General features: G+C 43.8%; 2 protein-coding genes across 2 annotated transcripts in view; both read left to right on the top strand.

The window, feature by feature from the left end:
- marchf4b (membrane associated ring-CH-type finger 4b) overlaps positions 1-2,714 on the top strand; it is a 23,717-nt gene extending 21,003 nt beyond the window's left edge. The window contains exon 4 of the mRNA XM_029701988.1: positions 2,041-2,714. Within this exon, the coding sequence (XP_029557848.1) occupies positions 2,041-2,462 (422 nt within the window). The 3' untranslated portion in view covers positions 2,463-2,714. The remainder of the gene's footprint in view (positions 1-2,040) is intronic.
- A 29,293-nt stretch (positions 2,715-32,007) lies between these two features.
- On the top strand, positions 32,008-71,583 carry LOC115156257 (collagen alpha-2(VI) chain). Its single transcript, XM_029703716.1, has 33 exons — positions 32,008-32,281; positions 38,596-38,803; positions 43,799-44,086; positions 45,258-45,421; positions 45,539-45,656; positions 46,083-46,168; positions 46,614-46,634; positions 46,778-46,843; positions 46,979-47,032; positions 48,135-48,179; positions 48,279-48,305; positions 48,499-48,525; positions 48,661-48,705; positions 48,898-48,951; positions 49,512-49,574; positions 49,704-49,766; positions 51,424-51,477; positions 54,456-54,491; positions 54,603-54,665; positions 55,133-55,195; positions 55,406-55,468; positions 59,610-59,672; positions 61,397-61,447; positions 61,707-61,805; positions 64,294-64,356; positions 64,503-64,538; positions 64,791-64,836; positions 67,992-68,144; positions 68,344-68,438; positions 68,525-68,632; positions 68,797-69,049; positions 70,409-70,447; positions 70,624-71,583. The coding sequence occupies exons 2-33, from the start codon at positions 38,608-38,610 to the stop codon at positions 71,226-71,228; spliced, it is 3,207 nt and encodes a 1,068-aa protein (XP_029559576.1). The 5' UTR covers positions 32,008-32,281; positions 38,596-38,607; the 3' UTR covers positions 71,229-71,583.
- Positions 71,584-72,089: the final 506 nt, after the last annotated feature.

The raw sequence follows: 72,089 nt of genomic DNA, 5'->3' as shown, positions 1-72,089 counted from the left end.
CTACTCTCTCCCCATGCATCAACAACCAATCACACAGAGCTACTCACTCCCCATGCATCAACAACCAATCACACAGAGCTACTCACTCCCCATGCATCAACAACCAATCAGACAGAGCTACTCTCTCCCCATGCATCAACAACCAATCAGACAGAGCTACTCACTCCCCATGCATCAACAACCAATCAGACAGAGCTACTCTCTCCCCAATGCATCAACAACCAATCAGACAGAGCTACTCTCTCCCCAAAGCATCAACAACCAATCAGACAGAGCTACTCACACCCCAATGCATCAACAACCAATCACACAGAGCTACTCACTCCCCATGCATCAACAACCAATCAGACAGAGCTACTCTCTCCCCAATGCATCAACAACCAATCAGACAGAGCTACTCTCTCCCCAAAGCATCAACAACCAATCAGACAGAGCTACTCACACCCCAATGCATCAACAACCAATCACACAGAGCTACTCACTCCCCATGCATCAACAACCAATCAGACAGAGCTACTCTCTCCCCAATGCATCAACAACCAATCAGACAGAGCTACTCTCTCCCCAAAGCATCAACAACCAATCAGACAGAGCTACTCTCTCCCCAACGCATCAACAACCAATCAGACAGAGCTACTCATGCCCCAATGCATCAACAACCAATCAGACAGAGCTACTCACGCCCCAAAGTATCAACAACCAATCAGACAGAGCTACTCACGCCCCAATGCATCAACAACCAATCAGACAGAGCTACTCACTCCCCAATGTATCAACATTCTGATGATGTATCTGTAAGCCCTTTGAACAACTGAGACCAGGTATTATCGGGAAACCCTCTGTACGAATGTTTCACCTGTGGAAATCCCAGAACACAAATGTTTGCATGTCTCACTCACTGTCACAAACAGCGTAATAGTATCATATTTATAATGTCTTATGGGAAGGTGTATGGATCAAATCAGAACCATTTACTTCATATGTGTCTAGATTTCTCTCTGTAGTAAGACTCTATGTAGTAAGACTCTATGTAGTAAGACTCTGTAGTAAGACTCTGTGTAGTAAGACTCTATGTAGTAAGACTCTGTAGTAAGACTCTGTGTAGTAAGACTCTGTAGTAAGACTCTGTAGTAAGACTCTGTGTAGTAAGACTCTGTAGTAAGACTCTGTAGTAAGACTCTGTGTAGTAAGACTCTGTAGTAAGACTCTGTAGTAAGACTCTGTGTAGTAAGACTCTGTAGTAAGACTCTGTGTAGTAAGACTCTGTAGTAAGACTCTGTGTAGTAAGACTCTGTGTAGTAAGACTCTGTGTAGTAAGACTCTGTGTAGTAAGACTCTCTGTAGTAAGACTATGTAGTAAGACTCTGTAGTAAGACTCTGTAGTAAGACTCTGTGTAGTAAGACTATGTAGTAAGACTCTGTAGTAAGACTCTGTAGTAAGACTATGTAATAAGACTCTATGTAGTAAGACTATGTAGTAAGACTCTATGTAGTAAGACTGTGTAGTAAGACTGTGTAGTAAGACTGTGTAGTAAGACTCTGTAGTAAGACTCTATGTAGTAAGACTATGTAGTAAGACTCTGTGTAGTAAGACTCTGTGTAGTAAGACTCTGTGTAGTAAGACTCTGTGTAGTAAGACTATGTAATAAGACTCTGTTGTAAGACTCTGTTGTAAGACTCTATGTAATACGACTATGTAATAAGACTCTATGTAGTAAGACTCTGTAGTAAGACTCTGTGTAGTAAGACTCTGTGTAGTAAGACTCTGTGTAGTAAGACTCTGTGTAGTAAGACTCTGCAGTAAGACTCTGTAGTAAGACTCTGTAGTAAGACTCTGTAGTAAGACTCTGTGTACTAAGACTCTGTGTAGTAAGACTCTGTAGTAAGACTCTGTAGTAAGACTCTGTAGTAAGACTCTGTGTAGTAAGACTCTATGTAGTAAGACTCTATGTAGTAAGACTCTGTGTAGTAAGACTTTATGTAGATTGTTTATTGCAGGATTATCTGACTAATATCCATATCTCTTATCTTTCGCTGCAGCTCTAATCATCCATGAAGGACCTTCAGTGTTCCGTATCTTTAACCGGTGGCAGGCTGTCAACCAGCAGTGGAAGGTTCTCAACTACGACAAGACCACTGACAGTGAGGACCTGAAGACAGCAGCCACGGTGCGGACTCTCTCTCAGCCTCAGTCTAGCCAGAGAAACCAGCTTGGGACAGGACTAGGTCTATCCTCCGCTGCTGCCGCCACGGCCCCGAACTTAGCTACAGCATCACCGGCCGCAGGGATAGGGCTGATCACACAGGGCTCCACTGAGCAGGCCAGTGGGACAGCTGGACCAGACCAACACTGTGCTGCCTACAATATCCTCCAGCTCCTCAGCCACCTGAGGCAGCCAGAGGCCCACGGCCACCCCAGCCACAGCACCCGGGAGCTGGTCATGAGAGTCACTACAGTCTGAGGCTCTGACTGAGGCCTTGTCAGGGAAGAGATTTCACCTTGAAATGGAAGGCCTTGGTCTAAAAGGACCAACAATGTTTAAAATACATCGTCGATGACCTTAAAGACAGTTTGAAATGTACTGGTCCAACTCAAGGTGTCATACAAAAAAAATGTGGGGGGGTGTCTATGTCTATAGTAAAGCCTTTTTGTGGGGAAAAAACTCATTCTGATTGGCTGGGCCTGGCTCCCAGTGGGTGGGTCTATGCCCTCCAAGACCCACCCATGGCTGCGCCCCTGCCCAGTCATGTGAAATCCATAGATTAGGGCCTAATACATTTATTTCAATTGACTGATTTCCTTATATGAAGTGTAACTCTGTAAAATCTTTGAAATTGTTGCATGTTAGCGTTCCTATTTTTTGTTCAGTATATTAGACTGGAGTGGATGAACATGGGCAGGTAGTCTACAGGAGACTCTACAGGAGACTCTACAGGAGACTCTACAGGAGACTCTACAGGAGACTACAGGAGACTACAGGAGACTCTACAGGAGACTACAGGAGACTACAGGAGACTACAGGAGACTCCACATGAGACTACAGGAGACTCTACAGGAGACTCTACAGGAGATTACAGGAGACTCTAGAGGAGACTACAGGAGACTCCACAGGAGACTCTACAGGAGACTCTACAGGAGACTACAGGAGACTCTACAGGAGACTCTACAGGAGACTACAGGAGACTACAGGAGACTACAGGAGACTCTACAGGAGACTCCACAGGAGACTACAGGAGACTACAGGAGACTCTACAGGAGACTCTACAGGAGACTCTACAGGAGACTCTACAGGAGACTCTTCAGGAGACTACAGGAGATTACAGGAGACTCTACAGGAGACTACAGGAGACTCTACAGGAGACTACAGGAGACTTTTGAAGTAGCTTCATCATATTAAAACATTGTGACAGGTTGTGTTTATGGCACACACAAATGCTAATACATTTCATTTTAAAAGTTAAATGACACATATTTAGGCTATATTGAAGCATTATTCAAACTACATTTTCACTGCAGTTTACGGTCTAGAGTAGAATTGTACTCACTAGAAAACAATAATGCAATATGCATTGTATTGTGGTGCTGCAGTTGGTCGAATCGGTGCAGCCTGCACATGAATTCATTCAAAAACCTATTTTTTAAGAGGCTAAAATCATGATTTGGTCAAACAGTAAAGTACATTATCCTCTGCCTGCCTGACCTTGTACCTGTTTTGCTGCTGTGTCAAGTGAGTCACCTCTCTTTCTCTCCTTTCCTGGCGGAGAAAAATGCTGGAGATGGTGATGTTTACACTCAGTTGGTAAATCAGCCAATGATATTAAAGCACATAAAGATGTAACCAAATTCATCCCTGTTGAAAAAAAACCCCACACAATTCGGAGCCCTATTGTAACAGTAAAATATAACAATAAAAACCATTATGACAATCACTGGATTAGGTTTCACATTTTCTACATTCAAATATTTTTTTTTCTTCATCACAACATGAACAGATGAAACAACTTATTTCTCCAATAACATCTCAGTAGTTGTTTACACATTTTAATAATGCTCTTAATGACTTTATGAAATGATAGGCCTAAAAAAAAAGTTATATTACGTGATGCCGCAAAAAAAAAATAATAACTTGGACCAAATCATAGGCTGGTGCCACTAAATTAAAAACTCATTGGGGAAAATGAAAAACATATTGGGAAAAAACTACAAGGGGAATGTCCTCCATGTTAGTCTGGAACTACAAGGGGAATGTCCTCCATGTTAGTCTGGAACTACAAGGGGAATGTCCTCCATGTTAGTCTGGAACTACAAGGGGAATGTCCTCCATGTTAGTCTGGAACTACAAGGGGAATGTCCTCCATGTTAGTCTGGAACTACAAGGGGAATGTCCTCCATGTTAGTCTGGAACTACATGGGGAATGTCCTTCATGTTAGTCTGGAACTACAAGGGGAATGTCCTCCATGTTAGTCTGGAGATACAAGGGGAATGTCCTCCATGTTAGTCTGGAGATACAAGGGGAATGTCCTCCATGTTAGTCTGGAACTACAAGGGGAATGTCCTCCATGTTAGTCTGGAACTACAAGGGGAATGTCCTCCATGTTAGTCTGGAGATACAAGGGGAATGTCCTCCATGTTAGTCTGGAGATACAAGGGGAATGTCCTCCATGTTAGTCTGGAACTACAAGGGGAATGTCCTCCATGTTAGTCTGGAGATACAAGGGGAATGTCCTCCATGTTAGTCTGGAACTACAAGGGGAATGTCCTCCATGTTAGTCTGGAGATACAAGGGGAATGTCCTCCATGTTAGTCTGGAACTACAAGGGGAATGTCCTCCATGTTAGTCTGGAACTACAAGGGGAATGTCCTCCATGTTAGTCTGGAGATACAAGGGGAATGTCCTCCATCTGGACACGCTTTAATATTGTAGTTGACAAATATGAGAAGAATGTTGGCACTGCCAAGTACAAGGTACTGTGCAACTCACTGTTCAGGTAGGATGCAATTTTTGAATTTTTATTTAATTTTTCATATTTATAATAATTTGTTTTATCATTATTATTATTGTATGTTATTGTTATTACTGTAGGCCTATTTATTAATCTAAACCAGTTCTTAAAATATGCAAAAACCTGTTTGATTTCATTCTGTGGCATCTTCATTGGCTCATTGAAGTTTGATTTGTCTTATTAATTGTGGGCTCTGTATTTAGTTTAAGACTTCAGAAAGTATTCACATAATTGACTTTTTCCACATTTTGATGTGTTACAGCTTACATTTAAAAGGGATTAAATTGAGTTTGTGTGTCACTGCTCTACACACAATACCCCATAATGTCAAAGTGAAATTATGTTTTTTGAAATTTTTACAAAATGAATTAAAAATGAAGAGCTAAAATATCTTGAGTCAATCAGTATTCAACCCCTTTGTTATTGCAGCCTAAATAAGTTCAGGATTAACAATTTTCTTCTCAAGTCACATTATAAAATGCACTCTGTGTGCAATAATAGTGTTCAACATGATTTTTGAATGACTACCTCATCTTTGTACCCCACACGTACCATTATCTATAAGGTCCCTCAGTCGAGCAGTGAATTTAAAACACAGATTCAACCACAAAGACCAGAGAGGTTTTCCAATGCCTCGCAAAGAAGGGCATCTATTGGTAGATGGGTAAAAAAAAAGCAGACAATGAACATCCCTTTGAGCATGGTGAAGTTATTAATTACGCTTTGGATGGTGTATCAATACACCCAATCACTACAAAGATACAGACATCCTTGCTAACTCAGTTGCCGGAGAGGAAAGAAACCGCTCAGGGATTTCATCATGAGGCCAATGGTGAGTTTAAAACAGTTACAGAGTTTAATGGCTGGGATAGAAGAAAACTGAGGATGGATCAGCAACATTGCATCATTGTATCCAACCCAAATGACAGAGTGAAAAGAATGTAAAACTGCAAAAAATGTGGCAACGAAATAGACTTTGTCCTGAATACAAAGCGTTATGTTTGGGTATGCATCATGTTATAGGTATACTTGTCATCAGAAAGGACTTTAGGATAAAAATAAACAGAATAGAGCTAAACACAGGCAAAATCCTAAAAGAAAACCTGGTTCAGTCTGGTTTCCACCAGACACTGGGGAGATGAAGTCACCTTTCAGCGGGACAATAACCTAAAACATAAAGCCAAATCTACTCACTTAGTTACTTAGTTACTAACCAAGACGACATTGAATGTTCCTGAGTGGCCTAGTTACAGTTTTGACTTAAATCGGCTTGGAAATCTATGGCAAGACTCAAAAATGGCTGTCTAGCAATAATCAACAACCAACTTGACAGAGCTTGAAGAATTAAAAAAAAAAAAATGTGTATCTATTTGTACAATCCAGGTGTCCAAAGCTCTTAGAGACTTACCCAGAAAGACTCACAGCTCTTAGAGACTCACCCAGAAAGACTCACAGCTCTTAGAGACTCACCCAGAAAGACTCACAGCTCTTAGAGACTCACCCAGAAAGACTCACAGCTCTTAGAGATTTACCCAGAAAGACTCACAGCTCTTAGAGACTCACCCAGAAAGACTCACAGCTCTTAGAGACTCACCCAGAAAGACTCACAGCTCTTAGAGACTTACCCAGAAAGACTCACAGCTCTTAGAGACTTACCCAGAAAGACTCACAGCTCTTAGAGACTCACCCAGAAAGACTCACAGCTCTTAGAGACTTACCCAGAAAGACTCACAGTTCTTAGAAACCCACCCAGAAAGACTCACAGCTCTTAGAGACCCACCCAGAAAGACTCACAGCTCTTAGAGACCCACACAGAAAGACTCACAGCTCTTAGAGACTTACCCAGAAAGACTCACAGCTCTTAGATACTCACCCAGAAAGACTCACAGCTCTTAGAGACTTACCCAGAAAGACTCACAGCTCTTAGAGACTTACCCAGAAAGACTCACAGCTCTTAGAGACCCACCCAGAAAGACTCACAGCTCTTAGAGACTTACCCAGAAAGACTCACAGCTCTTAGAGACTTACCCAGAAAGACTCACAGCTCTTAGAGACTTACCCAGAAAGACTCACAGCTCTTAGAGACTCACCCAGAAAGACTCACAGCTGTAATCGCTGCCAAAGGTGATTCTAACATGTATTGACTCAGGGGGTTGAATACTTATCTAATCAAGATATATTCGTGTTTTATTTATTTTTTACAAATGTTAAAATTTTTCTTCCATTTTGACATTACAGAATATTTTGAGTAGATCGTTGACGTTTTTTGTTTTGTTTTGTTTTTTTTACAATTAAATCAAATTGTATCCAACTTTGTAACGCAACAAAATGTGGGAAAGGTCAAGGGGTGTGAAAACTTTCTGAAGGCTCTGTCAGTAGGCCTGTTGTAAAATAATATCATCTGCCTATTGCTGTCATTTGTTGGGTACAGTAGGCACCAGGCTTTCTTGGTAATTGCTGCAATATAGTCTGTTCAAAACTGTTGTCAAGGTTTAAATCGGGTTGCAAGTGTTTTGTTTCATTCTGTTGAGCCAATTTCTTTGGCCAAATTCAGTTCCAACTTGTAATGTTGTGTTTGTCTCAATATAATATCCTGCAGTGCACACAGGTGCTCTGAATGACTCCGACAGTTTAATTTGAGGTGAAGAAGAATGTTTTAGGCCTACTAGTTACTCCTATAATGTAACAATATAATGCTTATCTTTATAAAAAAAAATATTATTGTAGAAAATGAACAAATTTGCCTCCTTATGCAATTCGTGTTAGTGTCGTAGCATGACTCAGGCATATCTCTCTCTCTGGGGCTAGGCCTTAGCTTCTCATCCTGTAGATGTATATTTCTCTAGGTCTCTCTGGGGCCTTAGCTTCTCATCCTGTAGATGTATATTTCTCTAGGTCTCTCTGGGGCCTTAGCTTCTCATCCTGTAGATGTATCTTTCTCTAGGTCTCTCTGGGGCCTTAGCTTCTCATCCTGTAGATGTATATTTCTCTAGGTCTCTCTGGGGCCTTAGCTTCTCATCCTGTAGATGTATATTTCTCTAGGTCTCTCTGGGTCCAGGCCTTAGCTTCTCATCCTGTAGATGTATCTTTCTCTAGGTCTCTCTGGGGCCTTAGCTTCTCATCCTGTAGATGTATCTTTCTCTAGGTCTCTCTGGGGCCTTAGCTTCTCATCCTATAGATGTATCTTTCTCTAGGTCTCTCTGGGGCCTTAGCTTCTCATCCTGTAGATGTATCTTTCTCTATGTCTCTCTGGGGCCAGGCCTTAGCTTCTCATCCTTTAGATTTATTTAGTAAATATTCAAATCATACGGTGGACACCTAAGTCTACAGGCCTATACATGCAATGAAAGCCCTTATGCATTTAGTACTCAAATCTCTGACAGCTGAACCGTGAGGTGGACAATTATTGTTTTATGAAAGTAGAAACCAATAAAACAATAGGCTATAATGTTTTGATAAAAGTAAAATAAAATAAAAAAAATAAAAACAATTATTCACCCGTCTTGGAATACCTGATGGTCAAATGCCAACCCTTCAACCCTGAGGCTACGGCTGAGGACAGGACTACTGCAGAAAGGACTATCACAGACAACCCTGAGGCTACGGCTGAGGACAGGACTACTGCAGAAAGGACTATCGCAGACAACCCTGAGGCTACGGCTGAGGACAGGACTACTGCACTAAGGACTATCGCAGACAACCCTGAGGCTACGGCTGAGGACAGGAACAAGTGCAACAAGTCCTGCTACGACCTCCACAGAGTATTTAAACGAGCAACAGGACAATAAAGGAATAAGGTGGACTCATATTACACAGGCTGCGATGCCCACTGCATGTGGCAGGGGCAACAGTCCATTACCAATTAACAAGGTAGACCTAGCTGTGATCTATCCAACGATACCTCTTTACCAGACGAACTCAATGCATTTTATGCACGGTTCGACAGTAACTAAACTGTACTGTGGGTGAGGGTCCCCACCGACCCAGAGAACTGGGTGATCTCGCTCTCCCGAAGTCGACGTGAGTAAGGTCTTTATCCACATGAACACTTGCAAGGCTGAGGGGCAAGACAGTGGTCCACGGCACGTTCTCACGGTAACACAAAACAGCTGGCAGGCACATTCACTGTTATTTTGAATCTCTCCTTGTTCCAGTCTGTAATCCCCACATGTTTTAAACTGACCACCATCATTCCTGTTCCTAAGAACTCTGAGGCTTCATGTCACAATGACTAACCGCCCTGGAACACTCACATCTGTAATCATGAAGTGCTTTGAGAGGCTGGTTATGGCTCACTTCACCATCATCCCAGACACCCTGGACCCACTCCAATTTACACACCGCCCCCAACAGATCCATAGATGATGTAATCTCAATTGCACTTCACACGGCCTTCACCCATCTAGAGTAAAGGAATACCTATGTGAGAATGCTGTTCATTGACTACAGCTCAGCGTTCAACACCATTAACTCCTCCATATACAGGAACTGACCCTGTATATAGCTACTGACCCTGTATATAGCTACTGACCCTGTATATAGCTACTGACCCTGTATATAGCTACTGACCCTGGAACGAACCCTGTATATAGCTACTGACCCTGTATATAGCTACTGACCCTGGAACGAACCCTGTATATAGCTACTGACCCTGGAACTGTCCCTGTATATAGCTACTGACCCTGTATATAGCTACTGACCCTGTATATAGCTACTGACCCTGTATATAGCTACTGACCCTGTATATAGCTACTGACCCTGTATATAGCTACTGACCCTGTATATAACTACTGACCCTGTATATAGCTACTGACCCTGGAACTGACCCTGTATATAGCTACTGACCCTGGAACTGACCCTGTATATAGCTACTGACCCTGGAACTGTCCCTGTATATAGCTACTGTCCCTGTATATAACTACTGACCCTGTATATAGCTACTGACCCTGGAACTGTCCCTGTATATAACTACTGACCCTGTATATAGCTACTGAACCTGGAACTGTCCCTGTATATAACTACTGACCCTGTATATAGCTACTGACCCTGGAACTGTCCCTGTATATAACTACTGACCCTGTATATAGCTACTGACCCTGGAACTGTCCCTGTATATAACTACTGACCCTGTATATAGCTACTGACCCTGTATATAGCTACTGACCCTGTATATAGCTACTGACCCTGGAACTGACCCTGTATATAGCTACTGACCCTGTATATAGATACTGACCCTGTATATAGCTACTGACCCTGGAACTGACCCTGTATATAACTACTGACCCTGTATATAACTACTGACCCTGTATATAGCTACTGACCCTGTATATAACTACTGACCCTGTATATAGCTACTGACCCTGTATATAACTACTGACCCTGTATATAACTACTGACCCTGTATATAGCTACTGACCCTGTATATAGCTACTGACCCTGTATATAACTACTGACCCTGTATATAGCTACTGACCCTGTATATAGCTACTGACCCTGTATATAGCTACTGACCCTGTATATAGCTACTGACCCTGTATATAACTACTGACCCTGTATATAGCTACTGACCCTGTATATAGCTACTGTCCCTGGAACTGCCCCTGTATATAGCTACTGACCCTGTATATAACTACTGACCCTGTATATAGCTACTGACCCTGTATATAGCTACTGACCCTGGAACTGACCCTGTATATAGCTACTGACCCTGTATATAGCTACTGACCCTGTATATAGCTACTGACCCTGTATATAGCTACTGACCCTGTATATAGCTACTGACCCTGGAACTGTCCCTGTATATAGCTACTGACCCTGTATATAGCTACTGACCCTGTATATAACTACTGACCCTGTATATAGCTACTGACCCTGTATATAGCTACTGACCCTGTATATAGTTACTGACCCTGTATATAGCTACTGACCCTGTATATAGCTACTGACCCTGTATATAGCTACTGACCCTGTATATAGCTACTGTCCCTGTATATAGCTACTGACCCTGTATATAGCTACTGACCCTGTATATAGCTACTGACCCTGTATATAGCTACTGACCCTGTATATAGTTACTGACCCTGTATATAGCTACTGACCCTGTATATAGCTACTGACCCTTTATATAGCTACTGACCCTGTATATAGCTACTGTCCCTGTATATAACTACTGACCCTGTATATAGCTACTGACCCTGTATATAGCTACTGACCCTGTATATAGCTACTGCCCCTGTATATAGCTACTGACCCTGTATATAGCTACTGACCCTGTATATAGCTACTGACCCTGTATATAGCTAATAATGTAGACTATACCAACTGAAGGGAATAGATACATCATTAATACAGTGTATCTGTAGACACACCTCCACCACACCTTCATTAATTTGGTGTATTTGGTTCACTGTCGGCCTTTCCTGCAGTCAAATGATCAAATCGCCCTCTAGTGGCCTCATGGATGGAATGCTATTTATATGTTTCATAATGAATCAATATTATTTGTAAAAGCCCAGTGAAAATCCAGTGTTTATATGTTTTTTAAAAAATATTTCATTCTTCTATGATATATACAAAGTGTAATATTTGGATGCAAACTCAAAATGTCATACATTCAATTCTATATCTGACATGGTACAGGTGTAACATTACAATACATTCATAGATTTCACAACACACCGTGTGCCCTCAGGCCCCTACTCCACCACTACCACATATCTACAGTACTGAATACATGTGTGTGTATATTGCGTATGTTATCGTGTGTGTGTATGCATGTGTCTGTGCCTATGTTTATGTTTCTTCACAGTCCCCGTTGTTCCATAAGGTGTATTTTCATCTGGTTTTAAATCTGATTCTACTGCTGCATCAGTTACTTGATGTGGAATAGAGTTCCATGTAGTCATGGCTCTATGTAGTACTGTGCTCCTCCCATAGTCTGTTCTGGACTTGGGGACTGTGAAGAGACCTCTGGTGGCATGTCTTGTGGGTTATGCATGGGTGTCTGAGCTGTGTGCCAGTAGTTTAAACAGACCTCTGGTGGCATGTCTTGTGGGGTATGGATGGGTGTCTGAGCTGTGTGCCAGTAGTTTAAACAGACCTCTGGTGGCATGTCTTGTGGGGTATGTATGGGTGTCTGAGCTGTGTGCCAGTAGTTTAAACAGACAGCTCGGTTAATTCAACACGTCAATACCTCTCATAAATACAAGTAGTGATGAAGTCAGTCTCTCCTCCATTTTGAGCCAGGAGAGATTGACATGCATATTATTAATATTAGCTCTGTGTACATCCAAGGGCCAGCCGTGCTGCCCTGTTCTGAGACAATTGCAATTTTCCTATGTCCTTTTTTTGTGGTACCTGACCACACGACTGAACAGTAATCCAGGTGCAGCTAAACTAGGGCCTGTAGGACCTGCCTTGTTGATAGTGTTGTTAAGAAGGTAGAAACTAGGGCCTGTAGGACCTGCCTTGTTGATAGTGTTGTTAAGAAGGTAGAAACTAGGGCCTGTAGGACCTGCCTTGTTGATAGTGTTGTTAAGAAGGTAGAAACTAGGGCCTGTAGGACCTGCCTTGTTGATAGTGTTGTTAAGAAGGCAGAGCAGTGCTTTATTATGGACAGACTTCTCCCCATCTTAGCTACTGTTGTATCAATATGTTTTGACCATGACAGTTTACAATCCAGGGTTACTCCAAGCAGTTTAGTCTCCTCAACTTGCTCAATTTCCACATTATTTATTATAAGATTCAGTTGAGGTTTAGGGTTTAGTGAATGATTTGTCCCAAATACAATGCTTTTAGTTTTAGAAATATTTAGGACTAACTTATTCCTTGCCACCCACTCTTTGTTGAGTGTTGCAGTCATTACAGTCGCAGTAGTAGCTGACGTGTATAATGTTGAGTCATCTGCATACATAGACACTCTGGCTTTCCTCAAAGCCAGTGGCAATTCATTAGTAAATATTTTAAAAAGTAAGGTGGCTAGGAGCCCCTACAATCATTTTATTATTAATTTCTCTCAGCCAATCATAAGTAATTTGTGTAAGTACTGTTCTTGTTGAATGTCCATCCCTACAAGCATGCTGAACATGCTGAAGCATTTTGCCAAAAAGTCGACTAAGGGTTTACTAAGGGTTGGTAACAGGCTGATTGGTCGGCTATTTGAGCCAGTAAAGGGGGCTTTTACTATTCCTGGGTAGTGGAATGACTTTAGCTTCCCTCCAGGCCTGAGGACACACACTTTTTAGTAGGCTTAAATTGAAGATGTGACAAATAGGAGTGGCAATATCGTCCACTATTGTCCTCAGCAATTTTCCATCCAAGTTGTCAGACCCCGGTGACTTGTCATTGTTGATAGACAACAATCATTTTTTCACCTCTTCCACGCTCACTTTGCATAATTCAAAATTACAATGCTTGTCTTTCATAATTTGGTTAGTTATACTTGGATATGTAGTGTCAGCGTTTGTTGCTGGCATGTCATGCCTAAATTCGCTAATCTTGCCTTCTGATGAAGGCCGCGAGGCCGATACGTAAAGCTCTGACGAAGGCTGTGAGGCCGATACGTAAAGCTCTGACGAAGGCCGTGAGGCCGATACGTAAAGCTCTGACGAAGGCTGTGAGGCCGATACGTAAAGCTCTGACGAAGGCTGTGAGGCCGACACGTAAAGCTTATTAAAGATCAGTGATACTATCAAGAGCAGTGTACAGGTTTCCTTTTTCCTTCATCTTGTTCAACTGTTACCAGGCACCTGCAAAAAAAGATTGCTCAGATGTGCGAGTGCCCCTTGAATATTGTAATGTTTTTAAAATGGTAAAAACTGCCTTAATTTTGCTGGACCCTAATGGGGATCCATAATAAACCCCAGGAAGTGCAGCTGCTGCTTTGGCAGGAACTAATGGGGATCCATAATAAACCCCAGGAAGAGTAGCTGCTGCCTTGACAGGAACTAATGGGGATCCATAATAAATACAAATACAAGTTTCATCGTCATTCTGTGATTGGTTGAGATGTCTTGTATGTCATCCTCATTCTGTGTACATGTTTCCATTCTAGAATGTGTCTGAGAACGATAAGGGTTAAACATCCCGAACATACTTGTAGTCTAACATGTTTGTAGTCTCTAAAATGGATCTCTGAGATACTGAGCTCTGTAGATGTCTCTTATACGTTTCCAAGGTGTCTGTCCTTCAATGTGTGAAAGATTATCACCACAAAACAGTCGCCAAAGCTATTGAACAAAGCAGTGATGCTTTGAGCCCGGGACTCCAAAAGCAGCTATAGACTTTAATCTAGGTCATCCTGCGATCCACAGTATAATCATCAGACCAGATTAATACACTCCCTCAGTTCTTATTATGGCTATGTCCCAAATGGCACCCAATTCCCTACAGTGTGTAGTTCACTGTGCACTATATAGGGAATGGGGTTCTGTTTGGGAGGTTTCCTATGATTCTGATAATGGAAAGTAAAACTTGGACCGTTGCCCAGTTCCTTTGTACTGAGACATCTTCAGTCATTATTGTTACATTATCTTCAATCATTATTGTTACAGTATCTTCAATCATTATTGTTACAGTATCTTCAATCATTATTGTTACAGTATCTTCAATCATTATTGTTACAGTATCTTCAATCATTATTGTTACATTATCTTCAGTCATTATTGTTACATTATCTTCAGTCATTATTGTTACAGTATCTTCAATCATTATTGTTACATTATCTTCAGTCATTATTGTTACAGTATCTTCAATCAAACCAGAAGTGAAAAGCGATTGCTGAGGCACTCTTTGTAGATATTTCTCCCATCTCCCTCTGATGTTCTGCCACTTTGATGGTATTGTAGAGGCAGTGTTAAGGTTATTAGAGGCGGGGTTAGGGTAAGGGTTATTAGAGGCAGGGTTAGGGTTATTAGAGGCAGGGAAAGGGTTATTATAGGCAGGGTTAGGGTTATTAGAGGCAGGGTTAGGGTTATTATAGGCAGGGTTAGGGTTATTATAGGCAGGGTTAGGGTTATTATAGGCAGGGTTAGGGTTAGGGTTATTATAGGCAGGGTTAGGGTTATTATAGGCAGGGTTAGGGTTATTAGAGGAAGGGTTAGGGTTATTAGAGGCAGGGTTAGGGTTATTATAGGCAGGGTTAGGGTTATTATTGGCAGGGTTAGAGTTATTTAGGCAGGGTTAGGGTTATTAGAGGCAGGGTAGGGTTATTAGAGGCAGGGTTAGGGTTATTAGAGGCAGGGTAAGGGTTATTAGAGGCAGGGTCAGGGTTATTAGAGTCAGGGTTAGGGTTATTAGAGGCAGGGTTAGGGTTATTAGAGGCAGGGTTAGGGTTATTAGAGGCAGGGTTAGGGTTATTAGAGGCAGGGTTAGGGTTATTATAGGCAGGGTTAGGGTTATTAGAGGCAGGGTTAGGGTTATTAGAGGCAGGGTTAGGGTTATTATAGGCAGGGTTAGGGTTATTAGAGGCAGGGTTAGGGTTATTATAGGCAGGGTTAGGGTTATTATAGGCAGGGTTAGGGTTAGGGTTATTATAGGCAGGGTTAGGGTTATTATAGGCAGGGTTAGGGTTATTAGAGGCAGGGTTAGGGTTATTAGAGGCAGGGTTAGGGTTATTATAGGCAGGGTTAGGGTTATTATTGGCAGGGTTAGAGTTATTTAGGCAGGGTTAGGGTTATTAGAGGAAGGGTAGGGTTATTAGAGGTGGGGTTAGGGTTATTAGAGGCAGGGTAAGGGTTATTAGAGGCAGGGTCAGGGTTATTAGAGGCAGGGTTAGGGTTATTAGAGGCAGGGTTAGGGTTATTAGAGGCAGGGTTAGGGTTATTAGAGGCAGGGTTAGGGTTAGGGTTATTAGAGGCAGGGTTAGGGCTATTATAGGCAGGGTTAGGGTTATTGTAGGCAGGGTTAGGGTTATTAGAGGCAGGGTTAGGGTTATTAGAGGCAGGGTTAGGGTTATTATAGGCAGGGTTAGGGTTATTATATGCAGGGTTAAAATGACGCAGAAAAATTAATCCATGCTTTTGTTACTTCTAGGCTGGACTACTGCAATGCTCTACTTTCCGGCTACCCGGATAAAGCACTAAACAAACTTCAGTTAGTGCTAAATACGGCTGCTAGAATCCTGACTAGAACCAAAAAATTTGATCATATTACTCCAGTGCTAGCCTCTCTACACTGGCTTCCTGTTAAGGCAAGGGCTGATTTCAAGGTTTTACTGCTAACCTACAAAGCATTACATGGGCTTGCTCCTACCTATCTTTCCGATTTGGTCCTGCCGTACATACCTACACGTACGCTACGGTCACAAGACGCAGGCCTCCTAATTGTCCCTAGAATTTCTAAGCAAACGGCTGGAGGTAGGGCTTTCTCCTATAGAGCTCCATTTTTATGGAATAGTCTGCCTACCCATGTGAGAGACGCAGACTCAGTCTCAACCTTTAAGTCTTTACTGAAGACTTATCTCTTCAGTAGGTCCTATGATTAAGTGTAGTCTGGCCCAGGAGTGTGAAGGTGAACGGAAAGGCTGGAGCAACGAACCGCCCTTGCTGTCTCTGCCTTGCCGGTTCCCCTCTTTCCACTGGGATTCTCTGCCTCTAACCCTATTACAGGGGCTGAGTCACTGACTTACTGGTGTTCTTCCATGCCGTCCATGGGAGGGGTGCGTCACTTGAGTGGGTTGAGTCACTGACGTGGTCTTCCTGTCTGGGTTGGCGCCCCCCCCTTGGGTTGTGCCATGGCGGAGATTTTGTGGGCTATACTCGGCCTTGTCTTCGGACGGTAAGTTGGTGGTTGGAGACATCCCTCTAGTGGTGTGGGGGCTGTGCTTTGGCAAAGTGGGTGGGGTTATATCCTGCCTGTTTGGCCCTGTCCGGGGGTATCATCGGATGGGGCCACAGTGTCTTCTGATCCCTCCTGTCTCAGCCTCCAGTATTTATGCTGCAGTAGTTTATGTGCCGGGGGGCTAGGGTCAGTCTGTTTCATCTGGAGTATTCTCTTGCCTTATCCGGTGTCCTGTGTGAATTTAAATATGCTCTCTCTAATTCTCTCTTTCTCTCTTTCTTTCTTTCTCTCGGAGGACCTGAGCCCTAGGACCATGCCTCGGGACTACCTGACATGATGACTCCTTGCTGGCCATGCTGCTGCTCCAGTTTCAACTGTTCTGCCTGCGGCTACGGAACCCTGACCTGTTCACCGGACGTGCTTGTTGCACCCTCGACAACTACAATGATTATTATTATTTGACCATGCTGGTCATTTATGAACATTTTAACATCTTGACCATGTTCTGTTATAATATCCACCCGGCACAGCCAGAAGAGGACTGGCCACCCCTCATAGCCTGGTTCCTCTCTAGGTTTCTTCCTAGGTTTTTGGCCTTTCTAGGGAGTTTTTCCTAGGGAGTTTTTCCTAGCCACCGTGCCTCTTTCACATGCATTGCTTGCTGTTTGGGGTTTTAGGCTGGGTTTCTGTACAGCACTTTGAGATTTCAGCTGATATACGAAGGGCTATATAAATAAATTTGATTTGATTTGGTTAGGGTTATTAGAGGCAGGGTTAGGGTTATTATTGGCAGGGTTAGGGTTATTATAGGCAAGGTTAGGATCAGGGTTATTAGAGGCAGGGTTAGGGTTATTATAGGCAGGGTTAGGGTTATTATAGGCAAGGTTAGGATCAGGGTTATTAGAGGCAGGGTTAGAGTTATTAGAGGCAGGGTTAGGGTTATTAGAGGCAGGGTAAGGGTTATTATAGGCAAGGTTAGGGTTATTATAGGCAAGGTTAGCATCAGGGTTATGGACTGCTGGTGCTATCATGGGCTGGAGCCCGTTCTGCAACACTCATTGCCTGAAGTCGGTGCTGCTTACCCCGAGACGTCTTCCTGTGGTCTCGGAATAAACCTCTACCGTCTCCGCCGCTCCCGCGGAGTACTAGGACCTCCGGGGGGGTTTTCAGCAAGGCCCGGGCCACTTCGCTTCCTCCGCATCGACCCTATGACTGCGTGATCGACCTTGTCCTGGGCACTACACCACCCCGGGGACGGCTGTATTCATTGTCTGGTCCGGAGACCAAGGCTATGGAAACGTACATCGAGGACTCCCTGGCTGCAGGCCGTCCTTCTGTCTCCCCCTGCCAACGCAGGGTTCTTCTTTGTGGAAAAGAGGGACAAAACCTTGCGTCCGTACATCGACTACCGGGACATCAATGACATCACGGTTAAGAACCGTTACCCGCTACCACTCATCGCCCCCGCTCCAGGGGGCCACCATTTTCTCTAAGTTACGATCAAATCAAAATCAAATCAAATTTATTTATATAGCCCTTCTTACATCAGCTGATATCTCAAAGTGCTGTACAGAAACCCAGCCTAAAACCCCAAACAGCAAGCAATGCAGGTGTAGAAGCACGGTGGCTAGGAAAAACTCCCTAGAAAGGCCAAAACCTAGGAATAAACCTAGAGAGGAACCAGGCTATGAGGGGTGGCCAGTCCTCTTCTGGCTGTGCCGGGTGGAGATTATAACAGCACATGGCCTAGATGTTCAAATGTTCATAAATGACCAGCATTGTCAAATAATAATAATCACAGTAGTTGTCGAGGGTGCAACAAGTCAGTAACACAAGAGTAAGTGTCAGTTGGCTTTTTCATAGCCGATCTTTGAGAGTATCTCTACCGCTCCTGCTGTCTCTAGAGAGTTGAAAACAGCAGGTCTGGGACAGGTAGCATGTCCGGTGAATAGGTCAGGGTTCCAGCAGGTCTGGGACAACAGGTCTGGGACAGGTAGCACGTCCGGTGAACAGGTCAGGGTTCCATAGCTGCAGGCAGAACAGTTGGAACTGGAGCAGCAGCACGGCCAGGTGAACTGGGGACAGCAAGGAGTCATCAAGCCAGGTAGTCCTGAGGCATGGTCCTAGGGCTCAGGTCCTCCGAGAGAGAGAAAGAAAGAAAGAGAAAGCGAGAATTAGAGAGAGCGTATTTCAATTCACACAGGACACCGGAAAAGACAAGAGAAATACTCCAGATGTGACAGACTGACCCTAGCCCCCCGACACATAAACTACTGCAGCATAAATACTGGAGGCTGAGACAGGAGGGGTCAGGAGACACTGTGTTGATGAATTGTAATAACCCTTGAAGTATATAAAAAAAATTGTAAAAACATAATTTTTTGGCTTTACTGCTATTAGGCTATACAAACGCATTGAATAACAGATTCACTACATGGACCAACAAATTGTCCCCGCACAAAAAACTCTAAAGGAAGTTTGTTCTGACAGATATAAGAAAGATCAGTAAATATTGTTATTTAAAAAAAACGTATTTCACCCCTTATTTTTGTCACTAAACAGTCTCCATACATATGACTATTTTTTTACATTTAAATGTGGAGGCCAGGTCATCTGATGCAGCACTACATCGCTCTCCTTCTTGGTCAAAAAGCCCTTACACATCCTGGAGGTGTGTTTTGGGTCATTGTCCTGTTGAAAAACAAATGATAGTCCCACTAAGTGCAAACCAGATGTGATGGCGTATCGCTGCACAATGCTGTGGTAGCCATGCTGGTTAAGTGTGCCTTGAATTCTAAATAAATCACTGACATTGTCACCAGCAAAAGCACACCCCACACCATCACACCTCCTCCTCCATGCTTCACGGTGGGAACCACACATTTGGAGATCATCCGTTCACCTACTCTGCGTCTCACGAAGGCACGGAGATTGGAACCAAAAATCAAGAATTTGGACTCATCAGACCAAAGGACAGATTTCCACCGGTCTAATGTCCATTGCTCGTGTTTGTTGGCCCAAGCAAGTCTCTTCTTCTTATTGGTGTCCTCTAGTAGGGGTTTCTTTGCAGCAATTCGACCATAAAGGCCTGATTCACGTAGTTTCCTCTGAACAGTTGATGTTGAGATGTATCTGTTACTTGAATTCTGTAAAGCAATGTTTGTGGGCTGCAATCTGAGGTGCAGTTAACTCTAATGAATTTATCCTCTGCAGCAGAGGTAACTCTGGGTCTTCCTTTCCTGTGGCGGTCCTCATGAGAGCCAGTTTCATCATAGCGCTTGAGGGTTTTTACGACTGCACTTGAAGAAACTTTCAAAGCTCTTGAAATTTTCCGGATTGACTGACCTTCATGTCTTAAAGTAATGATGGACTGTCATTTCTCTTTGCTTATTTGAGCTGTTCTTGCCATAATATGGATTTCGTCTTTTACCAAATAGAGCTATCTTTTGTATACCACCTTGTCACAACACAACTGATTAGCTCAAACACATTACGAAGGAAAGATATTCACAATTTAACTTTTAACAAGGCACACCTGTTAATTGAAATGCATTCCAGGTGACTACCTCATCTAGCTGGTTGAGAGAATGCCAAGAGTGAGCAAAACTGTCATCAAGGCAAAGGGTGGCTACTTTGAAGAATCTCAAGTCTAAAATATATTTTTTATCAAAACATTTTTTTTTCTAAAAGGGCCTTTACTAGTCCTGTATTAGTGGACAGATATAGCAGTCTGTAACTCTGGGCCTTTACTAGTCCTGTATTAGTGGACAGATATAGCAGTCTGTAACTCTGGGCCTTTACTAGTCCTGTATTAGTGGACAGATATAGCAGTCTGTAACTCTGGGCCTTTACTAGTCCTGTATTAGTGGACAGATATAGCAGTCTGTAACTCTGGGCCTTTACTAGTCCTGTATTAGTGGACAGATATAGCAGTCTGTAACTCTGGGCCTTTACTAGTCCTGTATTAGTGGACAGATATAGCAGTCTGTAACTCTGGGCCTTTACTAGTCCTGTATTAGTGGACAGATATAGCAGTCTGTAACTCTGGGCCTTTACTAGTCCTGTATTAGTGGACAGATATAGCAGTCTGTAACTCTGGGCCTTTACTAGTCCTGTATTAGTGGACAGATATAGCAGTCTGTAACTCTGGGCCTTTACTAGTCCTGTATTAGTGGACAGATATAGCAGTCTGTAACTTAACAGACCTTTACTAGTCCTGTATTAACAGACCTTTACTAGTCCTGTATTAACAGACCTTTACTAGTCCTGTATTAACAGGCCTTTACTAGTCCTATATTTACAGGCCTTTACTAGTCCTGTATTTACAGGCCTTTACTAGTCCTGTATTAACAGACCTTTACTAGTCCTGTATTAACAGACCTTTACTAGTCCTGTATTAACAGACCTTTACTAGTCCTGTATTAACAGACCTTTACTAGTCCTGTATTAACAGACCTTTACTAGTCCTGTATTAACAGACCTTTACTAGTCCTGTATTAACAGACCTTTACTAGTCCTGCATTAACAGACCTTTACTAGTCCTGTATTAACAGACCTTTACTAGTCCTGTATTAACAGACCTTTACTAGTCCTGTATTAACAGACCTTTACTAGTCCTGTATTAACAGACCTTTACTAGTCCTGCATTAACAGACCTTTACTAGTCCTGTATTAACAGACCTTTACTAGTCCTGTATTAGTGGACAGATATACCAGTCTATAGAAGTCAGTTTTTAAGCACCCCCCCCCCCCCCCCCCCCCAGGTTACTTCCTGCGGCTGTGATAGTAGGAACAGTAAGGACAGATACCACATTCCTCAAGAAACTCTGACCTCCTAAACGGCACCCTATGGGCCCAGGTAAAAACGAATGCACTACATAAGGGTGCCATTTGGGACAAGACTCTCTCTCTGCTTCCATGGAAGGTTAAAACCAGACATTTGGGACAAGAGTGGAGTCTCTCTCTGCTTCCATGGAAGGGTAAAACCAGACATTTGGGACAGGAGTGGAGTCTCTCTCTGCTTCCATGGAAGGGTAAAACCAGACATTTGGGACAGGAGTGGAGTCTCTCTCACTGCTTCTATGGAAGTGTAAAACCAGAAAGCTGTGACGCTGAACTTCCACAGAATCCTGCAAAGTTTATTTAAACTAACCAACCAACCAGGTTCAGCAATTTTCTTCTCAGATAGATTTCATTGTCTCAAATCGGAGGGCCTGTTGTCCGGGCCTCTGGCAGTCTCAATTCCCAGGGTTCAATTCTTGGGCCGACTCTTTTCTCTGTATACATTGAGGGAAAAAAGTATTTGATCCCCTGCTGATTTTGTACGTTTGCCCACTGACAAAGAAAGTATGAGTCTATAATTTTAATGGTCGGTTTATTTGAACAGTGAGAGACAGAATAACAACAAAAATATCCAGAAAAATGCATGTCAGAAATGTTATAAATTGATTTGCATTTTAATGAGGGAAATAAGTATTTCACCCCCTCTCAATCAGAAAGATTTCTGGCTCCCAGGTGTCTTTTATACAGGTAACGAGCTGAGATTAGGAGCATACTCTTAAAGGGAGTGCTCCTAACCGCAGCTTGTTACCTGTAAAAAAGACACCTGTCCACAGAAGCAATCAATCAATCAATCAGATTCCAAACTCTCCACCATGGCCAAGACCAAAGAGCTCTCCAAGGATGTCAGGGACAAGATTGTAGACCTACACAAGGCTGGAATGGGCTACAAGACCATCGCCAAGCAGCTTGGTGAGAAGGTGACAACATTTGGTGCGATTATTCGCAAATGGAAGAAACACAAAATAACTGTCAATATCCCTTGGCCTGGGGCTCCATGCAAGATCTCACCTCGTGGAGTTGCAATGATCATGAGAACGGTGAGGAATCAGCCCAGAACTACACGGGAGGATCTTGTCAATGATCTCAAGGCAGCTGGGACCATAGTCACCAAGAAAACAATTGGTAACACACTATGCCGTGAAGGACTGAAATCCTGCAGCGCCCGCAAGGTCCCCCTGCTCAACAATACATATACATGCCTGTCTGAAGTTTGCCAATGAACATCTGAATGACTCAGAGGACAACTGGTGAAAGTGTTGTGGTCAGATGAGACCAAAATGGAGCTCTTGACATCAACTCAACTCGCCATGTTTGGAGGATGAGGAATGCTGCCTATGACCCCAAGAACACCATCTCCACCGTCAAACATGGAGGTGGAAACATTATGCTTTGGGGGTGTGTTTCTGCTAAGGGGACATGACAACTTCACTGCATCAAAGGGACGATGGACGGGGCCATGTATCGTCAAATCTTGGGTGAGAACATCCTTCCCTCAGCCAGGGCATTGAAAATGGGTCGTGGATGGGTATTCCAGCATGACAATGACCCAAAACACACGGCCAAGGCAACAAAGGAGTGGCTCAAGAAGAAGCACATTAAGGTCCTGGAGTGGCCTAGCCAGTCTCCAGACCTTAATCCCATAGAAAATCTGTGGAGGGAGCTGAAGGTTCGAGTTGCCAAACGTCAGCCTCGAAACCTTAATGACTTGGAGAAGATCTGCAAAGAGGAGTGGGACAAAATCTCTCCTGAGATGTGTGAAAACCTGGTGGCCAACTACAAGAAACGTCTGACCTCTGTGATTGCCAACAAGGGTTTTGCCATCAAGTACTAAGTCATGTTTTGCAGAGGGGTCAAATACTTATTTCCCTCATTAAAATGCAAATCATTTTATAACATTTTTGACATGCGTTTTTCAGAATTTTTTTGTTGTTATTCTGTCTCTCACTGTTCAAATAAACCTACCATTAAAATTATAGACTGGTCATTTCTTTGTAAGTGGGCAAACGTACAAAATCAGCAGGGGATCAAATCCTTTTTTCCCCCCACTGTATATCAATGATATCGCTCTTGCTGCTGGTGATTCTCTGATCCACCTCTATGCAAAACGACACCATTCTGTATACTTCTGGCCCTTCTTTGGACACTGTGTTAACTAACCTCCAGACGAGCTTCACCGCTATACAACACTCCTTCTGTGGCCTCCAACTGCTCTTAAATGCAATGACAGCACATAACACATACAAGTCCCAAAAACACGGTCTAACACAAAAGTGTTAGACCAAGTCAATCACACTTCTGTGAAATCAAACTGTCCACTTAGGAAGCAACACTGATTGACAATACATTTCACATGCTGTTGTGCAAATGGAATAGACAACAGGTGGAAATTATAGGCAATTAGCAAGACACCCCCAATAAAGGAGTGGTTCTGCAGGTGGGGACCACAGACCACTTCTCAGTTCCTATGCTTCCTGGCTGATGTTTTGGTCACTTTTGAATGCTGGCGGTGCTTTCACTTTAGTGGTAGCATGAGACGGAGTCTACAACCCACACAAGTGGCTCAGGTAGTGCAGCTCATCCAGGATGGCACATCAATGCGAGCTGTGGCAAGAAGGTTTGCTTTGTCTGTCAGCGTAGTGTCCAGAGCATGGAGGCGCTACCAGGAGACAGGCCAGTACATCAGGAGACGTGGGAGGCCATAGGAGGGCAACAACCCAGCAGCAGGACCGCTACCCCCGCCTTTGTGCAAGGAGGAGCAGGAGGAGCACTGCCAGAGCCCTGCAAAATGACCTCCAGCAGGCCACAAATGTGCATGTGTCTGCTCAAACGGTCAGAAACAGACTCCATGAGGGTGGTATGAGGGCCCGACGTCCACAGGTGGGGCTTGTGCTTACAGCCCAACACCGTGCAGGACGTTTGGCATTTGCCAGAGAACACCAAGATTGGCAAATTCGCCACTGGCGCCCTGTGCTCTTCACAGATGAAAGCAGGTTCACACTGAGCACGTGACAGACGTGACAGAGTCTGGAGACGCCGTGGAGAACGTTCTGCTGCCTGTAACATCCTCCAGCATGACCGGTTTGGCGGTGGGTCAGTCATGGTGTGGGGTGGCATTTCTTTGGGGGGCCGCACAGCCCTCCATGTGCTCGCCAGAGGTAGCCTGACTGCCATTAGGTACCGAGATGAGATCCTCAGACCCCTTGTGAGACCATATGCTGGTGCGGTTGGCCCTGGGTTCCTCCTAATGCAAGACAATGCTAGACCTCATGTGGCTGGAGTGTGTCAGCAGTTCCTGCAAGAGGAAGGCATTGATGCTATGGACTGGCCCAGACCTGAATCCAATTGAGCACATCTGGGATATCATGTCTCGCTCCATCCACCAAACCACGTTGCACCACAGACTGTCCAGGAGTTGGCAGATGCTTTAGTCCAGGTCTGGGAGGAGATCCCGCAGGAGACCATCCGCCACCTCACCAGGAGCATGCCCAGGCGTTGTAGGGAGGTCATACAGGCACGTGGAGGCCACACACACTACTGAGCCTCATTTTGACTTGTTTTAAGGACATTACATCAAAGTTGGATCAGCCTGTAGTGTGGTTTTCCACTTTAATTTTGAGTGTGACTCCAAATCCAGACCTCCATGGGTTGATACATTGGATTTCCATTGATTATTTCTGTGTGATTTTGTTGGCAGCACATTCAACTATGTAAAGAAAAAAGTATTTAATAAGATTATTTCTTTCATTCAGATCTAGGATGTGTTGTTTAAGTGTTCCCTTAATTTTTTGGAGCAGTATAGTTCATTGAACAAGCATGGGAAACAGTGTTAAAAACCCTTTACAATGAAGATCTGTGAAGTTATTTGGATTTTTACGAATTATCTTTGAAAGACAATTGTTTTTTTGCTGAGTTTCTAAAGGCCAGTCTGAAGCATACCTCTGTGACAGGATATTGTGGTGTTGTTGACATCAGGGTAAACCAGAGGGAGAAATAGCAGAGTGGCTGTTGATGTTGATAATAAGCCAAACACAACAATCAGTTAGCTTCCCTTCAATGCGGAGCAAGACAGCAATTCTAAAGTGCATTGTGTTTGGGTGAAGCTTACACAAATTGATCATTCATCAGACGCCTCTATACTCACGAATAAACACAAACGGGTCAAATCTCTTCTCTGTCTTTTCTCTGTAACCCCTGATATTACATCTCTCTCTTCATCTCACTTCCCATGCTGGATATGTAATATCCAGCCTGAGCTTCCTAACTCCTTTCCACAGAATTTAAACCACAGTGACTTCCCAGCGAACCATTAATTGGTTCTGTGAAATTTTCCCAAAAGATTTGTTAGGTTGCAGCAATGCTCTCGTAACACAAAAAAAACGGTCCAGTCAACCTGAGGTTTATTAGAAACACCACCCTCCCCTTGGGAGTTGTCTGGTATTCACATGTTGTTCCTAAGAAGTTACACAGAACGTTCCCACAATGTTGCACAATGTTCCACATTTTGTAAAATAACCCTGTTTTTATGAAGTTCAAAGCATATTTGTTTTATGTTTTATCATAATGTTCCATTGATATGGTAAGACTAGCGTCAAAACATGCTACGACACGGTCATAACCATGTCATAATATAACAATAGAGCCAAAATGGAGGCGCAGTGGCATCAAAACGCTGGGGAGGTGCGGTGGCATCAAAACACTGCTGGGGGAGAGCCAAGATGGAGGCGCGGTGGCATCAAAACGCTGGTGGGGGAGAGCCAAGATGGAGATGCGGTGGCATCAAAACGCTGGTGGGGGAGAGCCAAAATGGAGGCACGGTGGCATCAAAACACTGGTGGGGGAGAGCCAAGATGGAGGCACGGTGGCATTAAAACACCGGTGGGGGAGAGCCAAGATGGAGGCGCGGTGGCATCAAAACACTGCTGGGGGAGAGCCAAGATGGAGGCGCGGTGGCATCAAAACGCTGGTGGGGGAGAGCCAAGATGGAGACGCGGTGGCATCAAAACACTGCTGGGGGAGAGCCAAGTCTTCACTACCCCTGGATGCAGCCTCCATCAAGGTCTCCACCTCAACCCCAGGATGCAGCCTCCATCAAGGTCTCCACCTCAAACCCAGGATGCAGCCTCCATCAAGGTCTCCACCTCAACCCCAGGATGCAGCCTCCATCAAGGTCTCCATCTCCCCTGGATGCCGCCTCCATCAAGGACTTCACCTCCCCCCTGGATGCAGCCTCCATCAAGGTCTCCACCTCCCCCCTGGATGTAGCCTCCATCAAGGTCTCCACCTCCCCTGGATGCAGCCTCCCTCAAGGTCTCCACCTCCCCTAGATGTAGCCTCCATCAAGGTCTTTACCTCCCCTGGATGCAGCCTCCATCAAGGTCTCCACCTCCCCTGGATGCAGCCTCCATCAAGGTCTTTACCTCCCCTGGATGCAGCCTCCATCAAGGTCTCCACCTCCCCTGGATGCAGCCTCCATCAAGGCCTCCACCTCCCCTGGATGCAGCCTCCATCAAGGCCTCCACCTCCCCTGGATGCAGCCTCCATCAAGGCCTTCACCTCCCCTGGATGCAGCCTCCATCAAGGTCTTCACCTCCCCTGGATGCAGCCTCCATCAAGGTCTTTACCTCCACCCCTGGATGCAGCCTCCATCAAGGTCTTTACCTCCACCCCTGGATGCAGCCTCCATCAAGGTCTTCACCTCCCCTGGATGCAGCCTCCATCAAGGTCTCCACACCCCTGGATGCAGCCTCCTTCAAGGTCTTCACCACCCCTGGATGCAGCCTCCCAATAGGCCAATCCTCATGTCTGAATCATAATCCGTTCAAAAGTTACTTGAGTTTTTCCACTTGTCGGACGGCCAAAACGGGGGTGACTAAATCAATGGAGACCAGAGAAAGAAAATGGTCAAAAATCTGCAAAATTTCATCATGTCAGCTAGGCTGGATTCTATGACAGAATTACCTCAAATCCACAGGACATAAAACAATATAGAGATAAGATGGATATCAATTTTGAGACATGACTTAGTATTTTACCCTTTTCATATTCTAAATTCCTGTCCAAAAACAAGCTTATCTCTGTGGAATGTCAACAGAGCCCTGAGTGAATGTTACGGCATCGTATAGAGGAGACCAAGGCGCAGCCTGTAGAGTGCTCATCGTTATATATTTTAATGGAAACGAACACTAGACAAAATAACAAAATGACAGCCAACAGTTCCGTCAGGTTATACAAACTAAACAGAAAGCAACTACCCACGAAAACAAAGGGAAAAACAGGCTGCCTAAGTATGGCTTCCAATCAGAGACAACGATAGACAGCTGCCTCTGATTGGAAACCATACCCGGCCAAAACATAGAAAACAAAACATAGAATGCCCACCCACTTATCACACCCTGACCTAACTAAACAGAGAAAACACAGCTCTCCTAGGTCAGAGCGTGACAGTGAATATCAAGCGTTTTATTTTCAAAGCCTTTTACGTTAAATTCAGCTCATTATTCTTATTTTGCTTTTTACGACCCGTGGGAAACAACTTTTGAATACGATGAACACAAAACGTAAAATACTCAAAAATTATGAGAAACCTGAACCGCTATGGCAACAGAGGTCTGTGCTTATTATGGGATGTATTAGGTTACAAAATCCAACTTTGTAGATATAACGTTAATTGTATGTTGGAGAAAGACCCCACTGAACGATTTAGAACATTCATAATCAAATTTGTCTCGGTAAAACGTATTTAAATTGTCATCACCAAAGCACATTGTCACCCACCCAGAGTGGGTGGACACCCTATATTATGGCAACAGCAAACACTTTCACATATTCTTAAATATATTACAATCCCATTTTCATGTAACTAGATAGCTAACAGCTAGCTACCATTATAGTTAGTGTTTGTTTAGCTAGCATTAGCTACCCTATCACTAAAGGTGGCAACAACAGTGCATCTAGTTCACATGACCATATGTGTCAGTCGTAAGTCCCAAAAATAGTGTTTTGTCATAAGTGGACAAATGGTTCTTGCCTCTCTTCCTGCTGGAGGTACTGCATGTTGGTTCCAACCTTAAAAGTAACAACGAAGAAAGTTAGCAGGTCTGTTAGGAAATGCCTTTGTATATCATCTAGATACGGGCAGTTCTGTGGTGCACCAAACACTCTAAATGAGAAGATGGTAAACTCCATTCAACTCGTATTACTATATTAATCTTTCATTTACAAATCTCATGACGTGACTATGAGACATGGCTGTATCTAGGGGGATTTGTATTTAGCTGAGCCTGTTAGCTAGCTAAATTTCTGCTAGCTAGCAATTGCTATGAATTTTACCAAAATTATTAGAAATAATGACTAAGGTAGCTACGGTAACATGGTTTATCATGGGCATGGCTTTGATGACCTTAAACAGTTTCAAGTTGATAAGCCATTGTGGAGTGGATTTATGAACAATTTAAATGGACACGTAAAACCAGATTTCTTGATTTATCAATAACTCCGCCATCTCTTAACCAATCTCTTAGTCCTACACCTGCTAATCCAAGGTTCTGATTGCGCTTCCCTTTGTGAGAGTGGTAGAGAAGCAACCCTAATTTGCATGTAATTTACATATATTAACATGGATTACTATTTCTTCCTACAGTGGAAGAACTGGCACCCTGCAGGATACAGACGTGTGGAAGAACTGGCACGCTGCAGGACACAGATGTACGGAAGAACTGGCACCCTGCAGGATACAGATGTGTGGAAGAACTGGCACGCTGCAGGATACAGATGTGTGGAAGAACTGGCACCCTGCAGGATACAGATGTGTGGAAGAACTGGCACCCTGCAGGATACAGATGTACGGAAGAACTGGCACCCTGCAGGATACAGACGTGTGGAAGAACTGGCACCCTGCAGGATACAGATTTGTGGAAAAACTGGCACGCTGCAGGATACAGACGTGTGGAAGAACTGGCACGCTGCAGGATACAGACGTGTGGAAGAACTGGCACCCTGCAGGATACAGACGTGTGGAAGAACTGGCACCCTGCAGGATACAGATGTACGGAAGAACTGGCACCCTGCAGGATACAGACGTGTGGAAGAACTGGCACCCTGCAGGATACAGACGTGTGGAAGAACTGGCACCCTGCAGGATACAGATTTGTGGAAAAACTGGCACGCTGCAGGATACAGACGTGTGGAAGAACTGGCACGCTGCAGGATACAGACGTGTGGAAGAACTGGCACCCTGCAGGATACAGACGTGTGGAAGAACTGGCACCCTGCAGGATACAGACGTGTGGAAGAACTGGCACCCTGCAGGATACAGACGTGTGGAAGAACTGGCACCCTGCAGGATACAGATGTACGGAAGAACTGGCACGCTGCAGGATACAGATGTGTGGAAGAACTGGCACGCTGCAGGATACAGACGTGTGGAAGAACTGGCACCCTGCAGGATACAGATGTGTGGAAGAACTGGCACCCTGCAGGATACAGACGTGTGGAAGAACTGGCACCCTGCAGGATACAGACGTGTGGAAGAACTGGCACGCTGCAGGATACAGATGTGTGGAAGAACTGGCACCCTGCAGGATACAGATGTGTGGAAGAACTGGCACCCTGCAGGATACAGATGTGTGGAAGAACTGCACGCTGCAGGATACAGATGTACGGAAGAACTGGCACCCTGCAGGATACAGACGTGTGGAAGAACTGGCACCCTGCAGGATACAGATTTGTGGAAAAACTGGCACGCTGCAGGATACAGACGTGTGGAAGAACTGGCACGCTGCAGGATACAGACGTGTGGAAGAACTGGCACCCTGCAGGATACAGACGTGTGGAAGAACTGGCACCCTGCAGGATACAGACGTGTGGAAGAACTGGCACCCTGCAGGATACAGACGTGTGGAAGAACTGGCACCCTGCAGGATACAGATGTACGGAAGAACTGGCACCCTGCAGGATACAGACGTGTGGAAGAACTGGCACCCTGCAGGATACAGATGTACGGAAGAACTGGCACGCTGCAGGATACAGATGTACGGAAGAACTGGCACCCTGCAGGATACAGATGTACGGAAGAACTGGCACGCTGCAGGATACAGACGTGTGAAAGAACTGGCACGCTGCAGGATACAGATGTACGGAAGAACTGGCACCCTGCAGGATACAGACGTGTGGAAGAACTGGCACCCTGCAGGATACAGACGTGTGGAAGAACTGGCACGCTGCAGGATACAGACATGTGGAAGAACTGGCACCCTGCAGGATACAGATGTACGGAAGAACTGGCACCCTGCAGGATACAGACGTGTGGAAGAACTGGTACGCTGCAGGATACAGACGTGTGGAAGAACTGGCACCCTGCAGGATACAGATGTACGGAAGAACTGGCACGCTGCAGGATACAGATGTACGGAAGAACTGGCACGCTGCATGATACAGACGTACGGAAGGACTGGCACCCTGCAGGATACAGACGTGTGGAAGAACTGGCACGCTGCAGGATACAGATGTGTGGAAGAACTGGCACGCTGCAGGATACAGACGTGTGGAAGAACTGGCACCCTGCAGGATACAGATGTGTGGAAGAACTGGCACCCTGCAGGATACAGACGTGTGGAAGAACTGGCACGCTGCAGGATACAGATGTGTGGAAGAACTGGCACGCTGCAGGATACAGATGTACGGAAGAACTGGCACCCTGCAGGATACAGACATGTGGAAGAACTGGCACCCTGCAGGATACAGACGTGTGGAAAAACTGGCACGCTGCAGGATACAGACGTGTGCTTCACTCGCCAAAAGAGCTGCAGATGCTGCCGAACTATGGTCAAGGGTCTGATGAGGAGCACTCTATTGTTTCACACTTTATCCCTGTACTTCCGAAGAGAAAGTGATGTATATTATTAGAGCGCTGTTTGAACAAGGGCAAACCGAGTTACTGGTATTTCCTTGGGTTAGTTATGTCTGAGAAGGCTAAAAATAGAAGCACAGAATTCCTGATTGGCGATACTACCATGGTGACCATACCCCTCATAGCCTGGTTCCTCTCTAGGTTTCTTCCTAGGTTCCTGCCTTTCTAGGGAGTTTTTCCTAGCCACCGTGCTTCTACACCTGCATTGCTTGCTGTTTGGGGTTTTAGGCTGGGTTTCTGTACAGCACTTTGATATATCAGCTGATGTAAGAAGGGCTTTATAAATAAATTTGATTCGATATTTCATTTTTTTTTTATTGGGAGAAAAAAAAACGTTGTTTTTATCATCCTATTGTCAGATAAAAACCTAATTTGAATTTCCTGTGAATCTTAGCTAATGCTCTGGGAATTTCCCCAGTTTGCTGTGTTAAAGCATCTCTATGCTCCTAGCCCTGCCCATGAGTACAGCACAGACTTCAGCACAGCCCAGTTCATGAACTCATAACAGCTATTTCCATCTCATTCTCTGCCTCCTAGACTGCGGACAACAGCCCAGACCCGTCAGAATACCCAGATGGAAGATATCTGACCCCAGATTTACCCCCATATAAACTGTGTGTGTGTGTGTGTTTGTAGATACAGTAAGATTCTTTGGTGCTAGGTTGTCCTCTGGTTCGTCTTAGGTGGAATTCGATGTAAATCCACTTGTGTGGCCGGTGTGCTTTTGGGTCTTTGACGATTCTTTGGGGGTGAGTGTATTTGAAAGTTTTATGGATATTCATGATCAAGTTTTGTGAATGTATTGAAGGCTCTTACATGTTTGTTACTGTTGCCTGCCGTCACGTTCAGAACGTCTTTTCCAACGTGACTTATCAGCAGTAGTGCTGTGTATACGGAAAGTACTGTATGTTGATTTAAACTTAACATTGAGGCCATCCATACAAACATGCATGACTGTTAGTCACGTAGGATAAAAGCATTTAGCATAAATAACATGTTGTGGACGATCCTTTTGATGTAGAGCACATTAAATTAATTGCCAGATATTGGCATGCGCTTAAAAGTAGGCTCACTTATTGGCCATGCAAGTTAAAGTTGATTTCCCAGGCATAACTGAATTAATTGATCGATTCACAATAATGTGATACTAAAGTAATTAAATAATTAATTTACTACTCAATGTAATGTACTTCTAATTTAGGGTTCTGCTTTTTAAAGAGATGCTACTGCAGATTCTACAGTATACATCTCAGTTAGGGCTCTTTTTTTTAAACAGATGCTACTGCAAATTCCACAGTATACATCTCATTTAGGGGTCTGTTTTTAAAGAGATGCTACTGCAGATTCTACAGTATACATCTCATTTAGGGGTCTGTTTTTAAAGAGATGCTACTGCAGATTCTACAGTATTGAATGTTTGTTCTTAGGCTACACAAGAAGTCTCTAACTATGTCATAACAATTGTACAGTTGTAAAGATCTCATGTTTAATGTAGAGAATAGTTAGCTTTGACAGTGGTTATCTGTTTGGAGAAATGTCCTTTCCTCATAACCGTGTCCCAAATGACACCCTACTTCCTATATAATGCACTACTTTTTACGAGATAAAATACTACTAGTGTACAGTGTACACACTTGAGTCTGAAACATGTACAGTATACAATACACATCATTGGTCTAAACTGGAGGGATCTATTTATACGTCCCAAATGGCACCTTGTTCCATAGAGTCCTATGGGCCCTGGTCTAAAGTAGTGCACTGTATAGGGAATAGGGTTTGGGACAAAGCCATAGTGCTCTCCTGTTTAGACTCAGGGTGTCAGTTCTCTGGAGGCAAATCAGAGAACAGAGTGCTGACGTAAATAACATCCCGTCGTTTCGGTAACACTTTACTTGGATAGTCTCAAATAGAAGGTTTGAAGATTGTTTAATATATATTTATATTATATTATATATATATTTTTACCTTTACATAACTAGGAAAGTTAGTTAAGAACAAATTCTTATTTACAATGACGGCCTACACCGGCCAAACCCGGATGATACTGGGCCAATTGTGCACCGCCCTATGGGACTCCCAATCACGGCCGGTTGTGATACAGCCTGGAATCGAACCAGGGTAACGTGGGAACCTGGGAAATGAATATATAACTAGTCAGTGATAACTGTGTGGAGTTTGGAGTTTGTGACAGCAACTATGTGAGTTTATTACAGTATTATTTACTATGGTCTATGTAGAAGAACCCCTTACAGTATTATAGACACTATGACCTGGGATTTACTATGTAGAAGAACCCCTTACAGTATTATAGACACTATGACCTGGGATTTACTATGGTCTTCTATGTAGAATAACCCCTTACAGTATTATAGACACTATGTCCTGGGATTTACTATGATCTATGTAGAAGAACCCCTTACAGTATTATAGACACTATGACCTGGGATTTACTATGTAGAATAACCCCTTACAGTATTATAGACACTATGACCTGGGATTTACTATGTAGAAGAACCCCTTACAGTATTATAGACACTATGACCTGGGATTTACTATGGTCTATGTAGAATAACCCCTTACAGTATTATAGACACTATGACCTGGGATTTACTATGGTCTATGTAGAATAACCCCTTACAGTATTATAGACACCATGACCTGGGATTTACTATGTAGAAGAGCCCCTTACAGTATTATAGACACTATGACCTGGGATTTACTATGTAGAAGAGCCCCTTACAGTATTATAGACACTATGACCTGGGATTTACTATGTAGAAGAACCCCTTACAGTATTATAGACACTATGACCTGGGATTTTCTATGTAGAAGAACCCTTTACAGTATTATAGACACTATGACCTGGGATTTACTATATAGAAGAACCTCTTACAGTATTATAGACACTATGTCCTGGGATTTACTATGTAGAAGAGCCCCTTACAGTATTATAGACACTATGACCTGGGATTTACTATGGTCTATGTAGAATAACCCCTTACAGTATTATAGACACTATGACCTGGGATTTACTATGGTCTATGTAGAAGAACCCTTACAGTATTATAGACATTATGACCTGGGATTTACTATGGTCTTCTATGTAGAAGAACCCCTTACAGTATTATAGACACTATGACCTGGGATTTACTATGGTCTATGTAGAAGAACCCCTTACAGTATTATAGACACTATGACCTGGGATTTACTATGGTCTATGTAGAAGAACCCCTTACAGTATTATAGACACTATGACCTGGGATTTACTATGTAGAAGAACCCCTTACAGTATTATACACACTATGACCTGGGATTTACTATGTAGAATAACCCCTTACAGTATTATAGACACTATGACCTGGGATTTACTATGTAGAATGTTTATTACAGGCGGTCCCAAAGGCACAGCACAAACACAAAGGGAAACCGCACAAATGTAGCATCCACCCACAGGGAAGGAACTAATTCACACAGAGGAGAAATCTTGACTCCGCTATCTATCGAGCAAAATATCCACGATAAACACATACCGCACAAAATTAAACAAATCCCATGGTGCAGGCACGCACCCCTTAACAGTACTAATCAGCAACAATCCCGCACACAGCCTAACCTGCAGCGGGGAAATATAAACCCACCTAAATCAGTACAACTAGACACAGGTGTGTAAAACCAGACAGCGCTAAACGAAAAAGGAAAATGGGATCGGTGCCAGCTAGTAGGCCGGCGACGACGACCGCCGAGAACCGCCCGAACAGGGAGAGGAGCCACCTTCAGTGGAAGTCGTGACAGATAATCTGTTTGTTGACTTGGCTTTCGAAGACCTTAGAAAGGCAGGGTAGGATGGATATAGGTCTGTAGCAATTTGGGTCAAGAGTGTCCCCCCCTTTGAAGAGGGGGATGACCGAGGCAGCTTTCCAATCTTTGGGAATCTCAGACGATACAAAAGAGAGGTTGAACAGGCTAGTAATAGGGGTTGCAACAATTTCGGCAGATAATTTTAGAAAGAGAGGGTCCAGATTGTCTAGCCCGGCTGATTTGTAGGGGTCCAGATTTTGCCGCTCTTTCAGAACATCAGCTATCTGGATTTGGATGAGGGAGAAATGGGCTTGGGCGGGTTGCTGTGGAGGGTGCCGGGCAGTTGACCGGGGTAGGGGTAGCCAGGTGGAAAGCATGGCCAGCCGTAGATAAATGCTTATTGAAATTCTCAATTATAGTGGATTTACCTTGCCTCAGAGCAGTGGGCAGCTGGGAGGAGGTGCTCTTATTCTCCATGGACTTTACAGTGTCCCAGAACTTTTTTGAGTTTGTGCTACAGGATGCAAATTTCTGTTTGAAAAAGCTAGCCTTAGCTTTCCTAACTGCCTGTGTATACTGGTTCCTAACTTCCCTGAAAAGTTATATATCACAGGGGCTATTCGATGCTAATGCAGAACGCCACAGGATGTTTTTGTGCTGGTCAAGGGCAGACAGGTCTGGAGTGAACCAAGGACTATATATATTCCTAGTTCTAAATTTTTTTAATGGGGCATGCTTAATTAAGATGGTGAGGAAGACACTTTTAAAGAATAACCAGGCATCCTCTACTGACAGGATGAGGTCAATGTCATTCCAGGATACCCTGGCCAGGTCGATTAGAAAGGCCTGCTCGCAGAAGTGTTTTAGGGAGCGTTTGACAGTGATGAGGGGTGGTCATTTGGTCGCAAACCCATTACAGATGCAGGCAATGAGGCAGTGATCGCTGAGATCTTGATTGAAAACAGCAGAGGTGTATTTGGAGGGCGAGTTAGTTAGGATGATATCTATGAGGGTGCCCGTGTTTACGGATTTGGGGTAGTACCTGGTAGGTTCATTGATAATTTGTGTGAGATTGAGGGCATCAAGCTTAGATTGTAGGATGGCCAGGGTGTTAAGCATGTCCCAGTTTATGTCGCCTAGTAGCACGAGCTCAGAAGATAGATGGGGGCAATCAATTCACATATGGTGTCCAGGGCACAGCTGGGGGCAGAGGGTGGTCTATAGCAAGCGGCAACAGTGAGAGACTTGTTTCTGGAAAGGTGAATTTTTAGAAGTAGAAGCTCCAATTGTTTGGTTACAGACCTGGATAGTAATACAGAACTCTGCAGGCTATCTTTGCAGTAGATTGCAACACCGCCCCCTTTGGCAGTTCTATCTTGGCGGAAAATGTTATAGTTAGGGATGGAGAGTTCAGGGTTTTTGGTGGTTTTCCTAAACCAGGATTCAGACACGGCTAAGACATCCGGGTTGGCAGAGTGTGCTAAAGCAGTGAGCAAAACAAACTTAGGGAGTAGGCTTCTAATGTTAACATGCATGAAACCAAGGCTTTTACGGTTACAGAAGTCAACAAATGTGTCACGTCCTGACCATAGTAAGTTGTTATTTTCTATGGTAGAGTAGGTCAGGGTGTGACAGGGGGTGTTTGTCTATGTTTTGTATTTCTATGTTCAGGGTTAGGGTTAGGGTTCTATGTTAAGGGTACGGCTAAAGGCTATACGAACTGGCCGTCTCGCACGTTTGGAACAGAGAGTAATAGGAGCAGGTTTCTGGGCATGATAGCGTAGATTCAAGGCATAGTGTACAGATAAAGGTAAGGTAGGATGTGAGTACATTGGAGGTAAACCTAGGCATTGAGTAATGATGAGAGAGATATAGTCTCTAGAGACGTTTTAACCAGGTGATGTCATCGCATATGTGGGAGGTGGAACAACATGGTTGGTTAAGGCATATTGAGCAGAGCTAGAGGCTCTACAGTGAAGTAAGACAGTAATCACTAACCAGGATAGTAATGGACGAGGCATATTGATATTAGAGAGAGGCATGTGTAGCCAAGTGAACATATGGGTCCGGTGAGTGGTTGAGCTGGCTGTGGACACGGCGATTCAGACAGTTAACAGACCGGGGCTAGCAAGCTAGCAGTTAGCAGACCGGGTTAGCAAGCAAGTAGTTAGCAGACCGGGGCAAGCAAGCTAGCAGTTAGCAGACCGGGGCTAGCAAGCTAGCAGTTAGCAGACCGGGGCAAGCAAGCTAGCAGTTAGCAGACCGGGGCTAGAAGGGTAGCAGTTAGCAGACCGGGTTAGCAGGCTAGCAGTTAGCAGACCGGGGCTAGCAAGTTAGCAGTTAGCAGACCGGGGCTAGCAAGCTAGCAGTTAGCAGACCGGGGCTAGCAAGTTAGCAGAAGGGCCTTTGGGGGACGTCGCGATGGAGGTAAGTCTGTTTTTGCCTCTTCGTGCGGTGACGTCGAAAGACCAGTCGTGGATTAGTAGGGTTCCAAGTAGCTCTAAGTAGCTAGCAGGCCACGGTTAGCAGAATGGGCCTTCAGTGGACGTCGCGCCTGAGGGGCCTGTTGGAATCCTCGGGCAGATTGTGTCGGTATTCCTGTCGTAGAGGATCGGCGGGGTTCCGTGCCCCGTACCGGCAGTAGAAGGGGTCCAGATATTGTAGCCCAGGAGTGGGCTTCGGTGGTAGCACAGGAGCCCTAGCCGAGCTATCTTCAGGCTAATTGGTGCTTGCTCCGAGATGGAAACGCTAGCCAGGAGTAGTCACCCGGGATTGCGGTTAGCTAATTGCGAAGATCCAGATGAAAATGTTCAGAGTTTTCTGTAGGAATCCGGGGATATGGAGAGAAAAAAAATAGGTCCGTTATGCTCTGGTTTGAGTCACGTTGTACGAACTGGCGAGAGCTTTCCGAGCTAAAGGTTAGCTGATGACCGCTAGCCGTGGTTTGCTGACTGATAGCTAGTTAGCTGGCTAGCTACAGTTGGCAATTCTCATAGCAAAGGGTCTGAATACTTGCAGTACCAGTCAAAAGTTTGGACACACCTACTCATTCAAGGGTTTTTCTTTATTTACTATTTTCTACATTGTAGAATAATAGTAAAGACATCAACACTATGAAATAACACATATGGAATCATGTAGTAACCACAAAAGTGTTAACAGCCTTGGAAACACACTCTTGGAAACATCTGTGTCATTACATTACTGACAGATGAACAACGTCTATGTCATAACTAACGTCTCGCTCTATTATCTCCTTCTCCAGGCCTGGAGGAACATGGCTATGAAATCAGTGGCTGTGTTACTGTGCTGGCTTGCAGCAACCCTTTCACAACAACCTGGAAGAGTAGACCCACATACTGATCCCAGACTTCACGTAGGACCAGGACCCCACACTCACACTCACACAGAAACCATCATAATCACACGCAATTGGACCCACGAAGATGAACATCCTCCACCCCCCTGTGAGAGTAAGTCTTTTAGAGCCCTGTCTATGACCATCCTCCACCTCCCTGGGATAGTAAGTCTTTTAGAGCCCTGTCTATGACCATCCTCCACCCCCCTGTGAGAGTAAGTCTTTTAGAGCCCTGTCTATGACCATCCTCCACCTCCCTGGGATAGTAAGTCTTTTAGAGCCCTGTCTATGACCATCCTCCACCCCCCTGTGGTGGTAAGTCTTTTAGAGCCCTGTCTATGACCATCCTCCACCCCCCTGTGATGGTAAGTCTTTTAGAGCCCTGTCTATGACCATCCTCCACTCCCCTGTGGTGGTAAGTCTTTTAGAGCCCTGTCTATGACCATCCTCCACTCCCCCTGTGATGGTAAGTCTTTTAGAGCCCTGTCTATGACCATCCTCCACCACATGGATAATAACATGGATATATACAGGAAGTACCAGGTAATAACATGGATATATACAGGAAGTACCAGGTAATAACATGGTTATATACAGGGAGTACCAGGTAATAACATGGTTATATACAGGGAGTACCAGGTAATAACATGGCTATATACAGGGAGTACCAGGTAATAACATGGCTATATACAGGGAGTACCAGGTAATAACATGGTTATATACAGGGAGTACCAGGTAATAACATAGCTATATACAGGGAGTACCAGGTAATAACATGGCTATATACAGGGAGTACCAGGTATTAACATGGCTATATACAGGGAGTACCAGGTAATAACATGGCTATATACAGGGAGTACCAGGTAATAACATGGCTATATACAGGGAGTACCAGGTAATAACATGGCTATATACAGGGAGTACCAGGTAATAACATGGCTATATACAGGGAGTACCAGGTAATAACATGGCTATATACAGGGAGTACCAGGTAATAACATGGCTATATACAGGGAGTACCAGGTATTAACATGGATATATACAGGAAGTACCAGGTAGTAACATGGCTATATACAGGGAGAAGAAAATAATATGGCTATATACAGGGAGTACCAGGTAATAACATGGCTATATACAGGGAGTACCAGGTAATAACATGGCTATATACAGGGAGTACCAGGTAATAACATGGTTATATACAGGAAGTACCAGGTAATAACATGGCTATATACAGGGAGTACCAGGTAATAACATGGCTATATACAGGGAGTACCAGGTAATAACATGGCTATATACAGGGAGTACCAGGTAATAACATGGCTATATACAGGGAGTACCAGGTAATAACATGGCTATATACAGGGAGTACCAGGTAATAACATGGCTATATACAGGGAGTACCAGGTAATAACATGACTATGTACAGGGAGTACCAGGTAGTAACATGGCTATATACAGGGAGTGCCATGTAATAACATGGCTATATACAGGGAGTACCAGGTAATAACATGGCTATATACAGGGAGTATCAGGTGATAACATTTACATTTTTACATTTAAGTCATTTAGCAGACGCTCTTATCCAGAGCGACTTACAAATTGGTGCATTCACCTTATGATATCCAGTGGAACAACCACTTTACAATAGTACATCTAAATCTTTTTGGGGGGGGGGGGGTTAGAGGGATTACTTTATCCTATCCCAGGTATTCCTTAAAGAGGTGGGGTTTCAGGTGTCTCCGGAAGGTGGTGATTGACTCCGCTGTCCTGGCGTCGTGAGGGAGCTTGTTCCACCATTGGGGTGCCAGAGCAGCGAACAGTTTTGACTGGGCTGAGCGGGAACTGTGCTTCCTCAGAGGTAGGGAGGCGAGCAGGCCAGAGGTGGATCAACGCAGTGCCCTTGTTTGGGTGTAGGGCCTGATCAGAGCCTGAAGGTACGGAGGTGCCGTTCCCCTCACAGCTCCGTAGGCAAGCACCATGGACTTGTAGCGGATGCGAGCTTCAACTGGAAGCCAGTGGAGAGAGCGGAGGAGCGGGGTGACGTGAGAGAACTTGGGAAGGTTGAACACCAGATGGGCTGCGGCGTTCTGGATGAGTTGTAGGGGTTTAATGGCACAGGCAGGGAGCCCAGCCAACAGCGAGTTGCAGTAATCCAGACGGGAGATGACAAGTGCCTGGACTAGGACCTGCGCCGCTTCCTGTGTGAGGCAGGGTCGTACTCTGCGAATGTTGTAGAGCATGAACCTACAGGATCGGGTCACCGCCTTGATGTTAGTGGAGAATGACAGGGTGTTGTCCATGGTCACGCCAAGGTTCTTAGCACTCTGGGAGGAGGACACAAGGGAGTTGTCAACCGTGATGGTGAGATCATGGAACGGGCAGTCCTTCCCCGGGAGGAAGAGCAGCTCCGTCTTGCCGAGGTTCAGCTTGAGGTGGTGAGCCGTCATCCACACTGATATGTCTGCCAGACATGCAGAGATGCGATTCGCCACCTGGTTATCAGAAGGGGGAAAGGAGAAGATTAATTGTGTGTCGTCTGCGTAGCAATGATAGGAGAGACCATGTGAGGATGTGACCGAGCCAAGTGACTTGGTGTATAGTGAGAATAGGAGAGGGCCTAGAACAGAGCCCTGGGGGACACCAGTGGTGAGAGCACGTGGTGCGGAGACAGATTCTCGCCACGCCACCTGGTAGGAGCGACCTGTCAGGTAGGACGCAATCCAAGCGTGGGCCGCGCCGGAGATGCCCAGCTCGGAGAGGGTGGAGAGGAGGATCTGATGGTTCACAGTATCAAAGGCAGCAGATAGGTCTAGAAGGATGAGAGCAGAGGAGAGAGAGTTAGCTTTAGCAGTGCGGAGAGCCTCCGTGACACAGAGAAGAGCAGTCTCAGTTGAATGCCCAGTCTTGAAACCTGACTGATTAGGATCAAGAAGGTCATTCTGAGAGAGATAGCAGGAGAGCTGGCCAAGGACGGCACGTTCAAGAGTTTTGGAGAGAAAAGAAAGAAGGGATACTGGTCTGTAGTTGTTGATATCGGAGGGATCGAGTGTAGGTTTTTTCAGAAGGGGTGCAACTCTCGCTCTCTTGAAGACGGAAGGGACGTAGCCAGCGGTCAAGGATGAGTTGATGAGCGAGGTGAGGTAGGGGAGAAGGTCTCCGGAAATGGTCTGGAGAAGAGAGGAGGGGATAGGGTCGAGTGGGCAGGTTGTTGGGCGGCCGGCCGTCACGAGACGCAAGATTTCATCTGGAGAGAGAGGGGAGAAAGAGGTCAAAGCACAGGGTAGGGCAGTGTGAGCAGGACCAGCGGTGTCGTTTGGCTTAGCAAACGAGGATCGGATGTCATCAGCCTTCTTTTCAAAATGGTTGACGAAGTCATCCGCAGAGAGAGAGGAGGGGGGGGGAGGAGGATTCAGGAGGGAGGAGAAGGTAGCAAAGAGCTTCCTAGGGTTAGAGGCAGATGCTTGGAATTTAGAGTGGTAGAAAGTGGCTTTAGCAGCAGAGACAGAAGAGGAAAATGTAGAGAGGAGGGCGTGAAAGGATGCCAGGTCCGCAGGGAGGCGAGTTTTCCTCCATTTCCGCTCGGCTGCCCGGAGCCCTGTTCTGTGAGCTCGCAGTGAGTCGTCGAGCCACGGCGCAGGAGTGGAGGACCGAGCCGGCCTGGAGGATAGGGGACAGAGAAAATCAAAGGATGCAGAAAGGGAGGAGAGGAGGGTTGAGGAGGCAGAATCAGGAGATAGGTTGGAGAAGGTTTGAGCAGAGGGAAGAGATGATAGGATGGAAGAGGAGAGAGTAGCGGGAGAGAGAGAGCGAAGGTTGGGACGGAGCAATACCATCCGAGTAGGGGCAGAGTGAGAAGTGTTGGATGAGAGCAAGAGGGAAAAGGATACAAGGTAGTGGTCGGAGACTTGGAGGGGAGTTGCAATGAGATTAGTGGAAGAACAGCATCTAGTAAAGATGAGGTCAAGCGTATTGGCTGCCTTGTGAGTAGGGGGGGAAGGTGAGAGGGTGAGGTCAAAAGAGGAGAGGAGTGGAAAGAAGGAGGCAGAGAGGAATGAGTCAAAGGTAGACGTGGGGATGTTAAAGTCACCCAGAACTGTGAGAGGTGAGCCATCCTCAGGGAAGGAACTTATCAAGGCATCAAGCTCATTGATGAACTCTCCAAGGGAACCTGGAGGGCGCTAAATGATAAGGATGTTAAGCTTGAAAGGGCTGGTAACTGTGACAGCATGGAATTCAAATGAGGAGATAGACAGATGGGTCAGGGGAGAAAGAGAGAATGTCCACTTGGGAGAGATGAGGATTCCAGTGCCACCACCCCGCTGGCTCGATGCTCTAGGGGTATGCGAGAACACGTAGGCAGACGAGGAGAGAGCAGTAGGAGTAGCAGTGTTATCTGTGGTAATCCATGTTTCCGTCAGCGCCAGGAAGTCTAGGGACTGGAGGGTAGCATAGGCTGAGATGAACTCAGCCTTGTTGGCTGCAGACCGGCAGTTCCAGAGGCTGCCGGAGACCTGGAACTCCACGTGGGTCGTGCGCGCTGGGACCACCAGGTTAGAGTGGCAGCGGCCACGCGGTGTGAAGCGTTTGTATGGCCTGTGCAGAGGGGAGAGAACAGGGATAGACAGACACATAGTTGACAAGCTACAGAAGAGGCTACGCTAATGCAAAGGAGATTGGAATGACAAGTGGACTACACGTCTCGAAGGTTCAGAAAGTTAAGCTTACGTTGCGAAAAACTTATTGACTAAAATGACGAAAATGCTAGCTAACTAACACAACACCACACTAATCAAGTCGTTCCGTTGTAATGTAATAGTTTCTACAGTGCTGCTAGTCATGGTTATATACAGGGAGTACCAGGTAATAACATGGATATATACAGGAAGTACCAGGTAGTAACATGGCTATATACAGGAAGTACCAGGTAGTAACATGGCTATATACAGGGAGTACCAGGTAATAACATGGCTATATACAGGGAGTACCAGGTAACAACATACAGTCAATAATACAGTAAAAAAAATATATATATATATATGTATATATACAGGAAGTACCAGGTAATAACATGGCTATATAGAGGGAGTAAATGTCCTCTGTCTTCCTGTAGAAGTGATTGAGTGTCCCATTGACCTGTACTTCGTGATGGACTCCTCTGAGAGCATCGCTCTGCAGCAGCCTCCTCCAGGAAGCCTGGTGAAGAAGGTGGCAGATTGGGCGAGGCAGTTTGCCCTGAGCCTCAGGGAGGAGGTGTACAACAGACAGGTGAAGATCAGCTGGTTTCTGGGGGGACTCCACTTCTCTCAGACACAGGAACTCATCAGTGAGATCACCAGCAGAGAAAACTTTGTCAGGAAGATGGATTCTATCGACTGGTTAAAGTCTTACCTGGGTAAAGGTAAGACCGCCAAGACTCATTTGCATAATTCTTCTTTATGGATTTAGCATTCTAGTGTTTTATTCCATTGAACATGTGACTCCGGCATGTCATTGATCTGTACTGAGAACCTGTCAGTCAGCATGTCATTGATCTGTCAGTCAGCATGTCATTGATCTGTAATGAGAACCTGTCAGTCAGCATGTCATTGATCTGTACTGAGAACCTGTCAGTCAGCATGTCATTGATCTGTCAGTCAGCATGTCATTGATCTGTACTGAGAACCTGTCAGTCAGCATGTCATTGATCTGTAATGAGAACCTGTCAGTCAGCATGTCATTGATCTGTCAGTCAGCATGTCATTGATCTGTAATGAGTACCTGTCAGTCAGCATGTCATTGATCTGTCAGTCAGCATGTCATTGATCTGTACTGAGAACCTGTCAGTCAGCATGTCACTGATCTGTCAGTCAGCATGTCATTGATCTGTCAGTCAGCATGTCATTGATCTGTCAGTCAGCATGTCATTGATCTGTACTGAGAACCTGTCAGTCAGCATGTCATTGATCTGTAATGAGAACCTGTCAGTCAGCATGTCATTGATCTGTCAGTCAGCATGTCATTGATCTGTCAGTCAGCATGTCATTGATCTGTAATGAGAACCTGTCAGTCAGCATGTCATTGATCTGTCAGTCAGCATGTCATTGATCTGTAATGAGATCCTGTCAGTCAGCATGTCATTGATCTGTCAGTCAGCATGTCATTGATCTGTAATGAGAACCTGTCAGTCAGCATGTCATTGATCTGTCAGTCAGCATGTCATTGATCTGTACTGAGAACCTGTCAGTCAGCATGTCATTGATCTGTAATGAGAACCTGTCAGTCAGCATGTCATTGATCTGTCAGTCAGCATGTCATTGATCTGTAATGAGATCCTGTCAGTCAGCATGTCATTGATCTGTAATGAGATCCTGTCAGTCAGCATGTCATTGATCTGTCAGTCAGCATGTCATTGATCTGTCAGTCAGCATGTCATTGATCTGTAATGAGATCCTGTCAGTCAGCATGTCATTGATCTGTCAGTCAGCATGTCATTGATCTGTAATGAGAACCTGTCAGTCAGCATGTCATTGATCTGTCCAGTTACTGTGTATCCTGGGCATATGACAAATAAACATTTGATTTGATTTGAGGTACCTACACTGACTGCGCCCTGGACAAGATGACCGAGGAGATTCAGCGCCGCGACCTCCGGGGACACAACTCTGTCCGCTTCGCTGTGGTGGTCACTGACGGACATGTGACTGGCGCCCCCTGTGGGGGGATCAAGGTGTCTGCAGAACGGGCTAGAGACCAGGTCAGAGGGACAGACACAGTTTTTTTTAAACACGTTTGAAAACCCCACTTTTTTTGCCTTTAAATCAATGATGTGTGTGTTATTCATCTCCTGAAATAGTTTATTTGATTTGACCAGCACATCAGCTTGTTCTCAGTAGCTGCTTCCAATGTGGTGGAGGAAGCAGGGATGAGGCTGATCGCTAACTCCCCAGCGGGGGTCTACCGTTCCAACTACATGGCTGTCAATGTCACAGGTGTTTAATCTAACAAGTCATTTCGTTGGTTAATTGCCAGATCATGTGATTCTAACTCTGTGTATTTAGTCCAGAGGCATGGTGGATTTACAGGGGTTTTGTTTTAGCATGTGACTGCTTTGTTTGATAATGGAATTGTTTGAGCTATGGAGATCTTGAGAAAATGGACGCCTACCTCCTGGTCTGCATCACTTCCTGTATCCCTTTAAATGTTCTCGGTTTGGTTTGTTTGTTGGTCTGATTTAAACTAGCATAGTTGTTAGAGTTCAAAAGTAAGAGAATTAATTATATTTAGAGAAACAGAAACATTGAACAAAAAATGAGGAACTGGAATGTGTTAGAAACCAAAATAAGCCTTAACAAAATAAATGTTGAAAATGTCCTTTTGTTTTCTGCCTCCGCTTCGCTGTGCCTTGCTCAACCCAGACCTTAAAACCTGTCACAGTCCACCGTGTGATGCCCCCACTGGGAAAATAGTCACATCATCCATCAACCAAATCATCAACGCTATGGTGATTATATGTAGTGTTTTATCCAGCTTTGATTATTCATGTCTGAAGCATTTTCTATTACCATATATCTAGGGCTGTCAAACGATTTGCGATTAATCGCAAATTCCCGAGTTTGCTCAAAATGAGCTGTAATTGTAAGATTTTTTCATTCAAAAAAAAAAAAAAATATTGACATCTTGATTTTTGTCTACAAGTAGGAAAATTGAGAAATCCCACTTTATTTAACATAAGTCAACTTGTTACGTAGCATTGTAGATTTGAGTTGTATAGATGTATTTTCAACGCTTTCAGACAATGTGATTAATGTGTGCTGAAATGACAAAGTTAATGAGTTAACTGCATAACACTGATAGCCCTAGATATTTAATTTAATATTCTATTTTTGGTACCAGTGTTTCTCCCCCCAAAAAAGTATTGAAGTCTTTTTGTTTGTTCTTCTCTACAGAAATATCAAGCCTATCTGAAGGTAACTAAGAGTTATTCTTATTGGATGGAATCAGAATCTGTAACCTGACACTTCTGAATATTTCTATACAAACTGATACATTTTAATTTTCCTGGTGTGAAATGCTGTTTCGTTCACCAAGTTTTTATAATCCATCACTCCAGTGTTCCAAACTCCAGTGCCTGGAGTTTCCAGGCCCACCAGGTCTGAAGGGAAACAGAGGACTAAAGGTGAACTCCTTTGTTAATAATAAGTAAAAAAAACATCTTGAGATATTTGCAAGAATGAAATGTGTTTTATTCATGTTTGTTTTATGAACAGTTTGTTGTTGTTTATGTTTATTTTAATGTATCTGTTTATTTTAGGGAACGAAAGGAGGAGTTGGACTTCCTGGTGCTAAAGGGACCAAGGGCAAACAGGTAGACTGCGTGTTGTAACGGGTGTCGTAAGGATCAGACCAAAGCGCAGCGGGAACGTGTATACTCATCTTCTTTTTAATGTGAAGAAGGAAAAACAAACAAATCACGTATACAAAACAAACGAACTGTCACGTCCTGGCCAGTATATAAGGTTAATTGTTTGTAGTTTGGTCAGGGCGTGACAGAGGGTATTTGTTTTATGTGGTTCAGGGTGGTGTGTTTGGTTTAAGGGTGTTTGTTTTAGTAATTCCGGGTGTTGGTTTGTTTAGGTATTTCTATGTGGAGTCTAGTATGTCTGTTTCTATGTCTGGTGAATTGGTGTTGGGACTCTCAGTTGAAGGCAGGTGTTTTCTATCTGCCTTTGATTGAGAGTCTCATAAATGAGGGTGTGTTTGTGTTTGTGTTTTGTGGGTGATTGTTCTGTGTAAGCACTATGCTTTGACAGACTGTTAGTTGTTCGTATTTTGTTATTTTTGTATGTTCATTTTTGTAGTGAATAAAAATCAAGATGAGCATTCACGAACCTGCTGCGTATTGGTCCACATTTTCCGATGACGATTTCGTTATATCGTCAGAGGACGAAGACTACCGTGACACGAACGACACTAACAGTCCTATCATGTGCTCAGACACTAAACAGGAGACAACTATCCACAAATACCATAGAACAAACACCCCTCTTAAATAAGACCTTCAATTAGAAGCAACGAGGAGCAGCTGCTTCCAATTGAAGGTCAACCCCATTAACTAAACATAGACATAGAAAGACTAGAACTAACATAGAAATAAACTAACAAGAACATAGCCCAAAAACCCCGGAACACTCTAAACAAACACCCCTCTTAAAACAGAACATAGCCCAACAAACCCCGAACCACATAAAACTAATACCCCCCTGCCACGTCCTGACTAAACTACAATAACAAATAACCCCTTTATACTGGTCAGGACGTGACAGGTGTTCTGACCACAGAAACACTGACAAGAGAACCTAGACATTTATTTATATATATATATTTCCATTTTTTTTTCTTTGTTGAAATAACATATTTTCTTCCACAGAATGTATAGATGATAATGTTTTTTATTATTTGTGACACAGGGAGACTCTGGTATTGAAGGTGTGATCGGTCCTGCAGGTCACAAGGTTGGTGTGCGCCTTCCTCTCTCTAACCAATACGGATATTCACCTTACAGCGTATCCTGACTGACTTGTACAACCTTTATTCTATTTGTTTCTGTTTAGGGTGCGATTGGTCTGAAAGGTGAAAAGGTAAGAAGAACTAAACATTATTCTAGTAATTATCATGTATAAATCTCACAAGATTTTATTTTTTATCAACATTTTTAAATGAAACATATATTTTTTTTATCAACATTTTTAAACGAGACATGATTTGATATTTTTTTTTAGCAACATTTTTAAACGAGACATGATTTGATGAATGGATTTCATCTTTCCCCAGGGTGAATTTGGATCGGATGGAACCAAGGTAAACTACGTGATTTGATTCTGACGTTTCCAGGACGTTCTGTGTGTGTACTCTCCTACACTGTTTAGTTACGTCTCACTGGATAGGCTAACTTCCATCTATAAAACACTCTCTGAATGACCTCTCCATCACCAGGGAGTGTCAGGAGGACACGGCAGGAACGGAACGGATGGGCAGAAGGTAAGAGACCATCACTACACTTCCTCTTGAACTGTAACGGGAGCCACGGGGAGCCCTGAGACTGAAACACGAGCTTTCAACTCAATGAAGATGACCTCTAATCCTGTCACACTGGCACAGGTCCATTGGGTCTATGCGGGAGGGTTGAATCATACTGATACTAATAGGAATATTTTCTGTGTTAATTCTCAGGGTAAAATTGGTCGAATCGGAACTTATGGTTGTAAAGGAGATCCGGGAGAAAGGGTAAGCAAATCGTTGTCCTACAGTATGTTACATATACAGTACACACACACACACACACACACACACACACACACACACACACACACACACACACACACACACACACACACACACACACACACACACACACACACACACACACACACACACACACACACACACACACACACACACACACACACACACACAGAGAGATCCAGGTGTTAGTAAAACGTCCTACAGTATGTTACATATACAGTACACACACACACACACACACACACACACACACACACACACACACACACACACACACACACACACACACACACACACACACACACACACGCACACGGGAAGAACCCATTCCAGAGATCCAGGTGTTAGTAAAACGTCCTACAGTATGTTACATATACAGTACACACACACACACACACACACACACACACACACACACACACACACACACACACACACACACACACACACACACACACACACACACACACACACACACACACAACAATGAATGCAGTAAAATGTTGTGATAAAAAGGAAATGTCTCTGATGTTTTTTGAAAGGGCCCAGATGGTTATCCAGGAAGTGCTGGAGATATAGGACTGCCCGGTGACAGCGGAGAGAAGGTACCTGAGAGAACCTTCAGTCTGTCAAGGCTACAACAATACCTCCTGCACTACAGAAACTCCACACTCAGATTATCTACAGTGTTTTATAGACTACTGGGTTTAACGTGTGAATGCTGTTATTCCTAGGGAGACCCTGGTCATAACGGAAAACCAGGTCCCACTGGACCTCCTGGAGAAGCTGGACCACCGGTACAGTAACAACAACAAACTCTTACCTGGACCTAACAGTAACAACAACACACTCTTACCTGGACCTAACAGTAACAACACACTCTTACCTGGACCTAACAGTAACAACACACTCTTACCTGGACCTAACAGTAACAACACACTCTTACCTGGACCTAACAGTAACAACCTCACACTCTTACCTGGACCTAACAGTAACAACAACACACTCTTACCTGGACCTAACAGTAACAATACACTCTTACCAGGACCTAACAGTAACAACAACACTCTTACCTGGACCTAACAGTAACAACATCACACTCTTACTTGGACCTAACAGTAATAACACTCTTACCTGGACCTAACAGTAACAACACACTCTTACCTGGACCTAACAGTAACATCACACTCTTACCTGGACCTAACAGTAACAACACACTCTTACCTGGACCTAACAGTAACAACACACTCTTACCTGGACCTAACAGTAACAACACTCTCTTACCTGGACCTAACAGTAACAACAACACACTCTTACCTGGACCTAACAGTAACAACACTCTTACCTGGACCTAACAGTAACAACATCACACTATTACCTGGACCTAACAGTAACAACACTCTTACCTGGACCTAACAGTAACAACACTCTCTTACCTGGACCTAACAGTAACAACAACACACTCTTACCTGGACCTAACAGTAACAACACTCTTACCTGGACCTAACAGTAATAACATCACACTCTTACCTGGACCTAACAGTAATAACATCACACTCTTACCTGGACCTAACAGTAATAACATCACACTCTTACCTGGACCTAACAGTAATAACATCACACTCTTACCTGGACCTAACAGTAACATCACACTCTTACCTGGACCTAACAGTAATAACATCACACTCTTACCTGGACCTAAGAGTAACAACACACTCTTACCTGGACCTAACAGTAACAACAACACACTCTTACCTGGACCTAAGAGTAACAACACACTCTTACCTGGACCTAACAGTAACAACACACTCTTACCTGGACCTAACAGTAACAACAACACACTCTTACCTGGACCTAACAGTAACAACACTCTCTTACCTGGACCTAACAGTAACAACAACAGACTCTTACCTGGACCTAACAGTAACAACACACTCTTACCTGGACCTAACAGTAACAACAACACACTCTTACCTGGACCTAACAGTAACAACACTCTCTTACCTGGACCTAACAGTAACAACAACACACTCTTACCTGGACCTAACAGTAACAACCTCACACTCTTACCTGGACCTAACAGTAACAACATCACACTCTTACCTGGACCTAACAGTAACAACAACACACTCTTACCTGGACCTAACAGTAACATCACACTCTTACCTGGACCTAACAGTAACAACCTCACACTCTTACCTGGACCTAACAGTAACAACATCACACTCTTACCTGGACCTAACAGTAACAACAACACACTCTTACCTGGACCTAACAGTAACAACACACTCTTACCTGGACCTAACAGTAACAACAACACAATCACGCAGATTTAATGTGTACTAGCTAACGACATCACAACACAACTCAAGAAAGATTATCTCTCTGAAGATGTCATGAAGAGCCACTTGTTACCACATTGATAAATCATCTAATCTTTCTTCTTCCTTTCAGAGTTATCCAGGAAGTCCTGGGATTCCAGGCTCACCAGGAAGGAAGGGAATACCAGTGAGTGACTTACGTAGGACTGGCTATCCTTAGAAGAGACTTACATAGACCTGGCTATCCTTATCATTAGAAGAGACTTACATAGACCTGCCTATCCTTATCATTAGAAGAGACTTACATAGACCTGCCTATCCTTATCATTAGAAGAGACTTACATAGACCTGCCTATCCTTATCATTAGAAGAGACTTACATAGAGCTGGCTATCCTTATCATTAGAAGAGACTTACATAGACCTGGCTATCCTTATCATTAACAGTTTAGTAGCGCTGTACTTCAGTAGTGCTGTAGTTCAGTAGTTCAGTAGTGCTGTAGTTCAGTAGTTCAGTAGTTCAGTAGTGCTGTAGTTCAGTAGTTCAGTAGTTCAGTAGTGCTGTAGTTCAGTAGTTCAGTAGTGCTGTAGTTCAGTAGTTCAGTAGTTCAGTAGTGCTGTAGTTCAGTAGTGCTGTAGTGCTGTAGTGCTGTAGTTCAGTAGTTCAGTAGTGCTGTAGTTCAGTAGTGCTGTAGTTCAGTAGTGCTGTAGTTCAGTAGTGCTGTAGTTCAGTAGTTCAGTAGTGCTGTAGTGCTGTAGTTCAGTAGTGCTGTAGTGCTGTAGTGCTGTAGTTCAGTAGTTCAGTAGTGCTGTAGTTCAGTAGTGCTGTAGTGCTGTAGTGCTGTAGTGCTGTAGTTCAGTAGTGCTGTAGTTCAGTAGTGCTGTAGTTCAGTAGTGCTGTAGTTCAGTAGTTCAGTAGTGCTGTAGTTCAGTAGTTCAGTAGTGCTGTAGTGCTGTAGTGCTGTAGTTCAGTAGTTCAGTAGTGCTGTAGTTCAGTAGTTCAGTAGTGCTGTAGTTCAGTAGTTCAGTAGTGCTGTAGTTCAGTAGTTCAGTAGTGCTGTAGTTCAGTAGTTCAGTAGTGCTGTAGTGCAGTAGTTCAGTAGTGCTGTAGTGCTGTAGTGCTGTAGTTCAGTAGTTCAGTAGTGCTGTAGTGCTGTAGTGCTGTAGTTCAGTAGTGCTGTATTTCAGTAGTTCAGTAGTTCAGTAGTGCTGTAGTTCAGTAGTGCTGTAGTGCTGTAGTGCTGTAGTTCAGTAGTTCAGTAGTGCTGTAGTTCAGTAGTTCAGTAGTGCTGTAGTTCAGTAGTGCTGTAGTGCTGTAGTGCTGTAGTTCAGTAGTTCAGTAGTGCTGTAGTGCTGTAGTTCAGTAGTGCTGTATTTCAGTAGTTCAGTAGTGCGGTAGTTCAGTAGTGCTGTAGTTCAGTAGTGCTGTAGTTCAGTAGTTCAGTAGTTCAGTAGTGCTGTAGTGCTGTAGTTCAGTAGTTCAGTAGTGCTGTAGTGCTGTAGTTCAGTAGTTCAGTAGTGCTGTAGTTCAGTAGTTCAGTAGTGCTGTAGTGCTGTAGTTCAGTAGTGCTGTAGTTCAGTAGTGCTGTAGTGCTGTAGTTCAGTAGTGCTGTAGTGCTGTAGTGCTGTAGTGCTGTAGTTCAGTAGTTCAGTAGTGCTGTAGTTCAGTAGTTCAGTAGTTCAGTAGTGCTGTAGTTCAGTAGTTCAGTAGTGCAGTAGTGCTGTAGTGCTGTAGGTCAGTAGTGCAGTAGTGCTGTAGTTCAGTAGTTCAGTAGTTCAGTAGTGCTGTAGTTCAGTAGTTCAGTAGTTCAGTAGTTCTGTAGTTCAGTAGTGCTGTAGTTCAGTAGTTCAGTAGTGCTGTAGTTCAGTAGTTCAATAGTTCAGTCGTGCTGTAGTTCAGTAGTTCAGTAGTGATGTAGTTCAGTAGTGCTGTAGTTCTGTAGTTCAGTAGTGCTGTAGTTCAGTAGTTCTGTATTTCTGTAGTTCAGTAGTGCTGTAGTGCAGTAATGCAGTAGTGCAGTAGTGCTGTAGTTCAGTAGTGCTGTAGTTCAATAGTTCAGTAGTTCAGTAGTGCTGTAGTGCTGTAGTTCAGTAGTTCTGTAGTTCTGTAGTTCAGTAGTGCTGTAGTTCAGTAGTGCTGTAGTTCAGTAGTTCAGTAGCGCTGTAGTTCAGTAGTTCAGTAGTGCTGTAGTTCAGTAGTTCTGTAGTTCTGTAGTTCAGTAGTGCTGTAGTTCAGTAGTGCTGTAGTTCAGTAGTTCAGTAGCGCTGTAGTTCAGTAGTTCAGTAGTGCTGTAGTTCAGTAGTTCAGTGGTGCTGTAGTTCAGTAGTTCAGTAGTTCAGTAGTGCTGTAGTTCAGTAGTGCTGTAGTTCAGTAGTGCTGTAGTGCAGTAGTTCAGTAGTGCAGTATTGCAGTAGTGCTGTAGTTCAGTGGTGCAGTAGTTCTGTAGTTCAGTAGTTCAGTGGTGCTGTAGTTCAGTAGTTCAGTAGTTCAGTCGTGCTGTAGTTCAGTAGTTCAGTAGTGCTGTAGTTCAGTAGTTCTGTGGTGCTGTAGTTCAGTAGTTCAGTAGTTCAGTAGTTCAGTAGTGCTGTAGTTCAGTAGTGCTGTAGTTCAGTAGTGCTGTAGTGCAGTAGTTCAGTAGTTCAGTATTGCAGTAGTGCTGTAGTGCTGTAGTTCAGTGGTGCAGTAGTTCTGTAGTTCAGTAGTTCAGTGGTGCTGTAGTTCAGTAGTTCAGTCGTGCTGTAGTTCAGTAGTTCAGTAGTGCTGTAGTTCAGTAGTTCTGTACTTCTGTAGTTCAGTAGTTCTGTAGTTCAGTAGTTCAGTAGTTCAGTAGTTCAGTAGTTCAGTCGTGCTGTAGTTCAGTAGGTCAGTAGTGCTGTAGTTCAGTAGTTCTGTAGTTCTGTAGTTCAGTAGTTCTGTAGTTCAGTAGTTCAGTAGTTCAGTAGTGCAGTAGTTCAGTAGTTCAGTAGTGCTGTAGTTCAGTAGTTCAGTGGTTCAGTAGTGCTGTAGTTCAGTAGTTCAGTAGTTCAGTGGTTCAGTAGTGCTGTAGTTCAGTAGTTCAGTAGTGCTGTAGTGCTGTAGTGCTGTATTCCTTAATTCTGAACTAACTTATTCCTAATTCCTATTTCCTAATTCCTATTTCCTAATTCCTAATTCCTAATTCTTTCAGGGACCCAACGGTGAACCGGGACCTAAAAGGCCACCTGTATGCTGACTAGGCTAAGTGATACATTCTGAAAGGATTAAGTTAAAATATTAAATGAAAAAGGGATGACTTTGGTTAAACAATAAATATTGTTTATATGTCTGTCGTTAGGGGCGACCAGGAGACCCTGGACTTAAGGGACTTAGCGGACCAGACGGACCTAAAGGAGACAAGGTCTGTCACCGTTCACACCTCCGAGCTTCTACTATGCGATACAAGAGGGTGGTTCTGCGATACAGTAGATACTACATAGGAAATGTAACGCTATAGTCTTAGAAATGTTTCTTCCACCTAGATCCTAATAGGGTTTCTCATTGGCTGTTCCCGTGGAGATGGAGAACCCTTTCGGCAGAGGCTTCTAAATGCCCTACGTGGAACCCAAAAGGGTTCTTAAAAGGGTTCTCCCATGGGAACAGTCTTAAGAACCTTTTTGGAACCTTAATTTCTGAGTGTAGATGCTGTGATACCAATAGATAAAATACAGTCTGTTTCAGTTTCCTGCTGCATTCAGACACATTCCAGGCAAACTGCCCATAAGAAGAACAATGGCTGACTGAAAATACGATGTCTGTTTGTGTTAAATATTTGACCATGAATATTGAGGTCAAACAAAGCCTAACATGTATTCTGTCATTCCCAAGGGGGAACCTGGTCTACAGGGGAAGCCAGGTCCGCATGGGGTTGTCGGGCCCAAAGGATCAAAGGTCAGAGAAGCTTCCTCTCTAAATGGTGGGGGAGCAGAGGAGAATTTTACATTCTGGGTACATGATTCAGCAGTAACTCTCCGCTAAAATACAGTACACTCCTTCTTTCATAGAACGTTGTGTGTGCGCGTGCGCGTGCGTGTGTGTGTGCGCGTGCGCATGCGTGTGTGTGTGTGTGTGTGTGTGTGTGTCCTCCCTCTATTTGTTTAGGGAGGTCCAGGGCTGACCGGTCCAAGAGGACATCAAGGAGATGATGGGCCAGATGGACAGATCGTATGTTGCTACTATTACTAATGCTTCTACTAGAAATACTACTCCACGACTACTACTCTACTATTGTTATTGTATTGTCACTACTAAACTACTAATCCAATAAACTACTAAACTGCTACTACTACTACCAGTCTACTACTACTACTAGTCTACTACAACTACTACTACTACTATCCTACTTCTACTACTACCACTACTACTAGTCTACTACTACTACTAGTCTACTTCTACTAGTCTACTACTACTACTAGTCTACTACTACTACTAGTTTACTACTACTACTACTAGTCTACTACTACTACTACTAGTCTACTACTTCTACTACTAGTCTACTACTACTACTACTAGTAGTACTACTACTACTACTACTACTACTACTACTTCTAGTCTACTACTACTACTAGTCTACTACTACTACTAGTTTACTACTACTACTACTACTACTACTACTAGTCTACTACTACTACTACTAGTCTACTACTACTCTACTACTACTACTACTACTACTACTACTACTACTACTACGAGTCTACTTCTACTACTACTAGTCTACTACTACTCTACTACTACTACTACTACTAGTCTACTACTACTCTACTACTACTAGTCTACTACTACTACTACTAGGAGTCTACTTCTACTACTTCTACTACTACTAGTCTACTACTACTACTACTACTATTAGTCTACTTCTACTACTACTAGTCTACTACTACTACTAGTCTACTACTATTAGTCTACTACTACTACTACTAGTCTACTACTACTAGTCTACTTCTACTACTACTAGTCTACTACTACTAGTCTACTACTACTACTACTAGTCTACTACTACTACTAGTCTACTACTACTTCTAATACTAGTCTACTACTTCTACTACTACTAGTCTACTACTACTACTAGTCTACTACTACTACTAGTCTACTACTACTACTACTACTACTACTACTACTACTACTAGTCTACTACTACTACTACGTCTTCTACTACTACTACTAATACTAGTAGTCTACTACTTCTACTACTAGTAGTCTACTACATCTACTACTACTAGTCTACTACTACTACTAGTCTACTACTACTACTGCTAGTCTACTACTACTAGTCTACTACTACTACTATTGCTAGTCTACTACTACTACTACTACTATTAGTCTACTACTACTTCTACTACTATTAGTCTACTTCTACTACTACTAGTCTACTTCTACTACTACTAGTCTACTACTACTACTACTAGTCTACTACTACTACTAGTCTACTACTACTTCTACTACTATAAGTCTACTTCTACTACTACTAGTCTTCTACTACTAGTCTACTACTACTTCTAATACTAGTCTACTACTTCTACTAGTCTACTACTACTACTAGTCTACAACGACTACTACTACTACTACTACTACTACTACTACTACTAGTCTACTACTACTACTACTACTACTACTAGTAGTCTACTACTACGTCTTCTACTACTACTACTACTACTATTACTAGTCGTCTACTACTTCTACTACTAGTAGTCTACTACTTCTACTACTAGTAGTCTACTACTTCTACTACTAGTCTACTACTACTACTAGTCTACTACTACTAGTCTACTACTACTTCTACTACTATTAGTCGACTTCTACTTCTACTAGTCTACTTCTACTACTACCAGTCTACTCCTTCTACTACTAGTCTACTACTTCTACTACTACTAGTCTACTACTACTACTACTAGTCTACTACTACTACTACTAGTCTACTACTACTACTAGTCTACTACTACTACTACTACTAGTCTACTACTACTACTACTTCTACTACTATTAGTCTACTTCTACTACTACTAGTCTACTAGTACTACTACTACTACTAGTCTACTACTACTCTACTACTTCTACTACTAGTCCACTACTTCTAGTACTGCTAGTGTACTACTAGTCTACTACTAATCTACTACTACTACTACTAGTTGTCTACTACTACTACTACTACTACTAGTCTACTACTACGTCTACTACTACTACTACTACTACTACTACTAGTAGTCTACTACTTCTACTACTACTAGTCTACTACTACTACTAGTCTACTACTACTACTACTAGTCTACTACTACTACTAGTCTAGTACTACTACTAGTCTACTACTACTTCTACTACTATTAGTCTACTACTACTACTACTAGTCTACTACTACTCTACTACTACTACTAGTCTACTACTTCTACTCTACTACTACTACTACTACTACTACTAGTCTACTACTAGTACTACTAGTCTACTACTACTAGTCTACTACTACTACTACTAGTCTACTACTACTACTCTACTACTACTACTACTACTACTACTACTAGTCTACTACTTCTACTACTAGTACTACTAGTCTACTACTACTACTTCTACTACTACTAGTCTACTACTACTTCTACTACTATTAGTCTTCTACTACTACTACTAGTCTACTACTTCTACTCTACCACTACTACTACTACTAGTACTACTAGTCTACTACTACTAGTCTACTACTACTACTACTACTACTACTACTAGTCTACTACTACTACTACTACTAGTCTACTACTTCTACTACTAGTACTACTAGTCTACTACTACTACTTCTAGTACTACTAGTCTACTACTACTACTACTACTACTACTAGTCTACTACTACTATTATGTCTACTACTACTAGTAATCTACTACTACTACTACTACTACTACTAGTAGTAGTAGTCTACTACTTCTACTACTACTACTAGTAGTCTACTACTTCTACTACTACTACTAGTAATCTACTACTTCTACTACTACTAGTAGTCTACTACTTCTACTACTACTAGTCTACTACTACTAGTCTACTACTACTAGAAGTAGTCTACTACTTCTACTACTACTACTAGTAGTCTACTACTTCTACTACTACTAGTAGTCTACTACTTCTACTACTACTAGTCTACTACTACTACTACTACTACTACTAGTCTACTACTACTAGTCTACTACTACTACTACTAGTCTACTGCTACTTCTACTACTATTAGTCTACTACTATTAGTCTACTACTACTAGTCTACTACTACTACTAGTCTACTACTACTACTACTACTACTACTACTATTACTAGTCTACTACTGCTACTAGTCTACTACTACTTCTACTACTATTAGTCTACTACTACTAGTCTACTACTACTACTACTACTACTACTAGTAGTCTACTACTTCTACTACTACTACTAGTAGTCTACTACTTCTACTACTACTACTAGTAGTCTACTACTTCTACTACTACTAGTAGTCTACTACTTCTACTACTACTAGTCTACTACTACTAGTCTACTACTACTACTACTACTACTACTAGTAGTCTACTACTTCTACTACTACTAGTAGTAGTCTACTACTTCTACTACTACTAGTAGTCTACTACTTCTACTACTACTAGTCTACTACTCCTCTAGTCTACTACTACTCCTCTAGTCTACTACTCCTCTAGTCTACTACTACTCTAGTCTACTACTACTCCTCTAGTCTACTACTACTTCTACTACTATTAGTCTACTACTACTCCTCTAGTCTACTACTACTAGTCTACTACTACTACTAGTCTACTACTACTACTACTACTACTACTACTACTATTACTAGTCTACTACTGCTACTAGTCTACTACTACTTCTACTACTATTAGTCTACTACTACTACTACTACTACTACTAGTACTACTACTAGTCTACTACTACTACTATTACTACTACTAGTCTACTACTACTACTACTATTACTAGTCTAATACTACTACTACTAGTAGTCTACTACTACTACTACTGTTACTACTAGTCTGCTACCACTACCTTTACTAGTCCTATTCTACTACTCTACTATACTCTACGATATTCTCCTGTTCTGTACCTTTTGTTTAGTAAGAATACATGTTGCCATGTCTACATGTTGAGCATACTGCGACAGTCTTCTTGTCTAAATAAAGGTTAAATAAATGCATCTACATTTCGGGAATTGTTTATTTATTGATGGTAGTCTATACCTATGTATTTCAGTGACTATGACTGCCATGTGGGTATATAATTTCTTTTCTTTTCTTGAATAGTTTATGCATATAGCACTCAGTATGGCATCTCTGTGTTACAGGGAGCTGCTGGAGAGCCTGGTGATCCTGGACAGACTGGACCCCATGGAAATCCTGGACCAAAGGTGGGGTTGAGTTATATAGATCCTGGACCAAAGGTGGGGTTGAGTTATATAGATCCTGGACCAAAGGTAGGGTTGAGTTATATAGATCCTGGACCAAAGGTGGGGTTGGGTTATATAGATCCTGGACCAAAGGTGGGGTTGGGTTATAATATATATCCTGGACCAAAGGTGGGATTGAGTTATATAGATCCTGGACCAAAGGTGGGGTTGGGTTATATAGATCCTGGACCAAAGGTGGGGTTGGGTTATAATATATATCCTGGACCAAAGGTGGGGTGGAGTTATATAGATCCTGGACCAAAGGTGGGGTTGTGTTATATAGATCCTGGACCAAAGGTAGGGTTGAGTTATATAGATCCTGGACCAAAGGTGGGGTTGGGTTATATAGATCCTGGACCAAAGGTGGGATTGGGTTATATAGATCCTGGACCAATGGTGGGGTTGGGTTATATAGGTCCTGGACCAAAGGTGGGGTTGAGTTATATAGATCCTGGACCAAAGGTGGGGTTGAGTTATATAGATCCTGGACCAAAGGTGGGGTTGAGTTATATATATCCTGGACCAAAGGTGGGGTTGGGTTATATAGGTCCTGGACCAAAGGTGGGGTTGAGTTATATAGATCCTGGACCAAAGGTGGGGTTGAGTTATATATATCCTGGACCAAAGGTGGGGTTGGGTTATATAGGTCCTGGACCAAAGGTGGGGTTGAGTTATATAGATCCTTGACCAAAGGTGGGGTTGAGTTATATATATCCTGGACCAAAGGTGGGGTTGGGTTATATAGATCCTGGACCAAAGGTGGGGTTGGGTTATATAGATCCTGGACCAATGGTGGGGTTGGGTTATATAGATCCTGGACCAAAGGTGGGGTTGGGTTATATAGATCCTGGACCAAAGGTGGGGTTGGGTTATATAGATCCTGGACCAAAGGTAGCGTTGAGTTATTTCTTATATAAATCTTGAAGGCAAAGAACATATCTGAATCAAAGAGTGAAAGACTATTAGTCACTGAAGTGGACACACTTCCTACAGTGTAATGTAGTTAGTGGATACTTCCTACAGTGTAATGTAGTTAGTTCACACTTCCCACAGTGTACTGTAGTTAGTGGACACTTCCTACAGTGTAATGTAGTTAGTGGACACTTCCTACAGTGTAATGTAGTTAGTGGACACTTCCCACAGTGTAATGTAGTTAGTGGACACTTCCCACAGTGTAATATAGTCAGTGGACACTTCCCACAGTGTAATATAGTTAGTGGACACTTCCCACAGTGTAATGTAGTTAGTGGACACTTCCCACAGTGTAATATAGTCAGTGGACACTTCCCACTGTGTAATATAGTTAGTGGACACTTCCCACAGTGTAATGTAATTAGTGGACACTTCCCACAGTGTAATGGAGTTAGTGGACACTTCCCACAGTGTAATGTAGTTAGTGGACACTTCCCACAGTGTAATGTAGTTAGTGGACACTTCCCACAGTGTAATGTAGTTAGTGGACACTTCCCACAGTGTAATATAGTCAGTGGACACTTCCCACAGTGTAATATAGTTAGTGGACACTTCCCACAGTGTACTGTAGTTAGTGGACACTTCCCACAGTGTAATGGAGTTAGTGGACACTTCCCACTGTGTACTGTAGTTAGTGGACACTTCCCACAGTGTACTGTAGTTAGTGGACACTTCCCACAGTGTACTGTAGTTCATCTTCTTCTGTGTTTTAGGGCGACAAAGGAAGAGATGGGTTCAACTATCCGGGACTAAGAGGAGAAACGGTACAGTTTGACATTTGACAAGATGAAAAAGTCATCTGCTCAAGAGTTCACAATACTGTTGTACTGTGATGCTGTTCTGTTCTGTTCTGTTCTGTTCTGTTCTGTTCTGTTCGTCTGTCTGTCTGTCTGTCTGTCTGTCTGTCTGTCTGTCTGTCTGTCTGTCTGTCTGTCTGTCTGTCTCTGTCTGTCTCTGTCTGTCTCTGTCTGTCTCTGTCTGTCTCTGTCTGTCTGTCTGTCTGTCTGTCTGTCTGTCTGCCAGGGAGCCAGAGGGGACAATGGACGTCCAGGCCCTTTAGGAAGCAGAGGTAACTGTGGCAACAAAGGAGAAGCTGGGACGAAAGGACCAAACGGTGAACCGGTAAGCTCCAGCTGTTGTCGTGAACAGCTGAGTATACACTCGGATTAGTTTATATCCATCGATGTGGATGGTTAGCCTAGGATTTGCTTTGGTAGTTGACAAGCCTGAGATAAATATTCTTGAGGGACTGAGCCAGTGTTCTGAAGATGTCTATGTATGCTGATGACTCAACACTGTACACGTCAGCTACCACAGCAAGTGAAATCACTAGAACACTTAACAGAGAGCTGCAGTCAGTTTCACAATGGGTGGAAAGAAATGAGATAGTCCTAATTTAGTTGGAATCATTCACTAAACCCTAAACCTCAACTAAATCTTGTAATGAATTATGTGTAAATTGAGCAAGTTGAAGAGATTAAACTGCTTGGAGTAACCCTGGATTGTAAACTGTCATGGTCAAAACATATTGATGCAACAGTAGCTAAGATGGGGAGAAGTCTGTCCATAATAAAGCGCTGCTCTACCTTCTTAACAACACTATCAACAAGGCAGGTCCTACAGGCCCTAGTTTCTACCTTCTTAACAACACTATCAACAAGGCAGGTCCTACAGGCCCTAGTTTCTACCATCTTAACAACACTATCAACAAGACAGGTCCTACAGGCCCTAGTTTCTACCATCTTAACAACACTATCAACAAGGCAGGTCGTACAGGCTCTAGTTTCTACCTTCTTAACAGCACTATCAGCAAGGCAGGCCCTAGTTTCTACCTTCTTAACAACACTATCAACAAGGCAGGTCCTACAGGCCCTAGTTTCTACCTTCTTAACAACACTATCAACAAGGCAGGTCCTACAGGCCCTAGTTTCTAGCTTCTTAACAACACTATCAACAAGGCAGGTCCTACAGGCCCTAGTTTCTACCTTCTTAACAGCACTATCAACAAGGCAGGTCCTACAGGCCCTAGTTTGTACCTTCTTAACAGCACTATCAACAAGGCAGGTCCTACAGGCCCTAGTTTCTAGCTTCTTAACAACACTATCAACAAGGCAGGTCCAACAGGCCCTAGTTTCTACCTTCTTAACAACACTATCAACAAGGCAGGTCCTACAGGCCCTAGTTTCTACCTTCTTAACAACACTATCAACAAGGCAGGTCCTACAGGCCCTAGTTTCTACCTTAACAACACTATCAACAAGGCAGGTCCTACAGGCCCTAGTTTCTACCTTCTTAACAACACTATCAACAACTATCAACAACCTGGACTATTGTTCAGTTGTGTGGTCAGGTGCCACAAAGAAGGACATAGGAAAATTCCAGTTGGCTCTAAACAAGGCAGCACGGCTGGCCCTTGGATGTACATGGAGAGCTAACATCAATGACATGCATGTCAATCTCTCCTGGCTCAAAGTAGAGGAGATATTGAATTCATCCCTATTTGTATTGGTGAGAGGTATTGACGTGTTGAATGCACAGAGCTGTCTGTCTAAACTACTAGCACACAGCTCAGACACACATACATACCCCACAAGACATGCCACCAGAGGTCACTTCACAGTGCCCAAGTCCAGAACAGACTATAGGAGCGGCACTGTACTACATAGAGCCATGACTACATGGAACTCTATTCCACATCAAGTAACTCATGCCAGCAGTAGAATCAGATATAAAAAGATAAAAATACACCTGGAACAGCGGGGACTGAGAAGAGAGACACTCAGGCACAGACACATGCACGCACACACACACTCAAATGTTGGTATTATAAATGTTGTATTTTAAGATATGTACTGATGTAATAATGTTACATGTACTGTTTGATTTGATTAATTTGTTTGGAGGAAGAGCTAATGAGGATCCTTAATAAATACCACGTCATCCAATTTGTGCAATATGTTAGGAACGTTGTGCTTAAGATCCCAGAGTGCATCTCTAAGTGGTGAAGTCCAGGGTTACCTTGGTAGCTACTGACCTTAGAGCATTCTGGAAGGGATTAGTCAGTGCTCTAAAGAGGTGAAGTCCAGGGTTACCTTGGTAGCTGCTGACCTTAGAGCATTCTGGAAGGGATTAGTCAGTGCTCTAAAGAGGTGAAGTCCAGGGTTACCTTGGTAGCTGCTAGCCTTAGAGCATTCTGGAAGGGATTAGTCAGTGCTCTAAAGAGGTGAAGTCCAGGGTTACCTTAGTAGCTGCTAGCCTTAGAGCATTCTGGAAGGGATTAGTCAGTTCTCTAAAGAGGTGAAGTCCAGGGTTACCTTGGTAGCTGCTAGCCTTAGAGCATTCTGGACGGGATTAGTCAGTGCTCTAAAGAGGTGAAGTCCAGGGTTACCTTGGTAGCTGCTGACCTTAGAGCATTCTGGAAGGGATTAGTCAGTGCTCTAAAGAGGTGAAGTCCAGGGTTACCTTAGTAGCTGCTAGCCTTAGAGCATTCTGGAAGGGATTAGTCAGTGCTCTAAAGAACATGTTTGTGTTCTATTCTTGAGAAGTGGTGAGCTGAGTAACATGTGTTTGGGCTCACTGAAGAACCCGTCTTTGTGTTATTGTTGTTCAGGGACATCCAGGTCAACAGGGAGTGAATGGGAGGAGAGGACCCAGAGGAGGCCGTGGGGCGCCTGTAAGTATGGTACCACAGGACACTCATCACAGGCTGCCTGCGTTACTCAGACTCTGGTCAGACAGTCCAACAACAGAAGAACATTATACTCACAGTTCAAGCTCCCCTTAATGTCTGTTTATCGATCGATACGCTTTTTCTTACAGGGTAATCCTGGACCAGAGGGAGACCCTGGCCTTTCTGTAAGTAAACTGTATAAACTTTATATATATATAAAAAATATCCTAATATGAAGAGGTTCAATCTGTTTCTGGAGAGTCATATCTGTTTAATTATACTACTGATCAATAATACTACTGATCAATAATACTACTGATCTGATCCTATAGGGGCATATCTGTTTAATAATACTACTGATCTAATCCTATAGAGTCATATCTGTTTAATAATACTACTGATCAATAATACTACTGATCTGATCTGCTTTGATTTAGGACTGTGATGTGATGAGCTACATCAGAGAGACATGTGGTTGTTGTGGTAAGTGGTGATGATTTAGGACTGTGATGTCATGAGGTAAGCGATGATGATTTAGGACTGTGATGTCATGAGGTAAGTGGTGATGATGATTTAGGACTGTGATGTCATGAGGTAAATGATGATGATTTAGGACTGTGATGTCATGAGGTAAGTGATGATGATTTAGGACTGTGATGTCATGAGGTAAGTGATGATGATTTAGGACTGTGATGTCATGAGGTAAGTGATGATGATTTAGGACTGTGATGTCATGAGGTAAGTGGTGATGATTTAGGACTGTGATGTCATGAGGTAAGTGGTGATGATTTAGGACTGTGATGTCATGAGGTAAGTGATGATGATTTAGGACTGTGATGTCATGAGGTAAGTGGTGATGATTTAGGACTGTGATGTCATGAGGTAAGTGATGATGATTTAGGACTGTGATGTCATGAGGTAAGCGATGATGATTTAGGACTGTGATGTCATGAGGTAAGTGGGGATGATTTAGGACTGTGATGTCATGAGGTAAGTGGTGATGATTTAGGACTGATGTCATGAGGTAAGCGATGATGATTTAGGACTGTGATGTCATGAGGTAAGTGATGATGATTTAGGACTGTGATGTCATGAGGTAAGTGATGATGATTTAGGACTGTGATGTCATGAGGTAAGTGATGATGATTTAGGACTGTGATGTCATGAGGTAAGCGATGATGATTTAGGACTGTGATGTCATGAGGTTGTTGAGGTAAGCGATGATGATTTAGGACTGTGATGTCATGAGGTAAGTGGTGATGATTTAGGACTGTGATGTCATGAGGTAAGTGATGATGATTTAGGACTGTGATGTCATGAGGTAAGTGATGATGATTTAGGACTGTGATGTCATGAGGTAAGCGATGATGATTTAGGACTGTGATGTCATGAGGTTGTTGATGTAAGCGATGATGATTTAGGACTGTGATGTCATGAGGTAAGTGATGATGATGATTTAGGACTGTGATGTCATGAGGTAAGTGATGATGATTTAGGACTGTGATGTCATGAGGTAAGTGGTGATGATTTAGGACTGTGATGTCATGAGGTAAGTGATGATGATTTAGGACTGTGATGTCATGAGGTAAGTGATGATGATTTAGGACTGTGATGTCATGAGGTAAGTGATGATGATTTAGGACTGTGATGTTATGAGGTAAATAATGATGATTTAGGACTGTGATGTCATGAGGTAAGTGATGATGATTTAGGACTGTGATGTCATGAGGTAAGTGATGATGATTTAGGACTGTGATGTCATGAGGTAAGCGATGATGATTTAGGACTGATGTCATGAGGTAAGTGGTGATGATTTAGGACTGTGATGTCATGAGTTAAGTGGTGATGATTTAGGACTGATGTCATGAGGTAAGCGATGATGATTTAGGACTGTGATGTCATGAGGTAAGTGGTGATGATGATTTAGGACTGTGATGTCATGAGGTAAGTGGTGATGATTTAGGACTGTGATGTCATGAGGTCAGTGATGATGATGATTTAGGACTGTGATGTCATGAGGTAAGTGGTGATGATTTAGGACTGTGATGTCATGAGGTAAGTGGTGATGATTTAGGACTGTGATGTCATGAGGTAAGTGGTGATGATTTAGGACTGTGATGTCATGAGGTAAGTGGTGATGATTTAGGACTGTGATGTCATGAGGTAAATGGTGATGATGATTTAGGACTGTGATGTCATGAGGTAAGTGGTGATGATTTAGGACTGTGATGTCATGAGGTAAGTGATGATGATTTAGGACTGTGATGTCATGAGGTAAGTGATGATGATTTAGGACTGTGATGTCATGAGGTAAGCGATGATGATTTAGGACTGTGATGTCATGAGGTTGTTGATGTAAGCGATGATGATTTAGGACTGTGATGTCATGAGGTAAGTGATGATGATGATTTAGGACTGTGATGTCATGAGGTAAGTGATGATGATTTAGGACTGTGATGTCATGAGGTAAGTGGTGATGTTTTCGGACTGTGATGTCATGAGGTAAGTGATGATGATTTAGGACTGTGATGTCATGAGGTTGTTGACGTAAGCGATGATGATTTAGGACTGTGATGTCATGAGGTAAGTGATGATGATGATTTAGGACTGTGATGTCATGAGGTAAGTGATGATGATTTAGGACTGTGATGTCATGAGGTAAGTGGTGATTATTTAGGACTGTGATGTCATGAGGTAAGTGATGATGATTTTGGACTGTGATGTCATGAGGTAAGTGATGATGATTTAGGACTGTGATGTCATGAGGTAAGTGATGATGATTTAGGACTGTGATGTTATGAGGTAAATAATGATGATTTAGGACTGTGATGTCATGAGGTAAGTGATGATGATTTAGGACTGTGATGTCATGAGGTAAGTGATGATGATTTAGGACTGTGATGTCATGAGGTAAGCGATGATGATTTAGGACTGTGATGTCATGAGGTAAATGGTGATGATTTAGGACTGTGATGTCATGAGTTAAGTGGTGATGATTTAGGACTGATGTCATGAGGTAAGCGATGATGATTTAGGACTGTGATGTCATGAGGTAAGTGGTGATGATGATTTAGGACTGTGATGTCATGAGGTAAGTGGTGATGATTTAGGACTGTGATGTCATGAGGTAAGTGATGATGATTTAGGACTGTGATGTCATGAGGTAAGTGATGATGATTTAGGACTGTGATGTCATGAGGTAAGCGATGATGATTTAGGACTGTGATGTCATGAGGTAAGTGATGATGATTTAGGACTGTGATGTCATGAGGTTGTTGAGGTAAGCGATGATGATTTAGGACTGTGATGTCATGAGGTAAGTGATGATGATGATTTAGGACTGTGATGTCATGAGGTAAGTGATGATGATTTAGGACTGTGATGTCATGAGGTTGTTGAGGTAAGTGATGATGATTTAGGACTGTGATGTCATGAGGTTGTTGTGGTAAGTGATGATGATATCCGGGTATGTAGTCTTCCATGTGTAGATACTCCAAATAGAATTTCCCCTCGAGGGACTATGACGTTGTATTGAATTGACAGACATTTTGGTGGATATGATACGTGTGGAGATTTAAAACCGTGCAAGTTTCCAACGCTGTTCCTAATCCATCCTGTTTCTGTGTTGCCCCCTGCAGACTGTGAGAAGAGATGCGGGGCGCTGGACATTGTGTTTGTGATTGACAGCTCAGAGTCGGTGGGTCTGACCAACTTCACCCTGGAGAAGAACTTTGTCATCACCACCATCAACAGGCTGGGATCCATGGCAACACACCCGCATTCAGAGACAGGTAAAAGATGACCTCTTTAGGTACAGCCCTTTCTAAACTACCTGTGAGACAGACTGGTTTGAAACCTGTATGGGTCTGCTGAGCTAAAGCCTAAGCAATAAAGTCTCTTGGATGATGACTCATCACGTCAGCATGGTTCACCAAACCACTTCTGGTTCACATGAACAGACGTTCTCATAGATCCCTCGTCTCTCCTCAGGAACCAGGGTTGGCGTTGTGCAGTACAGTCACAACGGGACCTTCGAGGCCATCCGACTTAATGACTCCAACATAGACTCCATCGCTGCCTTCAAGGTACGCTGATAAGCTGGTTCAGTGACTGGCATTACTCCGCAAGCTAATGCCTTTAGCTCAGCAGGCTAACAGTCTCTGACTTGTAGGTGGCTGTGAAGAACCTCCAGTGGATAGCCGGGGGAACCTGGACTCCCTCCGCTCTGAAGTTTGCCTACGACCACCTGATCAGGGACAGCCGGCGGACCAGAGCCAAGGTGTGTTTTGAACTACTTAGCCAGCCTATGATTATGTGTGTTCTTGCTATACAGTATCTATGGGTTCTGAGGCTAAATAATCTGTAACATGGATGCTGCTGCCCCCATGTGGAAGGGAAAGGGGAACTCCGTCTTGCTGCGGCCTAACACTCCATTCTCAACAGGTGTCGGTCGTTGTCATCACGGACGGACGCTTCGACCCGCGGGATGACGACTCTCTGCTGACCTACCTCTGCAACGACCCCAGCGTGGATGTGAACGCCATCGGAGTCGGCGATATGTTCGGCCGGGAGGGACAGCACGAGAGCCTCGAGTCCATCGCATGCCAGAGGCATGATCGCGTGACAGGGATGACACGTTTCGCTGACCTGGTGGCGGATAACTTTATAGACAGGATGGAGTCCGTGCTCTGCCCCGGTGAGACTATTATTAATATATCTCCTAAAGCAAGAGATGGTGTCTTATTAAGACATGTCAACAGTGGCCTCCCGAGTGGCGCAGCGGTCTACGGCACTGCATCGCAATGCTTGAGGTGTCACTACAGACCAAGGTTCGATCGCGGGCTGTGTCGCAGCCGGCTGCGACCGGGAGACCCATGAAGCGGTGCACAACTGGCCCAGCGTCGTCCGGGTTAGGGGAGGGTTTGGCCGGATGTTCTTGTCCCATCGCGCTCTAGTTAGACTGGCTTCCGGGTTAAGCAGGCAATGTGTCAAGAAGCAGTGCGACTTGGCAGGGTCGTGTTTCGGAGGACGCATGGCTCTCGACCTTCCCCTCTCCTGATTCCATACGGGAGTAGCAGCGATTTGACTAACTGCCAATTGGATACCATGAAATTGGGGAGAAAAAGGTGTAAAATTATAATAAAACGCGTCAACATCCTCGTGCTGTACTGACCATTGGTAAGTGGTGAGACTCAGACTGGTGCTACTAGAGCAGGACAAGATGGGTGTCTCAGACAGGACATGATGGGTGTCTGCCTGGTGTTACTAGACTAGAGCAGGACATGATGGTGTCTCAGACAGGACGTGATGGGTGTCTGCCTGGTGTTACTAGAGCAGGACATGATGGGTGTCTCAGACAGGACGTGATGGGTGTCTCAGACAGGACAAGATGGGTGTCTCAGACAGGACGTGATGGGTGTCTGCCTGGTGTTACTAGACCAGAGCAGGACATGATGGTGTCTCAGACAGGACGTGATGGGTGTCTGCCTGGTGTTACTAGAGCAGGACATGATGGGTGTCTCAGACAGGACGTGATGGGTGTCTCAGACAGGACAAGATGGGTGTCTCAGACAGGACAAGATGGGTGTCTCAGACAGGACGTGATGGGTGTCTCAGACAGGACAAGATGGGTGTCTCAGACAGGACAAGATGGGTGTCTCAGACAGGACGTGATGGGTGTCTCAGACAGGACAAGATGGGTGTCTCAGACAGGACATGATGGGTGTCTCAGACAGGACAAGATGGGTGTCTCAGACAGGACGTGATGGGTGTCTGCCTGGTGTTACTATACTAGAGCAGGACATGATGGATGTCTCTGACTGGTGTTACTATACTAGAGCAGGACATGATGGATGTCTCTGACTGGTGTTACTATACTAGAGCAGGACATGATGGATGTCTCAGACAGGACGTGATGGATGTCTCAGACAGGACGTGATGGGTGTTTCAGACAGGACGTGATGGGTGTCTCACAGGACGTCTCAGACTTAGTCAAGAGCTTGTAATGCCACCACCAATTGTGGGTAGAACCTAACCTTTTTCATTTCTCTTCTAGAGCCCATTATTGTTTGCCCTGACTTGCCCTGCGTAACAGGTAAGCTTTTACTTGCTACAGTATACTCTATTGTCATTGGACAAGATTAGTCTTTCATCCGAGTTATATTGTCTGACAATATACAAAATTGGTCAATTTGTACTACATTATACAGTAATGATAAGGTTTCAAACTAAAATATATGACTGAGCGTTTATTGACTTTGCCTTCATCAGAACCAGAGGTGGCACAGTGTATTGACAGACCTGTAGATCTGGTTTTCCTTCTGGACGGTTCTGAACGTCTCGGTCGTGAGAACTTCGACCAAGTCCGTGACTTCGTCCAGCACTTGGCGAACCACCTGACGCTGGCGCGAAACAAGAACGACGGCCATGGAGCCCGCATGGCGCTGCTGCAGTACGGAGGAGAAAATGAGCATCACCTGGCTTTTCATATGACCCACGACCTTCCGTCTATCCTAGAAGGTCTGGCCAGCATGGACTATCATGACATGTCTTCTTCTGTGGTGGGGGCGGCCATCTCGCACACCGTAGACCACGTCCTGACGCGGCTCAACGTCCGCCAGACCAGACCCCACGCCGAGCTCAACTTCGTCTTCATGACTGACGGCGTCACCGGGACGAAGGGGCTGGAGGAGGCGGTCGACGCCATGCGAAACAAGCAGGCAGTCTCCACGGTGATCGCCATGGGGACCGACGTGGAACAGGAAGTGTTGGAGAAGCTGGTCTTAAAGGACCAGTACGCCATCTTTAAAGGAACAGACTTCTCTGAGCTCAACAAGCACAGCTTCCTAGATCGGTTCCTTCAGTGGGTCTGTTAGAGGGGAAGTTTTGATTTGGAATGTCACTTTTACGGATTTCACTGTTTTAAAAGGATTGAGGTCAAGTTAATGTTGATAATTAATGGATTAGGGTTAGTTTGAGGGTTAGGGTGTAAAGGTTGTTTATGGGTTAGTGTAAGGGTGTATATTTCCCTCATTGAGATCATCCATGTCTGCATTGGTTTACCATCAAGTGAAACCTCAAGCATAAGCAATAGTCAATACAAGGATCAGTCACAGGGCTGTTTGTTTACGTTTCAATCGATTTTTGCAGAATATTGTAATAATTACGTACAAACTGGATATGTTTTATAAGAATTCATTAAAGAAATGTAAGTACTGTTCAGCAAACATTTAGAGTGATGGACGGCTGAATCTGTACTGTTTGGTCACGTTTACATTCTTCTCCTTCCTCCACCTCCTTGTCTTCTACCTCACACCATGTCCATCTGGACAGGTAGAGAAGAAGAACCATGTTAGAACTCCAACATCACACCACACACAAGTGAGGTAGAGCGCCCATACAGTACTGCAGCAAAGGTAACACTTACCAAGTCGTCCACATCTCCAGTATCGTACAACACAGGAGCTGCTGACACTTCTCTTTTCCTCAGCAGTCAGGAAATGAGGACAGAATCAAGCTCCAGTCAGGGATGATCAGTCACGAGGACATAATCAAGCTCCAGTCAGGGTTGATCAGTCACGAGGACAGAATCAAGCTCCAGTCAGGGTTGATCAGTCACGAGGACAGAATCAAGCTCCAGTCAGGGTTGATCAGTCACGAGGACAGAATCAAGCTCCAGTCAGGGTTGATCAGTCACGAGGACAGAATCAAGCTCCAGGCAGGGTTGATCAGTCACG

Source organism: Salmo trutta, chromosome 20 (assembly GCF_901001165.1).
Source record: "Salmo trutta chromosome 20, fSalTru1.1, whole genome shotgun sequence".
Lineage (NCBI taxonomy): Eukaryota > Metazoa > Chordata > Actinopteri > Salmoniformes > Salmonidae > Salmo > Salmo trutta.
The sequence above is the reverse complement of the archived record's forward strand: the minus strand, read 5'-3'. Positions and strand labels throughout refer to the sequence as shown.

Bases quoted from the DNA above. Each gene is read 5' to 3' on its own strand.
- LOC115156257 (XM_029703716.1), top strand. From the start codon at position 38,608: ATGGCTATGAAATCAGTGGCTGTGTTACTGTGCTGGCTTGCAGCAACC. The intron at 61,806-64,293 runs GTAAGCTCCAGC...ATTGTTGTTCAG, and splicing joins AAGGACCAAACGGTGAACCG to GGACATCCAGGTCAACAGGG. The intron at 69,050-70,408 runs GTGAGACTATTA...TTTCTCTTCTAG, and splicing joins GGAGTCCGTGCTCTGCCCCG to AGCCCATTATTGTTTGCCCT.